Source organism: Zea mays, chromosome 1 (genome assembly GCF_902167145.1).
Source record: "Zea mays cultivar B73 chromosome 1, Zm-B73-REFERENCE-NAM-5.0, whole genome shotgun sequence".
NCBI lineage: Eukaryota > Viridiplantae > Streptophyta > Magnoliopsida > Poales > Poaceae > Zea > Zea mays.
Window position 1 is genome coordinate 183002405 of NC_050096.1, and position 72089 is coordinate 183074493.

Below are 72089 nucleotides of genomic sequence, written 5' to 3' on the forward strand. Positions count from 1 at the left end.
CATTGCCTATCTGGCGGAGCTGGCCAGATGGGACACCGATCTTGTTCTCTGCGGCCCGAGTCGGCTCGGGGTAGGGTGATGATGGCGCTTCCTGTTGACGTGGTGGGCCTGTGCCCTAGGTCGGGCGACGTGGTGGCTCCTCCGAAGCCGAGGTCGAGTCTGTCTTCCGTGGCCGAGGCCGAGCCCGAGCTCCTGGGTCGGGCGAGGCGAAGGTCGTTCGGCAGAGGCCAGGGCGGAGTCCGAGCCCTGGGATTGGGCGAAGCGAAGTTCGTCGTCTTCTGGGGCTTAGCCCAAGTCCGAGCCCTGGGTCGGGCGGAGCGGAGTTCGTCGTCTTCTGGGGCGTAGCCCATGTCCGAGCCCTGGGTTGGGCGGAGCGGAGTTCGTCGTCTTCTGGGGCTTAGCCCAAGTCCGAGCCCTGGGTCGGGCGGAGCGGAGTTCGCCGTCTTCCGGGGCTTAGCCCGAGTCCGAGCCCTGGGTCGGGCGAAGCGGAGTTCGCTGTCTTCCGGGGCTTAGCCCGAGTCCGAGCCCTGGGTCGGGCGGAGCGGAGTTCGCCGTCTTCCGGGGCTTAGCCCGAGTCCGAGCCTTGGGTCGGGCGGAGCGGAGTTCGCCGTCTTCCGGGGCTTAGCCCGAGTCCGAGCCCTGGGTCGGGCGGAGCGGAGTTCGCCGTCTTCCGGGGCTTAGCCCGAGTCCGAGCCCTGGGTCGGGAGGAGCGGAGTTTCTTATGGCGCCTTTGGCAGGGCCTTCGCGTTAAATGCTCCTGCAACTCGGTCGGTTGGCGCGGCGATTTAGTCAGGGTTGCTTCTTAGCGAAGGCAAGGCCTCGGGCGAGCCGGAGATGTGTCCGCCGTTAAAACGGGGGGCCTCGGGCGAGACGGAAACCCCTCGGGGTCGGCTGCCCTTGCCCGAGGCTAGGCTCGGGCAAGGCGTGATCGAGTCGCTCGTACGGACTGATCCCTGACTTAATCGCACCCATCAGGCCTCTGCAGCTTTATACTGATGGGGGTTACCAGCTGAGAATTAGGCGTCTTGAGGGTACCCCTAATTATGGTCCCCGACAGTAGCCCCCGAGCCTCGAAGGGAGTGTTAGCACTCGCTTGGAGGCTTTCGTCGCACTTTTTCGCAAGGGGACCAGCCTTTCTCGGTTGCATTTTGTTCTGGTGGGTGCGCGCGAGCGCACCCGCCGGGTGTAGCCCCCGAGGCCTCGGAGGAGTGGTTTCACTCCTTCGAGGTCTTAATGCCTTGCGTAATGCTTCGGCTGGTCTGGTTGTTCCCTCATGCGAGCAGGCCGTAGCCCGGGTGCACGGTCGGGGTCCAAGTTCTCGGGCTGGTATGTTGACGCTGTCAACGGTTTGGCCGGAGCCGGGTTTGCGAGAGCAGCCCCCGAGCCTCTGCACAGGGCGAGAGGGCGATCAGGGACAGACTCGGCTTTTTTACATACGCCCCTACGTCGCCTTTCCGCGAGGAGGAGGGGGGGAGAGCGCCATGTTACCCTCGATGGGCATCGAACATGGTGTCTCCGGTGAGCTGCAAGCGGGTAATCCGAGTGGACGTTCGTGCCCCGTTCGTTGGGGGTCGGCTAGGGGCCCAGAGGCACGCCCAAAAGTACCTGCGGGTGATCTGCCGCACCCGGTCCCCTGGCGACAGGGTCCGAGGGCTCGATGCCTCCCTCCGATGGGATTCCGTTACAAGATCGCTCCCGCTGGTCTCGGAAATGTCCTAGGGTACCTCGGGAGCGCAGCCCGAGCCTTGGTTATGTATCGAACGTACCCCTGGTCATCCCTCGCTCGGCGTCTGAGGCGACTGTGAACCCTTCGGGGGCCAGCCTTCGAACCCCTGATCAGTAATGGGCGCGGAGCCCGAGTAGCCTGAGGCGGCCGTGGAGCCCTTCGGGGGGCCGACCTTCGAACCTCTAACCAGTAGTGGGTGTAGGGCCCACGCGATCTGAGGCGACTGTTGAACCCCGCGGAGGGCCAGCCTTCGAACCTGTGATCAGTAGGGGAGGCTCGGAGCCTGGTTCCTTCACGGGGAAGGATCCCTTTCGGGGTATCCCCCTTTCCCGGTCCCTGTTGCAAGAGATAGAGAAAGAGGAAAAAGGGAAAAAGGATACGAAACCGAACGACGCGGCGTACCTTTTTTGGTGCGGTTGTTTCGGCGAAGGCGAAGCGTCGCCCGTTGCGCCTGCCAGAAGCGCCACCTGTCCAGCCGCGGAGTTAATGCGACGGGGCGAGTAGTTGGCGGGGCAGCCGCTGCCCGTGCGCGAGCCGTTCGAGGGACGGATCACGGGTGCGCCGTCTTCACGCCGTGAGAGGAGGCTCTCCTGCTGCCCCTGGATGGGACGTGAGCCTGGCTGACGACGTGACCGCTGCTCCTGCCCGCCTGCCACCGTCATTACTGCCGGCCCACTTTCGGCCGCATTGACCGTCACGCCAGGCTGGCGCCGCTGGGTCGCCTCGAGTCGCGGCATTGGTTCCGCAACCGAAGAGGCGCGATGGTAGCGCAAGTGGCGGTGCAGTTGCCTGCATGCAGCATCCGGCGCGCCGGTTGCGTGACGCGTGGGCCGGGGCCTCCATGCTGGCGTGTCGGGAGTCGGAGAAGCGTGTCCACCTGGCGCGGCTGCATGCCGCCTGCATGGCTGCTCGCCTCTTTCGCCCGTTGGTATGGGCAAAAGTGGAGGGCCTCTTGTAACCGCTGGGCGGTTGCGCGCGCCATGCGCGGCGGTTTGGCTTCTTCTGCTCGGAGCCGGTCTGCATGACATGCAGGACCCAGCCCCCACGCCGCAGGGGACGGCCTTGGAACATGTTGGAGAAGATTCAGCCCAGGACGGTTGGGGGCGCACGTAGGGAGAGTTGCCTTTAAAAGGAGGGCAGCCCCTTCCGGAAGGCGACCAGGTCTTCTTGCTCCCTTATGCACCGTGTCTTTCCACCTTCCGAGCCCCCGGATGGGGGGAAACCGCCGTCTTTTCGCCTCGTTGTTGGAGGAACGCAACTCCGCAGGAGTTGGTACCCTTCAGCCATCATTCGGCTTCAAGGATTTTCATCATGCAGTCCGGTTGCTTTCCTCCGCTGGTGGTTACCCAAGACGGTGACCACCAGCTCCTGGGTGGGGAGGAGCAATCCGGGCTACGATCTTGGTCCCACCCTCAGCTTCAAGGATGTTCATCATCCTCACTGGGGTGGGTGTCGGGCTGAGCCGGCGCTCTACCTCCCGCGCGGGTTCGTGGGTCACCCTCTCCCATGGCATTCGAGGGAGAGGGCGCTCACTGGCCCCGCGGGCGGCCCGGACTTCGACGACGCGGGGCTGGTCGACGGCAGGCGTCGTCACCTCCAGCGTGTCGGGTTCGTCGGCTTGGCTCCCGGCGGCCCCTCCTGCCAGAGGGCGGGTGCCGCGCCGTGTACACGGGTGGACCACCCTAGATGCCGCGCGCCGCTAGGGCGTCGTTCGTGTTCTGGGGTGGCCCTGCCTTTGCACCGGGACGGCGCCTTCACGCGGAGGCCGGTGCCCCACTCGCCCGGGAGGATTTGAGTGGGGATCTGCCGGAGGGCTGATGACCCCTGCCATCGATGTCGAGGCGGAGGCGGCTCGAGAAGTCCCCGTCACCGACGGGGTCACCGCCACCACCCGCGCTTCGGGCCTCCGGCTCTTTGTACTTGTCCTCGCCCCTCGAGCGTCGGCGTGGGCGAGGGCAAGACTGTAGCAGTGCCTACCCTGAGGCCTGCGCTGCTGCAGTTCGGCCATCCGGAGTGGGGGTCGTCGCCGTCGTAGTCAGAGCGGGCGGCAGTGAGCCGCTCGCCAGCCTTCTGTTGCTCCGCAGGCCTTCCCCCATGGAGTGGGGTTGTTCGTACCTGCGGAGGGGGGAACTGGAGTTCCGTTTGTAATGGCACTTCGAATGCCAGGGTTTTTTGTTCATTGCGGCTTTCGGGGCCTGAACATGTATGTAACGTCAGCACGGAGCCGTGTTTTTTCCTCATTTTCGAGCGCTAAGACTCGTCTGTCGATTATCTGAACCGCTTCACCAAGCATGAGTCGCCCCGTGTCAAGGTGACGAGTGAGGTATCCGTATCCCGGAGGCGTAGGAGTCCCTCGGCTCGGTCGGCCTTGCTGTCCGAGGCTCCTCTAGCTTAGTTAAAGAGACCCCTCGGCCGCTCTTCGACGAGCCGAGGCCAGGGGTAGCGGTATCAGTACGAACAGTGGCGGAGTCGGCTCAAAAATGAAACCTGGTTGGCCGGAGCCTAACCGGGTCGTCCGTCGGCGGGACCAATGCCGGAGTTGATCAGCCGAGGCCTCGGACCGTGCTGGCGCCCTTGGAAGATGGCTGGCCGAGGCCCCAGGGGTAACCGGCCGAGCCGCCCGCTTGGGCCGGATTCCCGGAGAAGTCCCTGGCAGCGATTGCCCGGGCGTGGTGATGACGTCGTCCTTCGGAGCGGAGACCCTCGGACCGCGTCGCCGTCCGAGGCTAGGTCGGGCCTCGCCGAAGGTGTCGTCGATGCCGAAGGTGTTGCTACCCCCTTCCGGCGTCAAGACCCGAGCCTGCAGGGTCAAAGCGTTTTGTAGCGTGTGCCTTCTGCAGCCGCCGAGGCCAGAACACATACCCTCGCTGTGTTGTAAAGCTGCGTCTCTTTTCCTCTTGTTTCGAGTATCTGGACTTTTTGTCGGTAACAGGGATGTTTGTGCGAGCGAAAGTTGTTTCTCGCGGAAGGTGATGAGTGAGGTATCTGTATCCCGGAGGCGTGGGAGTCCCTTGGCTCGGTCAGCCTTGCCGCTTACGCGTACTCTCACCCGTCCATGAGGCCTTGTCACCGACTCGGTCGAGAAGGCTCGAAAGATCGCTTCGGCAGAAGGGCTTCCGAACGTAAAGACTCGTTCGATCCGCGGAGCCACTGTATCCGAACGCGAGTTACTTATTGCAGAAGGTGATGAGTGAGGTATCCGTATCCCGGAGGCGTAGGAGTCCCTCGGCTCGGTCAGCCTTGGCTGCTTACGTGTACTCCGTCGTTTCCAGGACCCACTTTTCGAAGTAGTCAAAAAGCACGAAAGATATTCTGGTAAAAGAGATCTTTTTTCGAGGAAAATTTTGACGCAGAGGGGGTTTCCCCCTTTTAGCCCCGGAGGGAGGGTCGGGCTTTGCCGAGGCGAGGCCGACCCTTCCTTGATGACTAAACTTTGCGTGGGCGCGAGGTGTATGAACGACTTGAAAACATCTTAAGGGTAGAAGCGACGTAGCTGTTGGATGTTCCAAGCGTTGCCGTAGATCTCGCCTCGGCTGTTGGCCAGCTTGTATGTTCCGGGCTTCAGAACTTTGGCGACGACGAATGGCCCCTCCCAGGGGGGCGTGAGCTTGTGCCTCCCTCGGGCGTCTTGTCGCAGTTGAAGCACCAGGTCGCCCACCTGGAGGTCTCGAGGTCGGACCCCTCGGGCGTGGTAGCGTCGCAGGAACTGCTGATACCGTGCCGAGTGTAGTAAGGCCTTGTCCCGAGCCTCCTCCAGCTGGTCCAGCGAGTCTTCTCGGCTAGCTTGGTTGCTTTGATCGTCGTAGGCCCTCGTCCTCGGGGAGCCGTATTCCAGGTCAGTGGGCAAGACGGCCTCGGCCCCGTAGACCAGGAAGAACGGCGTGAAACCCGTGGCTCGGCTCGGCGTTGTCCTCAGGCTCCAGACCACCGAGGGAAGTTCCTTTATCCATCGCTTGCCGAACCTGTTGAGGTTGTTGTAAATCCGAGGCTTGAGCCCTTGTAGAATCATGTCGTTGGCACGCTCTACTTGCCCATTCGACATGGGATGAGCTACGGCGGCCCAGTCCACCCGGATATGATGATCCTCGCAAAAATCCAAGATTTTTTTGCCGGTGAACTGGGTGCCGTTGTCGGTGATGATGGAGTTTGGGATCCCAAAGCGATGGATGATGTTGGTGAAGAACGCCACCGCCTGCTCGGACCCGATGCTGTTCAGGGGTCGGACCTCGATCCACTTGGAGAATTTGTCGACGGCGACCAACAGGTGCGTGTAGCCCCCGGGCGCCTTCTGCAGGGGACCGACGAGGTCCAGACCCCACACAGCAAAGGGCCAGGTGATGGGTATCGTCTGCAGAGCCTGAGCGGGCAGGTGGGTCTGCTTCGCGTAGAATTGACACCCTTCGCAGGTGCGGACAATTCTAGTGGCGTCGGCCACCGCCGTTGGCAAGTAGAAACCTTGCCGGAAAGCGTTTCCGACGAGGGCTCGAGGCGCTGCGTGATGGCCGCAAGCCCCCGAGTGTATCTCTTGCAGGAGTTCCTGACCTTCAGCGATGGAGATGCATCGCTGGAGGATGCCCGAGGGACTGCGGTGGTAGAGCTCCTTCTCATCCCCCAGCAAGACGAATGACTTGGTGCGTCGGGCTACCCGCCGAGCCTCGGCTTGGTCGGGGGGTAGCTCTCCTCGGCGAAGATATTGCAGGTACGGGGTTTGCCAGTCCCGGTCAGGCGTGGCCCCGTTCCGCTCCTCCTCGATGCGCAGCGCCTCGCCCTCGGGGGCCGAGGGTACCTCGGACTGAACCGAGGACGCCTCTGGCTGAACCGAAGGTGCCTCAGGCTGGACCGAGGGTGCCTCGGGCTCGGGCGTGTCGTTGATCTTGACGGAGGGTTGGTGCAGATCCCGGGAGAAGACGTCCGGGGGAACCGTCGTTCGCCCCGAGGCTATCTTCGCCAGCTCGTCCGCAGTCTCGTTGTAGCGCCGAGCGATGTGGTTAAGCTCGAGCCCGTAGAACTTGTCTTCCAGGCGCCGAACCTCATCGCAGTAAGCCTCCATCTTCGGGTCGCGACAGTGGGAGTTCTTCATGACTTGGTCGATGACGAGCTGCGAGTCGCCGCGAGCGTCGAGGCGTCGGACCCCTAGCTCGATGGCGATTCGCAATCCGTTGATCAGAGCTTCGTACTCAGCCACATTGTTGGACGCCGGGAAATGGAGGCGTAGGACGTAGCGTAGGTGTTTCCCGAGGGGCGAGATGAAGAGTAGGCCCGCGCTGGCCCCCGTCTTCATCAGTGACCCGTCGAAAAACATGGTCCAGAGCTCCGGTTGGATCGGAGCCGTCGGCAGCTGGGTGTCGACCCATTCGGCTACGAAGTCCGCCAAGACCTGGGATTTGATGGCCTTCTGAGGGGCGAACGAGATTGTCTCGCCCATGATTTCCACCGCCCACTTTGCAATCCTGCCCGAGGCCTCTCGGCACTGGATGATCTCCCCCAGGGGGAAGGATGACACCACAGTTACCGGGTGAGACTCAAAGTAATGTCGCAGCTTCCGCCTCGTCAGGATCACCGCGTACAGCAACTTCTGAACTTGTGGGTAGCGGATCTTGGTTTCGGACAGTACCTCGCTGACGAAGTAAACTGGCCTCTGAACGGGCAATGCATGCCCCTCTTCTTGCCTCTCGACCACAATCACGGCGCTAACCACCTGAGTGGTCGCGGCGATGTAGACCAAGAGGGCTTCTCCATCAGCTGGGGGCACCAAGATAGGCGCCTTGGTGAGGAGCGCCTTCAGGTCCCCGAGAGCTTCTTCGGCCTCAGGGGTCCAAGTGAAGCTTTCGGCCTTCCTTAAGAGGCGGTACAGAGGCAGGCCTCTTTCGCCGAGGCGTGAGATGAAACGGCTCAGGGCCACGAGACATCCCATTACCCTTTGTACACCTTTTAAGTCCTTGATGGGCCCCATGCTGGTGATGGCCGCGATCTTCTTCGGGTTGGCTTCGATACCCCGCTCGGAGACGATGAACCCCAAGAGCATGCCTCGGGGCACCCCGAAGACACACTTCTCGGGATTGAGCTTGACGCCTTTTGCCTTGAGACACCGGAATGTCACTTCGAGGTCGGGGAGGAGGTCGGAGGCTTTCCTTGTCTTGACTACGATGTCATCGACGTAGGCCTCGACCACACGACCGATGTGTTCGCCGAACACATGGTTCATACACTGCTGGTACGTCGCGCCCGCATTCCTCAAACCGAACGGCATGGTGACATAGCAGTACATGCCGAAGGGCGTGATGAAAGAAGTCGCGAGCTGGTCGGACTCTTTCATCTTGATTTGGTGATACCCTGAGTAGGCATCGAGGAAAGACAGGGTTTCGCACCCAGCGGTGGAATCCACGATTTGATCGATGCGAGGCAGAGGGTAGGGAACCTTCGGACATGCTTTGTTGAGACCTGTGTAGTCTACACACATACGCCATTTCCCCCCTTTCTTTCTCACAAGCACCAGGTTGGCAAGCCATTCGAGATGGAATACCTCTCTAATGAACCCGGCTGCCATTAGCTTGTGGATCTCTTCGCCTATCGCTCTGCGCTTCTCCTCGTCGAACCGGCGCAGAGGTTGCTTGACCGGTCGGGCTCCGGCCCGAATATCCAGCGAGTGCTCGGCGACATCCCTCGGTATGCCGGGCATGTCCGAGGGACTCCACGCAAAGATATCGGCGTTTGCGCGGAGGAAGTCGACGAGCACTGCTTCCTATTTGGGGTCGAGCCCGGAACCGATCCGGATCTGCTTGGAGGTGTCGCCACTGGGGTCGAGAGGGACGGCCTTAACCGTCTCCGCTGGCTCGAAGTTGCCGGCATGTCGCTTCACGTCTGGCACCCCTTTGGAGAGGGTTTCCATGTCGGCAATGAGGGCCTCGGCATACTCCACGCACTCCACGTCACATTCGAACGTGTGTTTGTACGTGGGGCCGACGGTGATGACCCCGTTGGGGCCCGGCATCTTGAGCTTCAGGTAGGTGTAGTTGGGGACGGCCATGAACTTCGCGTAACATGGCCTCCCCAATACCGCGTGGTAGGTTCCTCGGAACCCGACCACCTCGAACGTCAAAAACTCCCTTCGGAAGTTAGAGGGCGTTCCGAAGCAGACGGGAAGGTCGAGCCGTCCGAGGGGCTGGACGTGCTTCCCAGGAACGATCCCGTGGAAGGGCGCAGCACCCGCACGGACAGAGGACAGATCGATGCGCAGGAGCCTGAGGGTCTCAGCGTAGATGATGTTGAGGCAGCTACCCCCATCCATCAGGACCTTGGTGAGCCTGACGTCCCCGATGATGGGGTCGACGACGAGCGGGTATTTCCCCGGGCTCGGCACGTAGTCGGGGTGGTCAGCTTGGTCGAAGGTGATGGGCTTGTCGGACCAGTCTAGGTAGACTGGCGCCGCCACCTTCACCGAGCAGACCGCCCGGCGCTCTTGCTTGTGATGTCGAGCCGAGGCGTTCGCCGCATGCCCTCCATAGATCATGAAGCAGTCGCGGACCTCGGGGAATTCTCCTCCTTGGTGATCTTCCCTTTTGTCGTCGTTGCGGGCCCTGCCACCCTCCGCGGGTGGCCCGGCCCTGTGGAAGTGGCGCCGAAGCATGACGCACTCCTCGAGAGTGTGCTTGACGGGCCCCTGATGATAGGGGCACGGCTCTTTGAGCATCTTGTCGAAGAGGTTGGCACCTCCGGGGGGCTTCCGAGGGTTCTTGTACTCGGCGGCGGCGACAAGGTCCGCGTCGGCGGCGTCGCGTTTCGCTTGCGACTTCTTCTTGCCTTTCTTCTTGGCGCCGCGCGGAGCAGACGCCTCGGGAGCATCTTTCGTCGGGCGGCCCTGGGGCTGCTTGTCTTTTCGGAAGATGGCCTCGACCGCCTCCTGGCCGGAGGCGAACTTGGTGGCGATGTCCATCAGCTCGCTCGCCCTGGTGGGGGTCTTGCGACCCAACTTGCTCACCAGGTCGCGGCAGGTGGTGCCGGCAAGGAACGCGCCGATGACATCTGCGTCGGTGATGTTGGGCAGCTCGGTGCGCTGCTTCGAGAATCGCCAGATGTAGTCTTGAAGAGACTCTCCCGGCTGCTGTCGACAGCTTCGGGGGTCCCAGGAATTCCCAGGGCGCACATACGTGCCCTGGAAATTACCGGCAAAGGCTTGGACCAGGTCATCCCAGTTGGAGATCTGCCCCGGAGGCAGGTGCTCCAACCAGGCGCGAGCGGTGTCGGAGAGGAACAGGGGGAGGTTGCGGATGATGAGGTTGTCGTCGTCTGTTCCACCCAGTTGGCAGGCCAGGCGGTAGTTCGCGAGCCACAATTCCGGCCTCGTTTCCCCCGAGTACTTTGTGATAGTAGTCGGGGGTCGGAACCGGGTCGGGAACGGCGCCCGTCGGATGGCCCGACTGAAGACCTGCGGACCGGGTGGTTCGGGCGAGGGACTCCGATCCTCCCCGCTGTCGTAGCGTCCCCCTCGCCTGGGGTGGTAGCCTCGGCGCACCCTTTCGTCGAGGTGAGCCCGACGGTCGCGACGATGGTGCTCGTTGCCGAGGTGGCCCGGGGCCGCAGGCGCGGTGTTGCGCGTGCGCCCGGTGTAGACCAAGGCTTCCCGCGTGAATCGGGAAGTCGCGGCATGAGGTTCCGAGGGGTACGCTTGCCTTCGGGAGGCAGTGCTCTCGGCCCGTCGGACCGCAGCGTCTTCCAGGAGATTTTTAAGCTCTCCCTGGATTCGCCGACCCTCGGTGGTGGATGGCTCCGGCATCGTGCGGAGGAGCATCGCCGCTGCGGCCAGGTTCTGACCGACCCCGCTGGATGCAGGTGGTGGCCTGACCCTGACGACATCGGCGGCGCGGCGCTGGAGACCCTAGGGCAGGTGACATATTTCTCCGGTCGGAGGTTGGCCCGCCCATACCTGCCCGACGTCCCGGCGGATCGGCTCAAGCGCTCCTGCTCCCTCGTCGAGCCTGGCCTGCGTCCCGCGGACTTGCTCGAGCTGTGGGTCGTGACTCCCCGCCGGAACGGGGACCACAGCTAGCTCCCGCGGGATGTCGGCGCGAGGCGCCGGCCTAGGGAGATCACCGTCCTCTGGCATGCCGAGACGGTTGTCTTCGGAGGGATCCCCTAGCTCGACGTGGAAACATTCGCGGCTTGGGCCGCAGTCCTTGTCGTCAAGGCTGCGGCTACCGTCGGAACAGTCAGAGAGGCAGTAGTCACATGCGGCCATAAAGTCCCGCATGGCACTGGGGCTGCCAAATCTAGAGAAATCCCAGCAGATGCTGGGATCGTCATCTTCCTCGGACCCAGAGGGCCCGTAGGTCGAGACGTCCGTCAATCGGTCCCAAGGCGACCGCATACGAAACCCCAGAGGGGTTGCACTCGCCTCAACGAGAGCGCCCGCCAAAGCATGGTCGCTAGGCAGGTTGAGGCCGAGTCGAAATGATGTAGGATGGGAATCAGTCAGTACCTTTTGGTCGACGAGGAGCGACGTAGTCACGTTGGGGGCTGATCGCGTCGTCGTCCTAGGTACGAGGGCGACGTCCTGCAAGCTTTCCGCGAGCGTGCTGGCGTCGTCCACTTGCTCGGGATTGGCGTGTCGCGGGGGGACGACGCTCGCCTTCGTCTCAAACGCGAGGTCGATGCCCGACGAAGCGCGGCCTCCCGCCTGGCCTTGGTTGCCCCGCCTCCTCCTCCGTTGGCGGGGGAGAGGACGAAGCGAGCTCGAATGTCGTTCTTCCACCACGCGGAGAAGATGTCGTCGATTTCGCCGCCGGCGGGCGGGTTGTCGACCGCCATTGTCGTTGTCGCGCGGTGGTGGAAGGAGTATCATGTCGTAGCTGTCGTCGAGGGACATGAACTCGAGACTCCCGAAACGGAGCACCGTCCCGGGTTGGAGAGGTTGTTGGAGACTGCCCATCTGGAGCTTGACGGGAAGCTGTTCGTCAACACACAGCAGGCCCCTACCTGGCGCGCCAATGTCGGCGTTTCGGGACCGGGGGGTCCCTGAGCAGACGAGTGAGTGTGCCGCGTGCCCCAGCCCAGATGGGTCGAGCGCGTGGGCGAGCGCGAAGGGGGGAAGCGAGGCGGCCGGAGACGGGCGTGAGAGAGGTGGAAATCCCGCGGCCTTCGTGTTCGTCCCGCGCCCAGGTCGGGTGCGCTTGCAGTAGGGGGTTACAAGCGTCCACGCGGGTGAGGGAAGCGAGCGGCCCCAAGAGAGCGCCTGCCCCGTCCTCGTCCCCGCACGGCCAACCCTTCCTCTAAGAAGGCCCTGGTCCTTCCTTTTATAGGCGTAAGGAGAGGATCCAGGTGTACAATGGGGGTGTAGCAGAGTGCTACGTGTCTAGCGGAGGGAGAGCTAGCGCCCTAAGTACATGCCAATGTGGCAGCCGGAGAGATCTTGGCACCCAACTGGCGTGATGTCGTGGCTGTCGGAGGAGCAACGGAGCCTGGTGGAGGGACAGCTGTCGGAGCGGTTGAATCCTTGCTGACGTCCCCCTGCTTCCGTAAGGGAGCTGAGAGCCGCCGTCGTCACAGGGCTAGCGGGGCGCCATCATTGCCTATCTGGCAGAGCTGGCCAGATGGGACACCGGTCTTGTTCTCTGCGGCCCGAGTCGGCTCGGGGTAGGGTGATGATGGCGCTTCCTGTTTGACGTGGCGGGCCTGTGCCCTAGGTCGGGCGACGTGGTGGCTCCTCCGAAGCCGAGGTCGAGTCTGTCTTCCGTGGCCGAGGCCGAGCCCGAGCTCCTGGGTCGGGCGAGGCGAAGGTCGTTCGGCAGAGGCCAGGGCGGAGTCCGAGCCCTAGGGTCGGGCGAAGCGGAGTTCGTCGTGTTCTGGGGCTTAGCCCAAGTCCGAGCCCTGGGTCGGGCGGAGCGGAGTTCGTCGTCTTCTGGGGCTTAGCCCAAGTCCGAGCCCTGGGTCGGGCGGAGCGGAGTTCGTCGTCTTCTGGGGCTTAGCCCAAGTCCGAGCCCTGGGTCGGGCGGAGCGGAGTTCGCCGTCTTCCGGGGCTTAGCCCGAGTCTGAGCCCTGGGTCGGGCGAAGCGGAGTTCGCCGTCTTCCGGGGCTTAGCCCGAGTCCGAGCCCTGGGTCGGGCGGAGCGGAGTTCGCCGTCTTCCGGGGCTTAGCCCGAGTCCGAGCCCTGGGTCGGGCGGAGCGGAGTTCGCCGTCTTCCGGGGCTTAGCCCGAGTCCGAGCCCTGGGTCGGGCGGAGCGGAGTTCGCCGTCTTCCGGGGCTTAGCCCGAGTCCGAGCCCTGGGTCGGGCGGAGCGGAGTTCGCCGTCTTCCGGGGCTTAGCCCGAGTCCGAGCCCTGGGTCGGGCGGAGCGGAGTTTCTTATGGCGCCTTTGGCAGGGCCTTCGCGTTAAATGCTCCTGCAACTCGGTCGGTTGGCGCGGCGATTTAGTCAGGGTTGCTTCTTAGCGAAGGCAAGGCCTCGGGCGAGCCGGAGATGTGTCCGCCGTTAAAAAGGGGGGCCTCGGGCGAGACGGAAACCCTACGGGGTCGGCTGCCCTTGCCCGAGGCTAGGCTCGGGCGAGGCGTGGTCGAGTCGCTCGTACGGACTGATCCCTGACTTAATCGCACCCATCAGGCCTCTGCAGCTTTATGCTGATGGGGGTTACCAGCTGAGAATTAGGCGTCTTGAGGGTACCCCTAATTATGGTCCCCGACAAAAATGAAAGTAGAAGCATATGAAACATGGAAAAATAACATGAATAATCATATGACAACATCAGAACATTTTTATTATATTATCATGAATAAACATGAATAATATTGAATTATATCTATACCTTCGGCTTGACAGAAGGTAAAAGTTCAAGTATGACGTGTGAGTGAATACAAGTCAGCATGAACAGTATGGGGTCACTGTTCATCTATTTATAGGCACGGGACGCAGCCCGGTCGAAATTACATTCATGCCCTCGATAAATAACTATAAACATGACACAAACTATCGTGGACTGATCGGTCTTTTCCTCTTTAAGTCAGTGCAGCCCTTCATCTCAAGACATGTCACTATGCCGAAGCTCCCTGGATCGTAGCTTCGGCTTGTACCTTCGTGCTCTGTCTGCTTATGTGCCAACTTGCCAAAGGTGTTTTTGCTTAGAGGACCTTCGGCGACAAAGCAGGCCCCGACAGGCGCGTAGGACTGAATTGCGCACTCACCGGCGCGTGCCCTGCCGCGGGGTTAGCGTGGCACCGCCGGCCTAGCACTGGTTGGAAAAGAAGCTCCTCAATCGTCCGATCTGTGGTAGACCACGGAGATTAGATCGGGGCTTGGGCACTTGTTGAACCGTAGATCTTATGATATGGGGCCAAGATCAATTGGGGCGTAACGCTTCATCCAACTTCTAGGTACCGTAGAGATGGTGATGTGCGGCCCTGGTGTGCATAGGACAACGACCAGATCTGGACCGTTGGAATTGATCGGATGGCTCCTGGCGTGTCCCGGTGCAGTGTTTACACTGGTTGAATCCGGGCCATCCAGAAGCGATCTAACGGCCCATATATAACCATACCACTTCGTCGCATACATTTCGTAAAGAGCCCCTCAGTTTTTAGGGATTTAACCCGCAGTCCTGGCGCCTGTCGTTCTGGGTCTTGGGAAGTCTTATACCGAGACCCCTGCACTTTCTAATAATAATGCGCCCAGTCCAGAGAATCGATTAATTCGATAAATAGTTAAAGAAATTGAATTTTAATACAAAAATAATTCCAAAGAACCTATATAATTCATATTAAATTCATTTTAGCTCCAAATTGATCCATTCCAGTTGCAATAATTTTGTTTTAATATTATTCATCTTCTAGTACCTTTGTTCAGCCATAAAACTTGAATTAAAATTATTCACTTTAATTACTTTATTCTAGGTACCAAATAACTTCAGAAAATCATAATTAATTCATTTTAACTCTGTTTAGTTCGTTCCAGTTGCGCTAGCTTCGTATAAATATTTACTACGCAGTAGAAACATTGATTATATGATATCCCATACTTTTATAATTAAGTAACTAATTGGATTAATCTATGTCCAGTGGTTTAACTTTCCTAATATTAATATAGTATTATAATCTTATGGATATAATTTGACTAAAAGATGATCCTTAATCAGATAATGACTTAGATTAAAGTACAATTAATTATTCATAGAATATTCTCTTATATGGTATATAGTAACCAATTTATAATGTAATATTTAAACCACATAGATCTACCATAAATCATAATTCTTTAATCGTAACTCCGATTTTAGTGGTTCTAGATCCCACGACCTCGTAGCAACACGCAGATTATTATTATGCAGTTTGTTCTTATGTTTGGTGTGATGTTAATTTTGTCTATACCATGTTTGTCAGTATTGCTACGACTAGCAGTGAAGTCGCGGGTCATCTGAAGATCATCCTGGTACCTGGAATCTCAAGTCCTAGGCAAGTTGTGCCCTTGACCACTATTGTTACCCAATAATGTTCTTTAATATCACTTATTCATGCATAGGTTTAATTTTGATGGGACCCAATAGGTCACCCTAGTCTGTTTATCCTTTTTACCTTGTTTACCCCTGAATCATTTGGGTAGTTATGCTATTGCTTTATATGGTTTTGGGTTGATATTTCATTATATCCATGTTCCAATTATTCTATTATGTTATTTATGTTCATGTAAAGATCATTATATTATTTTAATCGGAACATGGAGCTTAACTTGAGAAACACGTGCCACCACAAGGGTGGAATGAGACACCCTTAGCTAACTAATTATGAAAGCTAGTGGAAGACTACCTTACCCGAAAGGGGCAAGGGCAGTAGGGGAGTTGCATGCAGGGACGTTCTCAGGTTGATTTTGCTGTGATGGCAGTCAGACGAGGGATTCCTGCAAGTGCTCTTCCCATAAACTGTAGCGAGTTTTTGGAAGCTAGTGGAACTTTGTAAAGGCCTCGTAGTGGATCTCTAGCCATTCACCTCGGTAGTGTTTAAGGGTCTAGCTAACCCTGTCGACATGGGATACACGACTTGTGGGTACAGGGTACAACCTCTGCAGAGTGTAAAACTAGTATACTAGCCGAGCTCACGGTCAAGAGCAGCTCAGGACTCTCGCATGATTAAATTATGGAACTAAATTCAATTTGTCATTTGCATTGTATGGGATTTATTATTATTTTTTTCTATTATTATTATGGTTTGGTATCTACTTATACTTAGTAACTGCTAATAAAATTTTGACCCACTTTAAAAGCAATGCTCAGCTTTAACCATTCTCTTTGGTAAGCCTTACACATCACATGAACTCCCACCTTTGGTGAGTTCATGCACATTCTTCCCCACAACTTGTTGAGCGATGAACATGTGTGAGCTCACCCTTGCTATCTCACACCCCCACAGGTCAAGAACAGGTACCATAGGATGAGGCGCATGGAGGATGCTGCGATGTATTCGTGAGAGGTCTAGGTCGTCGTCTCCCAGTCAACTTTGGGTTGCTGGATCGTTGTCTCCTTACGATGTAATTATCTATTTATTTTGTACATAACTCCTATTGTATAATAAAGTTGTGACATTCGTTTCTGTACCACTAATCATTATATGTGTGAGACTTGGTCCCAGCACACCTAGTGTTTATGTTCGTGCCCGGGTTCCTAAAATCTGGGTGCGACAAATATAGCAAGTGTGAATTCTAGCTTGACGAAGTACCATTCCTTGGACACATAATCTCTAATGGAGGAATATCAGTGGATCCGGCTAAAGTGAGAGAGATAGTGGGATGGAAAATACCAAGCTCGGTCACTGAAATCCAGAGTTTCCTGGGACTCGTAGGTTATTATCGACGATTTATTGAAGGATTCTTCAAGATAGCGAAGCCTATGACCTCACTATTAGAGAAGGGAAAGAAGTTTAAATGGTCTCGTGAATGTCAAGATAGTTTCAATCAATTGAAGTTAAGATTGATGTCACCCCCAGTGTTAGTTATGCCAAATCTGCAAAAGGGATTTGATATATATTGTGATGTGTGCCGCCAAGGCTTGTGATGTGTTCTTATGCAACAAGGACATGTCATTGCCTACACGTCTCGCCAGTTGCGGAAACATGAGTTGAGCTGTGGAGGAACTGTCCGAATTATTCCAACTTAAGTGCCTAAGTCCCGCCTTAGAGGCTAGACCACACTTAAATGGGAATAACCCATCAATCCCTCGGATCTAGTCCGACGAGGCCACTGACAGGATCAAGTACCACAGTCTCACTCGATGGTGAGTCACAGAGCAAATACAATAAAGCATAAAACCATACATTAAGGAGTATTAAATTTATTACATCATCATCAGAGTTTTTAGCAAAAGTAGTCATCATTGTTCGAAGTGCAGCGGAATAAAACTAACGATAATTAAACAGAGAGATGGGGAAGCCTGTCCCATCACTCCTCATGCTCCTCCTTAGCCGAGGCAGGATCCCACTCGACTGTCCAACCCGGTGGCAAGATGGACGGCCAAGTCACTCCAGCAACCATGTCCTCCAGAGAACCTGTAAAAAATTATGCCACAAGCAAGGCTGAGTATACTAATACTCAGCTAGACTTATCCGGTGTGAGGAGTCTACTCCTCTAACTCTAGACATGCAGCTGTTTGGCTGTGGGGTTTGGTTGGCAAAAGCACTAGCTGAGTTTGTAAATCAGATTTTAGCTTTGTCAAGTTTAAGTGTGACTCTCTTAAGGCTAAATGTGTACTATCTACTCATACATGGTATCAAACATATTTAGCAATCAACATATTGTATCAACTCATCACATTTCCACTTGTTACTCAATGCAGTACAATGGATCAAGCAGTCTCATTAGCTGCGAGAAGCAGACGATTCGAATCGAGTTTTTATCCTTGCAAGGTAAACCTAAACACACGACATGTAGGGGCACTCCATCCCCACACACATCAACCGTCCCCATCGATTCCCCGTCAGCAGATCAGGGCTCACCGCCTTGGCGTACAATGCCTCACTGACCCCGACTGCCGTCGTGCAGTGACCGCACTTGTACCCACCATAACCGGAATGGGAGACCACGTCTCAGGTCGCGTGAGGGGTAAAGTCCACTGCCAGGTTCAATCAGGTACTAGGCTTACCGATTTATCATATTTCTCGGCATGTGCTTAGTACGTTCAAACGCTTGACACACGTATCCGCACGTTAATCCTTATTCCAATTTCCCATCTCGTAGACAACCAATCCCCATGGATTGTTGTCCACATACCAGCATTATTATGATATGAAAGTGGGTACAACCAATTCTTGACCTCGCGCGAGTGCTAGAAAAATCACTCGACTTCTACCGAGATCCTAATTAATAAAGCAGCTACTCGGCCTAGCATACTAGTATTCATCTCAATAGGATTCCTGAGATCATGCAACTAGGGTTTCAAACAACTCCTACACTTAAGTGCACATTCAATCCTACAACCATTAAGTGTAGTAAAATAGCATAAATAACAGTTTATGCATAAAACCGGGGCTTGCCTTCCAAAGCAGTGGCAGGCAGATCCTCTGGTGCAGGCTCTGGTGCTGGATCCGGGGCTACCTCCTGAGCAGCTCTTTGCTCCGGCACGAGGACGTACTCTCCGTCAGCGAGGTTGCAGTCTATCGAATGTAATGAATATGTATGTCATGGTTATGCAGGATTTAACAACATTATGCTAAAGGAAGAAAAACTAAGTTAGTTAGTAACTTAGGGTTTCTTGGTCATACGTGGCTTTTAGTGGTTTATGCTTATCACTCTAGGTTTAGGTTTTGTTAAGGATAAGCATAGTGGATTTGTATTTCCCTTATATAATTCAGTGGACAATTTACAAAGGGTTTTAGGGTGACACTAATTTCCATCATTCATTTTTCCCTTCTTTATTTTCTATTTATGAATTCTAGTGTGGGTTTGAACTACAACAGTGATTTCAAAATTTTCAAAAATCTTATAAAAATTACAGTGGGTTACCCTTGGTCACTATAGTCTGTTCTATGAATTTGAGGTCCAGAATAAAAAGAGTATGCCTTGGACAAAAATAACAAAAGTTGGGCAAAGGGGGTCACTTTGCACTACAACTCTTAACTAGGGGTGGGTTCTGTCCTAAGGGTTATTTTTGTTGGTATCTAACAATAATAACATGCTTCTGTGCCAAAAATCACAGAAAGTTAATTGGTGGTTATTTAGTTGTGATTTTCTAAAGTTTAATGTCAAAAAGGCACTTTCTACTACCTTGTTATTTGAAAAATGTCAAACAGAAGATTTCATATTTTTCCTATGTTCTTAATAACAAAACATTAATTATCCCAAGGTTTGGGGTGTTTTCACCTTAGGATTATTTTCTTAGGACTTTTTAAAGTTTTCTCTATTTTTCATGAATAATTGAGAGTGTAATTTCTTTCCACTGGACTATGAGTTAATAGATTTTTCTTGTGAACGACATGACTTAGGCATGCTAGGAAAAATATGGTTGCCCTCTGGTTTCTATTTTTAATCCCTTTTCTTAATTTTCCTAAATTTGAGCATAAACAAGCTTTAGTGAACAAACCCTCCTTAACCTTGTACACTGGAGTGTTTACTAATTTTAAACAGTGTTACTACTAAGCTAGTGTCTCCACTATTTTTCTTAACCCTGGTCTAACAATATTTCTATTTTTCCTTCTAATATTAAGTTTTTAGCAGTTTTCTTATTTAATTCAAAACTCTAGAAAAGAATACAAGAAACTATGGGTTTTACTATTTTTATCTGATAGTTCATATTTCCCAAAGTCTAGCAAAATTGGTTTGACAATTTTTGGATGATTATTCTTCAAGTTATGCATTTATTAAGTTCTCTGTCATATTTAAAAGAAAAATAAATTCGAAAATGGAAAAGAATACAGGTTTGCGCTGAGGCCCCTGGTTTTTCTCTCCCTCTTCTCTCACAAAACAGTCCTTGGTCTACTATTGGCATGGGTCACTATCATTGCACAAAACCCCCTGGACCTAGCCGAAATCTAACCCGCGCTCCCTGGCTGGCTTAAACAGTACCCGCGACATAGATTACGGTGGCGAGGCTTACCGGCGGAAGTAGAGCTCCAGCGGGGTGGTCAGTGACGTCGGGGAGGTCACGACGGTCACGTCGGTGTGCGGGTCGGCGTCGGAGGTGGTCGGAGCTACCCTGGCCACGAGCACAGGCGGCAGGGGTCGTCGGCAGCTCCTGTTCCGGCCAAACCACGATGGTATAGTTCAATTAAAGTGCACGAGGAGCTCCACGGGGTGATGTAGAGGCCATGCGCGCAACAAATTTGGAAATGGTGCAGAGGCTTACCCGGTCCACGTGCTCCGGCGGGGTTCCGAACTCCAGCGAGCACGATTGCGCTCTTCCGGTGGCGCGGGTCCTCGGTTCAAGCTCGTGCAAGCTTCACGACCTCCCAGGGGAGCTATCCGAGGGCTTGGATCGAGCGAAGGAGTGCGGGAAAAGGGTTGGCCACGGTGGTTGCCCTCGGGCGGCTCTGGCGGGTCGCGGGGAGGTCGCCGGAGCTATGGGCGAGCTCGGGGGAGTTAGGCGTGGTACGGAGGAGGCAACGGGGAAGACAGCCGGGCTCTGGGACGGGCTTTATAGCCGTGGCACGGGCGTGGTCACGGGTGGCCGCGGGCGCGGGGGTTCGCGCACGGGCGTGCTCTGAGCGCGCCCCCGAGTGCCAGCCCGCGTCGAACACGTGGGAGCTTGCTTCTGCCACGGTTCAACGACGGATTTGAGCACCTTAGCGTGCGTATCTTGGCAAAACCACTGTGTACGGTCTCTTCCCTGCTCCATATCCTACCTTTTTGCTGTGAGTTCCAAGCCAAGATACGGTCGGGGTAGGGAGATAGAGGGGTGAGAAGTTGCCTATGTCATAGCTGTCCAAACCGGGACAAAAGCTATGCCAAGTCGTGTCAAACTACTTAGGGTAGGGGTCAACATTCTCCAGGGCATTTTAGAGGTAATTTGGCGCCACTTTGTCAATTGGGTCGAATTGTTTTGAAGTTTGAATGAGGGTGAACATGTGTGATCTTTGGCCAAGGGTTGGTTTTGGACTTACAAAAATCCTGATTTTTCTTTTGTGTTTAACCCTTTGGTGAACCTTTTGGGGCTTTTCTGAATTCTTTTTGGGGTCACTTTCTTACTATTAATTGTAGGGTATTAAGGGTACTACAACTTTTATAAATGGCCCAAGTCAAGATCATGGGGTTTTCATAACCTTTTGGTCACACTTACTTATAGTGCTTCTCTTGTCCAAAGGGGTTTGAATTAGGGTTTGGGCAAAACTCCCCATTATGTGTGCAAGATAAGTTAGGGTATGGTATCTAAGATGGGTTGCACATGCTTAGGACCTTGAGTTCCAAGTTTGAGGTGCTTTGTTCTATTTCAACCACATGTGATGATGGGCTTGGCTTGTGTAGTCTTAAGTGAAAACCCTAAGTAACACCTGAGGTGTTACATGAACTACCCCACTCATGACTTAGAACTGGCAGCCGTAGTGCATGCTCTCAAGATTTGGAGGCATTAAATAATGGGGACTAAGTGCCAAGTCTATACTGATCACAAGAGCTTAAAGTATATCTTCACTCAGAAGGATCTCAACCTTAGGCAACGCCATTGGTTGGAGCTCATCAAAGATTATGACTTGGAGATTCATTATCATCTGGGCAAGGCAAATCTGGTTGCAGATGCCTTGAGTCGGAAGGAGCATGTTCATGCAGCTATTGTTACCCAGCTACCTGATGAGTTGGCAGAAGATTTTGCAAAGCTCAACATGGTAATAGTTGCTCACACAGAAGGAGTTACCATAGAGGTGGAACCTACCTTAGAACAAGAAATACGTAAGGGTCAGATCGGTGGTGTTAAAATTCAAGAGATCAAAGGTCTGGTGGCAGAAGGTAGAGGTCCAGATTTCACGAAAAATGAGCAGGGCACAATCTTGTTCAAGAATAGGATTTGTGTCCCTGAGATTGATAGTCTTCGTGAAACCATATTGAAGGAAGCACATGACTCGACCTACTCCATTCTTCCTGGCAATACCAAGATGTATCAAGATCTGAAACAAAAGTATTGGTGGTATGGTCTGAAAAGGGATGTTGCTTCACATGTGGAAGTGTGTGATGTTTGCCAAAGGGTAAAAGCTAAACATCGGAGACTAGCTGGATTACTTCACCCGCTGAAAGTACCCAAGTGGAAGTGGGAAGAAATTGGTATGGATTTCATTGTTGGTCTACCCCGCACTTCTGCTGGGTATGACTCTATTTGGGTGATTGTGGACAGACTAACAAAAGTGGCTCACTTCATCCCTGTGAGGACTAAGTACACGGGGCCAAGCTAGCAGAGTTGTATATGGCCCAAATAGTTTGTCTACATAGAGTGCCTAAGAAGATCGTGTCAGACCAGGGATCCCAGTTCACTTCTCGATTTTGTCAGAAGTTGCACGAGTGCTTGGACACGTAGTTGAATTTCAGCTCGGCCTACCATCCTCAAACATATGGGCAGACCGAGAGAACCAACCAAGTACTAGAAGATATGTTGAGAGCTTGTGCTCTTAAAAATGGTGGCAGTTGGGATAAGAGTTTACCATATGCGGAGTTCTCTTACAATAATAGTTACCAGGCCAGTCTGAAGATATCCCCGTTCGAGGCTTTATATGGTAGAAAATGCAGGACTCCACTATATTGGGATCAAACTAGTGAAAGGCAGTTCTTTGGGCCAGAAATTATACAAGAGGCAGAAGAACAAGTACTGTTGATATGGGAAAACTTGAGAACTGCGCACTCTAGGCAGAAAAGCTATGCAGATAACCGGAGAAGGCAATTAGAGTTCAAGGAGGGTGATCACGTGTATCTGAAGGTGTCACCGATCCGAGGTATGAGGAGATTTAAAGTTAAAGGGAAGTTGTCCCCCTCGCTTTATTGGACCCTTCATGATCCTAAAGCGAGTGGGAGAAGTTGCCTATCAGCTGGAACTACTCAACCATCTGGCAGATCTACATGATGTCTTCCATGTATCCCAGTTGAAGAAGTGCCTCAGGTTACCCGAAGAGCAACTGCCTATGGAGGAATTGAGTGTTCAAGATGATCTGACTTACACTGAGTATTCTATCAAGATTATTGATACTTTGACTCGTGTTACAAGGAGTAAGGTGATCAAAATGTGCAAAGTGCAATGGAGTCATCATGGAGAAGATGAAGCTACTTGGGAGAGAGAAAAAGAGCTACGAGTAGATTTCCCCACCTCTTTCCTAGTTCATCTTAATCTCAAGGCTGAGATTCTTTTTAAGGGGGTAGGATTTGTAATACCAAACTTGTGGAATATAAAAGAGAGGGATACATCTTTATGTGTGTTACCTTCTATTAATGAGAAATATTAAGGAACATATTTAAAGTGAATAATTCTCTAATAAAACATAAATAATACATGCATCATGTTGGAGTTTATTTGTTTGTGCATTTAATAATAATAATAGTAGTAATAAAAATATAATAATGTTGAAATTTGGATTAACACCTAATTTTAAATCTAGAATTTGAAGATGAAATAGCAAAGAAAAGAGAAGGAGAAAGAAAATAAATATATAAATAAATATATCCTTGCCATACTAGTATTTTTAAATTGTACATTCAATCCATGTACAAAATTCACAACAAAGTTGGATTCAAATTTGAGATTTAAAAATAAAAAGAAAAGAAAACAGGAAAGAAAACGAAAAAGAAAAGAAAAAGAAAAAATCCGCGCCTGGGCTCAAAACCATAGCCTCGACCCACTCTATCCTTTTTCTCCCCCTGTGGCCCACCTCGTCTTTTACATGCCGCGTGCGCATTGACACACTTACGGGCGGGCCCCAATCCCCAGTGCTCCTCCCGGTTGAAGCGCCTGCGCTCTGCCACTTCCGCATGGGGCCCACTGGTAAACGCCATCCTCGTCCCTCTCTCCGCGCCGGCGTAACAGAACAGCGGGCGCCACCTGGGAACTTCGGCCCCATGACCGCGGATGGTTGCGCTGGGTTAGCTATAATTGTTGACCCCCTTGGGAGGCCCCACCCATCTACCCGACCACAGAAGTCGTCGGTGCACCACCTTGAACCTAGAGCTCTGTCACCAAGGACCGCAGGGAGAAGAGAATCCGCTCACTGCTGCAGTGCTCGGGTTGTGTCGGCGTTCGGGCAATTGCACAAGGCGGGGGAGCTTAACCATGGTTCGTGGGACCTTGTGGTGGCGGCGTTGGGCTCGGGGCGTCACTGGTGCCAGCTCAATTGCTCCCTGGAGACACCTCACCACCGCGGATCCACGCATCTCTATGGGCAGGGCACAACACCATGTGATTCACGGTATGGACTCCTCCCCCGTGCTCGCGTTCATCTATATTGTGTGTAGCATCGTCTGAAGCATAGTTGTGGGGTACCTGGGTTGTTGGTGGCTCTTGCCGGCGATGGCCGCTGCTGGGGAGAGTCTGGTGCCGTTGTCCGCCACCGTCGGGGGAGAGGGAGATGTCTGGGTCACTCGATTTAGATGAAATGGCCAGGATTAGCGATATGATATCGATTGGGGGCGGTTTGGCCTAAACCGTTTGACGAAGATCGGACGCATAAATGTGCGCCTCGGTCACTTTAAATCCTGACCGTTGGGGTAATCCGAGGGATGGCACTGCATACCGTTTCGGGGAGGGATTCGATTTAATCTAGGCCGTCTGCGATGGATCAGTCGACCGACATCTATTTATACCGCGTCGGATAACCCTATTTACAATTGAGCCCCTGTTCTTTCTTAATATCAACCCGCCATCCTGCAGTAGTGAAGGAAAGTATAAACCAAGCCCTGAAATTTGTAAATTTAACCCCGTGTTCTCGGATAATGGTGGCCACAGTCCATAGGGTATTAAACCCTATAAACTACATTAGGGATAATGATTTTAACATAAAAATAATTTCAGAATCTTATTAAATTCATAATTAATTATTTTTTACTCCTTTTTAATCCATTCTGGTTGCATTAATTTTGTTTTAATATTGTTTATCACTAGGTAACTCTGTTTAGCCCTGAAACATAGATTAAAATTATCCACTTAACTTATTCAATACCAAACACTTAATAACTTCGGAAAATCGTAACTCGATAACCGTAACTCTAAATTTAGTGATTCTCAAACCTACGATCTCGTTACGATGCATAGAATATCATTATGCAGTACGTTCTCATGTTTGGTGTGATGTTAATTTCTCATGTACCATGTTTGCTTGTATTATTGCGAGTAGACGAGCAAGTGACTGAGGACTCAGAAGCTCAGTAGGTGGAAACTACTGAGCAGGAGCTCGTTGAAGGCAAGTTGTGTCCTTGATCACTTCTATTTACCCAATAATGTTCATGTTGATCATTATGATCTGCATAGGTTAATTTTGATGGGACCCAATAGGTCACCCCAGTTTGGCTATCTTTATACCTTGTTTACCACAGAACTTTTGGGTAGTACCTGCTATTGGTTTATGTGGTTTTAGGTGTTAAGATACACATTATTCATGATCATGCTTTTATTATCAATTTGTTATTTATTGTTCATGACAAGATCATTATGTTAATTGGAACATGGAGAACCACCCGGGAAAACAGTGCTACCACAAGGGTGGTATGGGACGCCCTTGGCTAACTAATTAGGAAAGCTAGTGGATGACTACCTTACCCTAAAGGGGCAAGGGCAGTATGGGAGTGGTAGGTATAGGGAGGTTCTCGAGTTGATTTTGCTGCAATGGCTTTTCAGACGGGGGATTCCTATGCTACGCTCCCTAGAAACTGTAGCAGGTTTTCTAAAGCTAGTGGAACTTTGTAAAGGCCTCGTAGTGTTACCCTGCCTTGCTTCCTTGGTAGAGGTGTATGGGATTCATGAACCCTTGGCATATGGGTAACATGACTTGTGGGTACAGATGTGCAACCTCTGTAGAGTGTAAAACTGGTATATCAGCCATGCTCATGGTCATGAGCGGCTCGGACCCACATGAGTAACTTATGGAATTAAATTTAACTGGTCATTTGCATCGCATTGTGGTTTATTATTAATTTTGATCTATTATTACTTTAGTTTGGTACATACTTGCATTTAGTAACTGCTAATAAAATTTGACCAACTTATTAAAAGCAATGCTCAGCTTTAACCATTATTTATTGATCAGCCTTACACTTCACCTGAACTCCCACCTTTAGTGAGTTCATGCACATTATTCCCCACAACTTGTTGAGCTATGATCTTTTGTGAGCTCACTCTTCCGATATATATACCGCCCCCCACAGGAGAAGAATAGGTGGTCCAGGAGGAGGTCTACAATGAGGAGTACGAGCTTATCTAGCTAGCGTCTCCCAGTTAGCTTTATGGCGTCAAGGAATAATATTTAGTTCGTTTTATGGTTATCATTTGTTTTTGTAAGATACTTCCGCTATGTAATAATGATTGTGACATTTATCTCTATACACTTTGTCGTTATATGTGATATTCTTCTTTGGTGCACATATGAGACGCACCTGGGTTTACCCATTAAATCCGGGAGTGACAACAACTACAAGTTTAGGATGATATTATTGATCTTCACTATGTGTCTTTAGGGCTTTAGTTGGTTGATTTTTGAAAGTTCCCTTTGAGGGGAACTCAGATCTAGATATCGACTAGAGGGGGTGAATTGGCGAATAAAAAATTACACCAAAAACTTAGAACTTTCTTACTCTACTCGTAGTATGGATCGTAATGGAATGAAGATCAACACTAGTAGTACGGAGCAGAATACTAGTTTATGTCTTAAAAGATCATGCACTTTAAGAACATCTCATACTAGGGATATGTAGTGAAGTGCAAATAGCAAAGAAAACAAAAACAGAACAGAGATACAGAGATTTAGCCTGTGGTTCGGCCAAGCCTAAAATGCTTGCCTACATCCATGTTGAAGTTAACCAACCTGGCTTGGAGTCTATTTCAATTCCTTCCTCTGTTTGCTTAGATTCATCACTAGTTGACGGGCCGAATCTTCCACTATGTTGATGACATTTACAACAGAGTTGTGGCTGTTTACAACTCCTGACAGCACTCCGGTAGAGCAACAACACTTGCTCAAGATCATAATCGCTCGCTCAATCTCGCAGCAGCACCTTCCCTCTCTCTTTTGATTATAACAGCGCCAACACCTGATCTAGAGATAAATACACAAAGAGAAAGATAGAGAATAGTTGCACAATGATTCTACACTTGTATGCTGCCTTGTTGCTTTAGGTACCTCAATTTTCATGACCTTCTCCCTTGCTCTAGTACCTCTAAGATCTACTTGCCTCTATCATTGGAGTGACCAGTTGACTCCAAGTAATGTACATTGAGTTGCACGTAATAAATGTCCATCCTTGGATTGTCTTGTAATGTCCACAGTCCATAGTCAGCTTAGCCTATGTGGACAATCACACCTGTGTCGATGTGTTGAGTGTTATAAGATTTTCACTAAGTACTTGCTCAACACTTAACACCTCAGTTAGATTTTTAATCGTGTTGCCATCTAAAATACCAAAACCCACATGAGACCTTTCAATTTTTTTCACCAAGTCACAAATCAGATCTCAACATAGATTCCATCTCTCTAAACTCAGTGGGGGTGTTAGATGTATGTAGACAGGATTCTAATGCCTTTTCTGCTATTTCCCTATTGTATATAGATTGGACTCTATGTTGTACCTATGTATATATACCGTCCTTAAGCCCTTATATTGTAATATATACTGGCCTTAGACCCTTATGCTGTAATACTAGTGCTATTCATAATAGTTTTATCCTCCAATTGGGTATTAAAGGTGCTAACTAGTAATTAGGTTTCTTTTGGTTCAGTTCTTTGAACCAGATTCATTGTAAAAAATCTAGAACCACAACTCAAAGAGTAGAGAAGCTGAATAGATTCCTAAAAATCTACATATTCTTCTAGTTCAATCTAGAATCTACCCTAAGATTTTAGATTCTCTCATTATTTTTTTCAAAGTCACTATTATTTATATGATCAAACTATTATATTTTCTATTCAAAGGCCCTCACCTAACTCGTCATTCGACTCCCAATATTTCCAATCACCTACCTGCGCCTGAATCCGGAGACCGGAGGTCGGCGATGTGGCTTAACTCATCATTCCAACTATCCAGCAACGAGCATTGCTCCCACCACCACCACCAGAGGCGTGGTCACTTCCTACATGCGTCTCCACCCCATGTCATGGTGATTTCCTCTACACCCGACCCGTGTTGTTATCAAGACATCATTGTGCACGCCGTCCAAGACTCACAACTTCTCTAATCACTTCATCCATAATTCGCTCATGTCCATATGAGATATATATTATCTCGTATTTACCTTACCTAATTTAAAAATGCATATTTAGAACTCTAAACAAATTTAATATAAAAAGGTTTTCAACTCTAAAGAAGTTATACATATAGTTTTTACTATAACTTTAGTTTTAGTTGTTTCTCAGGTTATTTGAAAAATTTTGAATTTCAATCATGAGAAAGTCAAACAAAATTTAAGTTGGATAGATGATTTCAATTAAAAAAGTATCAACTATAAGGTTTTATAACTCTTTGAGGCCTATATGAAATAGATAGTTAATTCCAATGTAATGTTATTTACACTTTGATTTATCCCCAATGCTACCCGACTCACTCTGTACGGAATAGATAGCTTTTGCAAGTTTAGAGGAAACACATAAAAGGTTGCACCTCGCTTCCTTTCTCCTAGCCTTTTTAGTCTTGCATGGACAATCAATAGGTCTCCTTTCATTTGTGATATTTGTTTCATATCCAGTGCCTTTATGGTTTATGGTGGCAACATATTCAATATGCACCATGTGCAAACTCATTAATATTTAACTACTAACTAGCACTTATCTACATCTACAAACACTACATTTATGTCAAATTCAATTGGTAGGTCTCCTGTTCTCTCTCTCCCACCCTCCTCGTCACACTACTTTTACTTTAGTAACATGTATTAAGATTAAAAAAGATGCTATGCACAGGGCAAATGCATGATGTGTTGTTTCAGTGTGTTGCAAAGTGAAGTGCCACTCTACTAGTCATGTGTGATCCACATGAAGAAAGAGAATGAGTTAAGGGTTTGTTTGGTTGGGTGTGGCCGTGAAAAAAGCTGTTGTGTGCTGTGAGCTATGGAAAAAGCTGTTGTGGTTTGTGAACTGTTAAAAAGCTAAAAACTATTTGGTGAAACCACTATAAGCCGTTAAAAGTTCTTCGATATATGTTTTCACAATTCCATCCGAAAGCCACTAAAAACAGGTCCAGTGGTGCTTTTAGTTTTGCACTGCAAGAAAGTCAGCTTTTAGAAAAAGTTGTTTTCTAGATCGAGCCCTTTGGTTTGTCTTTTGAATTTTAGGGAGAAAAAACCAAAGCCAAAAGACAAACCAAACACACCCAAAGTTAAACTATTACACGATATTGCTTGGGTATCTACCTTTCCTATATATCGTATCCGATCCCATGCTACTGAATCTTATGTAGAACCAGCATGCTACTGCTCAATGGCGAACCTAGAAATTTACTACAAGGTATGCTGCCTAAAATTTTCATATATATTCAGTCAAACTATTTAACAATTCAATATCACTTTTTACAACAAATCACACAATAAATTTTAAATTTGAATATTAAAATAAAGAAATAAATAATAAGTCTTAAATTTAGAAAGTAAGTTAAAAATATTCACAAATTACAATATAATTAGATGAAAGTCATACTGATAATTTATATGACTTTTTAGCTGCTGAGACCTTCTATAAGACATAATCAATATCTTAATTATATTATCTTCGTCCACTTAAAAACATAATATGAAACAATTAAATAAATTATACTTGCACAAATTAGATCCTCAAACCTCACATGTGATTACACAGATAGTCACATAATATATACCGAGTTGTTGATTAACCTCGATTGTTTTGATGTTGAATAAGCCACTGATCTCGTTGCTCATAGAAATGTGAATACCTTTTTAATTCCAGAAATTTAAGCACAAATATTTTTATTATACAAGAAAAAAGAGCGAGAGATTGAATGCCACGATGATTAGATTGACCAACTTTGAGTCTTGCTGTTTGGCAGGCAAGGCACCACGGGTGTGTGTAGGGTACTAGGGTCGTTCCCTACCTTTTGACTCTTGAAAGCTAGGACCCATTATAAAGTTGTTTGCACATTTCGTCATTTTTACGAGTCTAAACCTAGCAGTCTAGCCTTCACCGACATCTCGCGAGTCACGTCCGTCGAAAAACTCGAGCAATCGAGTGTTGGACTGTCAATTTTGTGAGTGTATCGTTCGTCCTATGGACCATCCCAATAACCTACAGGAGTGTTAGCGCAACATCCCTTTTGTGTTAAATATTTTTAAAATATTTTTATTTTTATATATACATATATACTATGTATACGAGCTGGGTACACGGGGTATGCCAGGGCATACCTAGCATACCCCCTAGATACGACCCTGCTTTCTGCTTGTTGCAGAGAAGCAAAGAGAGCTAGCTGATTTCTGATGCCTTCTAGCCCTACACCATCTCATCGGTAGGGATGCAATGCAGATGTTGTCTCTACCATGTACATCAGCACTGATCCACTATATCTATCTACAGACTAAGCATTGACACCTATTTTATTGTTGAAGGTTGGTGTTGCATCTATCACATTGCATCGGTAGGGATGCAATGCAGATGTTGTCACTTTCTTGCCATGACTTTTGGTGTGATATCTCTTGCAATCAGATGATTTGGACTTACAGATCTAATGATACAATTAGCATCTCTAGCTACATCATAATGACAGATTGCATACGTACAAGCTTAGTTTCAGAAAAAAATATGTGGTGTCCCATAGCTTGAGAAGTACAACCTATTGCTTCAAAGTCTATGAACCTAATAGCTGATGAAGGCTAAATTGTCGTTACTTTCTAATCCAATACAAAAGAGATAGTTAATTCCAATGCAAAGTTATTTATGCTATGATGTATCCTCAATGCTACCTGACTCACTCTATACGAAAATATAGATAACTTTTGCAAGTTTAGAATAAACACATAAAAGGTTGCACCTCGCTCCATTTCTCCTAGCTTTTGCATGTTTAGAAGAAACTCGTACAAGATTGCACTGGCTCCCTTTCTCCTAGCCTTTTTTAGTCTTGCTTGGACAATCAGTAAGTCTCCTTTCATTGTGATATTTGTTTCATATCTTGGTGCAGGTTTATGGTGGCAACAAACTCAATATGCACCATGTGCAAACTCATTAAACATTTACGTTAAGAGAACATATCCTATGGACAAGACTCCCTTCACTGCACAAATTCAATCGATAGGTCTCCTATTCGCTCTCTCCTGCCCTCCTAGTCGCACTAATTTTACTTTTGATGAGTATTAAGATAAAAAAGAAGCATGCACAGGACATGCATGTTGTGTTGTTTAAGTGTGTTGCAAAGTGAAGTGCCACTTTACTAGTCATGTGTGATTCACATGAAGAAAGAGAACGAGTTGCATTTTAACTGCTACATACATGGCTGCCTGCATGCTGTGAGCATGATATATGATATAGGTATAACGATGAATATATATAAATAGTCGATATATTATATATGAATAGTTCTTGTATGAGCATGTTCAGATGTGTCTTTGAGATGTTGGAGGAACACAAAGTAGAGAATCACTTTAGTTACATCATGATCAACATGTCGCGTTAGGATATCTTTTATCTTTGAAAGTATAATGTGTTACCTAACTACAAGGTGATCTTCGTCTCTATTAGCTTTATGATAAAAAACTAATGTTATAATTAGAGTCAAATGTTATCATTAAATGCATATAGATAGGACTGTACTTGTGTTGGACTCTAGGCTTAACCTATGTATATATATGCTAGCATTAGGATCTCATATTATAATAAGTATTATTTTAGGATGACCATCTGATTGGTGTGGCTACGTCGAGCGCCCGCTACATGACTGCAACATTCTAGTGGCCGATGTTGTTGACTTTAGTCAAATCACGATTGGAGTAGTTTCCCAATCGGAGCTTGGGACGATAGGGCTCAAAACCCTCACGCGCGAGGTGATGGGCATGCTCATCGACACACCCAAGCATGTGACGCTTGGCAGGTGGGCAAGACGTCTGTTAGCCTCCACAAGTCTGGTATGCCGTCGTTGATGTCTATGGGTTATACAAGGTTGGTTGTCTGTTGTTCACGATGGAGCGCACACACCGCCGATAGAAGGATGTTGTCATCTATTTTCCTGCGGTTGTTGTTAGAGCATCTCAAATAGAAGTCCTAAACAGAGTTGTATTTTGAAATATAGTACTTTAACAAAAAAACTTCTTCAATAGGGATACTATTTTACAAAAAAATTAAATAATTACAAGACTCGGCCTCTCAGGTCCTAAATATAGGACTTCATATGCTGAAGCCTTACTCTCGCTTTTTACACTATTCCTACTCTTTTATCTCTTAAATAACATGATTTATTTCGGTATACGACTCAACTATTAGAGCTGTCCCTACTTACTTAACATCAAGTTTCGTTTTAATTTTTAGAACTCAAATATAGGACTTCTTGTTGGAGATGCTCTAAGGAGATCGAGGATGATCCCGTCTACGGTGGCAAGCAGTACTACAATTAAGTAATAATGGAGGGCGGCCTGGTGTTGACAGCCAAACAGCGACAGGAATACCCTGGCGGATGGAACCCGTTCGTGTTATGGCGCGGCGTGCCTCGTGGCGCCATAGAGCTTCATTACAATCATCTTCTTCGTGTTCTACGCTATCTTCATGACACTATCTATGGTTGTCTATATTTAGAGAGAGAATATGGATGAAGGAGTATCCTCTATATTTAGAGTGTACTCTAGAGGACATCTTTGAAGTCTATAGAGGAGAGAATCTTTTCTATATTTATAGCTAGTAGATGAACATATAGAGTTAGTCGTTGAAGACAACCTGAGATACTACTTTAGCTTTGCTTTAGTCAAAAACAAATTACATGTCAATTTTACACATCTTTATCATTTCTAGAATTGACTGTTTTTAGAGGCAATCGATAATGGTAGGAACGTCGAGTGTCTTTGGAACGGAAGTTAATTTTTAGAGGTGTTTGAAAACACCAATTGTTTTGAAAAAAAATCAACTTCGTCAATCACACTTTTCAAGGTAGTGTTTGGTTCCAAAATATGGTGGGATGGAACCGTTGCGTTTTTATTTTGTTGTTGTTTGGATTAATTCTATTTAGAACGGAGCGACTCTAAAAAATTATTCTTAAATTTGGAATTATTTTGGCTCCCCAAAATCTCTCAGACGGAACCGCTCTATTCAAACTGACTCTGGAACCAAGCATTACCTTAAATGCAGAATCACACTGCCAGAAGAAACGAGACACGTCTCAAATCATTTATATGGTAGCACGATGTGTCAAGTATAGATGTACATTCGGGCCGTCTAGCCTGTTTAAATTTTGGGACGTAACGGGCTGGCCCACGAGCCTATCCCTCGGCACACGGTCTGACACGTAATTGCTTAAATGTGCCGGTCTTATTTCAGGCAACCCAAAATTATAAAAAAACCTGAAATTCAATTTTTGGCCCAAAATTCAATTTTTGGACCAAAATTTACATCAGGGCCTAAAATTAACATCAGAGCCCAAAATTCAAAACAGATTTAAGAAAACAAATAAAAGATAAGAGAAATAAATTTGACCAAAAGAAACTTAATACTTGTATTCAGTTACCAGAGCTATGCAATGACTACCTCGTTAAAAACCATTTTGTTAAAAGGAAAAGGCGTATATTCATCTCTATACAGAGTTCGTAAGTTCAATTCATTATCCAATTTTCATAACAAAAGTAAAATTACATCACATACTTTAATTCAAAGCTACAAGAAACATCTAACTAGCATCATCTCTAGCTTTGTGTTCTTTATCAAGTACATTAAAGTGTGGAATGAAGTGTGGTTTTAATGAATATATGGGCCTTTTCGTGCCTCTATATGGACCATTTCATGTCTTCCTTAACGAGTCGTGCTCGTGCCCGGCCATGGGCCACGACCTCGGCCCAAACCCGGGCCGATATATCAGACCGTATCGACCCATCACTAAAATATTTTGGGTCGTACCATGCCGTTCTTGGGCCGTGCTTTTTTCGTGCTTCGGACTAGCCCATCACGCCTGGCCCAAATGTACACCTATAATGTCAAGTTCGGTATTATTGGAGTTCGTATCGTATCGTCTTAGTTGGCGGTGGTGGTACTGGTTCATTTAGCATTGTGTATGTTCACGCGCTTAGGCCAATGTCTAGCACCAAAAACATCCATGGTTGATAGTTTTTAAATTGAAATCATTTATCCAACTTAAATTATGTTTGACTTTCTCGTATTTAAAACTCAAAACTTTCAAATAACCTGAGAAAGGATTAAAATTAAAGTTATAGTAAAAAATATATCTATAATTCTTTAGAGTTGAAAACCTTTTACATTAAATTCATGTAGATTTCTGAATACATTTTAAAATTGAGTAAAATAAATATGAGATAATATATATCTCGTTTTGGGGGTCTTCTCATCCTCAAGACAAAGACACCTTCGGCAAGATAATACAAAAGCTCACCGAAGCTATCATCAACCTCGGCTCAGTTTCTCAAGATGAAGGCCTTGTGTATAAACAACATTGCAGAATGCCGAAGCTCAATAGCTTCGGCTCAGACCAAGCAAAGAACTAAAAGACTAAATAGACCATATTAGCTTTAGTTGCCTATAAATAATCGTTCAAGGGTATGGATGTAATTTCACCCGGGCTGCGTCCCGTGCCTATAAATAGGTGAACAGTAACCCCATACTATTCACGTTGGATTGTAATCACTCTCCCGCATCTTCACCTTCAAGCAAGCCGAAGGTATCAATGTAATGTGGATTCTGTTAATATTCATACATGTTTTGTGGGATGCAAATATAGATAAATCAACGAGATACAATTATTGTCTACATCCTTTTGCATTCTTATCCATATAATAAATGAATGATGAAGGTATGTCATTCTCGACCTTCGTCTGATGAGTATTATACCCATGAGGAGATAATACTTCGGAAGTCGAAGGTCTGTTATAATTAACAATTGTGTTGCCTTGTTCTTGACTCACAACATTTGAGAACAAGTGACCAACATTCATATAGACACGAGTGACGTATGGATGAAGTGATTAGAGAAGTTAAGTCTTGGTCGACGACGGCAGGTCGGGTGTGGAGGAGATTTCTAGATGGGATAATAATGCATCCATTTCCTAGATTTAGTAGAATAACCTCATTCTTGGTACTAATACTAATATAGTTTTTTTGAAATGAGATAGTAGTCGATTAATTTACTTTATTCTATAAACCAAACAAAAAAAAGCTCAGAATGAGGTGATGGTGAACCACTTCAATCCATAGACCAAACACCTCATAAGTTCATCAGCAATATATGCTACACTGCTCGATCTTGTTGATATGAATTTGAAATGCTTATATGAAATGAACTTGTAAAGAAATTGAAGTTATTCTCTAGTTACCACCAGACACAAATAAGTAGCTATGTACGTACACGAAAAATGTATGCTATGTTGTTTAGGCGTGTTGCAGTTAGTGTGACAATGGGCTCTAAATTTTACATTATAAGATTTAAGGATTGGATCAGATTACGATCGATCCATATTTCTATTTATTTTTGAACTAAAAATTATTTAGTGTCCTATCATTTTATCATTTTGTGAAAAAAACATTTGGATCACGATACATTACCACCCCTAGTTACAATTACAAGCACCACTCTACCAGCCATGCATGTGTGTGTCAAACCAAAACAATCAAAACAGAGAATGATTCACATTTTAACTGCTGCATGCATGGTTGCGCGTGCTACAAGTATGCCCACATGTGTTTCAAAATATTGGATGGACACAAACATCATAATCTGGTCACTTGTACCACGATTAACATGCTATGAAGAAATAAAGATTATGCAAGTAAACAGTATATAAAATAGCATCAGGATACATCTTCTGCTAAATAATCAAGTCTAGTTTTCTTTGGTGGCAAAGGAATAAATTGTTAGGGGAAGAGATCATCTCAATATGGTTTTCGAGGCTCATGCATGCATCTACGTGTGTGTGTCTTAGCTATAGCAGTGAATGCCTATGAACCTAAAATCTATTACTGGACGGCGAGTAGCCACAAAACAAAAAGACAATTCCTGTTGCCTCCTAATCCAATGTTGCAACGTAAATTTAATTCCCGCTATTGCGTGACTCACTTTATACCAATTGGCAAGTTTTTTTGGATGTTCAACACACAAAAAAGACGCAAAAGACGGTGCCTCATTTCCTTGCTCTCGTAGCCTTTTATATCGTCTTATTGAGTGGACCGAGATGATAACTGCATAATATCGACACATTTATTTCCTTTTTCATTTGTGATATTTATTTCATACCTTCGTGCCTTTATGGCAGCAGCATACCAAATAAAGCTCATGTGAAACATATCAATTAATAGCAACCTGGAAACAAACTAATACCGTGGTTCAATGGATTTTGGCATATATGATTGGTATTTTGTTGCCCAGCTGAATTTGTCATTAAATTATAAAAAACACTCTTGAACTTGAATAACAATCAATTCCCCCCTATTAACTCTAAAAATTGGATGAAATCCCCCCACCACACACACTTAAAATAGTCTAGACTGGTTTAGATGGTATGCGGTTTTGGTTAATGTGGCATGCAGATTCACATGTCTTCTGATTTTTCAATCATGCCATCTTTTATTGAACATTTAGGATCGTAAATAATCCCAGATTAAAAAATAACTATACAATTTTAGGTATCTTCACAATAATAGATCTTAAAATGAATATTTAAGAATGTAGATAATCTCAAATAAAAAGACTTTGAACTATAAAGCTATAGACCTCATTAAGACATAATCATAGAAAATGCCATGTAATTGTTCAAGATCATTTAAAGAAATAAAAATGAATTTAAAATACGATAAATTAAAACAAGCTGCTTAAGTACGAAAACATGCCCGGTGTAGGGTGAGCCACCTTAATTCAAGGGTATTCAATTTTGACAAAACGGTGTCTATAAAAAGATGTATGAGGTTAGTGATAAGAGTTTCTCACCAAAGATCCATGGGTATACATCCTGTCTTTTTGGCCGAAAATGGTCATGAACTGTAGTTTTCGGTAGTAACGAAGACAAACACCTATGGATTTCTCATGAAAGGTCTACACAAAAAATCCATGAAACTATTTTTTGGCATGGAAATATGCATGAGGTAAGTAATAGGAGCCTCTCACCAAGGATATTTGGTCATATAGCTGGTATTTTTTGCTAAAAAACTGGCATCAACAACCATTTTTGGCGATGTCGGTGGCTAACACCAACGGATTTTCATGAAGATGGTCTACATAAAAATCAAAGAAATGAATTGTTGGCAAGGAAAGATGTATGTGCTAAGTAATAGGAGCCTCTCACCAAAGATCCATGGGCATACAACCTGTATTTTTAGCTGAAAATAGCATGAATGGTCATTTTCGGCAATATCAAAGGCTAACACCTATAGAATTTTCATGAAAAATATACTCCAAAAATCTAAGAAAATGATTTCTAGTAATAAAAGATATATGAGATAAGTAATTGGAGTCTCTCACCAAAGATCCATGGGTATGCGGTCGGTATTTTGTCAAAAATGGCCATGAAAGGTCGTTTTCGTCAATACCAAAGGCTAACAACTATGGATTTTACATGAAAAATGGTCTCCACCGTAAAACGAAGAAACTAATTTCTATCAAGTAAATATGTATGTGGTGAGTAATAGGAACCTCTCACCAAAGATCTATGGGCATACGACCGATATTTTTTTGCTGAAAACGAGCATGGCAGTCGTTTTCATCAATACCGAAGGTTAACACCTAAAGATTTTTCATAAAAAATGGTATCTACAAATATCCAAGAAATTAACTTCTAGTATTGAAATATGTATGGGATGAGTAATAGGAGCCTTTCACCAAAGATCAATGGGCATATAGCCAGTATCTTCGGACAAAAATGGGCATAAAGGTCATTTTCAGGAATACCGAAGGCTAACACCTATGAAATTTTCATGTAATATACTCCACAAAAAATATATGACACTGATTTCTGTCAAGGAAGATGTATGGGGTAAGTAATAGAAACCTTTCACCAAAGATTGATAGGTATACATTCTATATTTTTTGCAAGAAATGGACATGAACGGTCATTTTAGCCAATAATGAAGAATAACACCTATGAATTTTTATGAAAAAATAGTGTCCATAAAAAACAAGAAACTGATTTTGGCATAGAAATATGCATGAAGAAAGAGAACGAGTTGCATTCTAACTATTACATACATGACTGCCTACATGCAGTTAGCATGATATATGATATATGTATAACAATGAACATTATAAATAGTTGATATAATATATATATGATATATGTATAACAATGAACATTATAAATAGTTGATATAATATACATGAATAGTTCTTGTATGAGCATGTTCAGATGTGTCTTTGAGATGTTGGAGGAACACAAAGGAGAAAATCGCTTTAGTCACATTATGATCAACATGTCGTGTTAGTATATTTTTTATATTTGAAAGTATAATGTGTTATCTAACTATAAGGTGATCTTCGTCTCTATTGGCATTATGATAAAAAACTAGCAAAAAATGTCGTGAGTCTAATGTTATCATTAGAGTCAAATGTTATCATTAAATATATATAGATAGGACTGTACTTGCGTTGGACTCTAGGCTTAAGCTATGTATATATATATATATATGCTAGTATTAGGACATCATATTATAATAAGTATTATTTCAAGAAGACCATCCGATTGGTGCGGCTACGTCAAACGTTCGCGCCATGACTGCAACATTCTAGTGGCCAATGTTGTTGACTTCAGGCAAATCACGATGGAGATGCTCTCTCGACTAGAGCTCGGGACGACAGGGCTCAAGACCCTCACGCGCGAGGTGATGGGCTTGCTCATCGACAAGCCCAAGCATGTGACGCTCAGCAGGTGGACAAAACGTTCTTTTGGCCCCCACAGGTCTAGTACGTCGTCGTTGTTGATGTCTATGGGTTCTACAAGGTTGGTTTTCTGTTGTTCACGACGGAGCGCACGCACAACCGATGGAAGGTCGCCGCCGTCTATTTGCATTAAGTTGCTGTTAGAGCATCTCCAATATAAGTTCTAAATGGAGTTGTATTTTGAATTTTAGTACTTTAACAATAATATTTCTTTAATAGTGATGCTATTTTACAAAAAAATAAATAATTACGAGAATTGGCCTCTCAGGTCCTAAATATAGGACTTCATATGGTGGAGCCTTATCCTCGTTTTTTACACTATTTCTACTCTTTTATCTCTTAAATAACATGATTTATTTCGAATATAGGACTCAACTATTGTAGCTGACCCTACTTACTTAAAATCAAATTACGTTTTAATTTTTAGGACTCAAATATAGGACTTCTTGTTGGAGATGCTCTAAGGTGATCAAGGATGAGCCCATCTACGGTGGCAAGCAGTACTGCAATTAATTCATAATAGAGGGCGACCTGGTGCTGGCAGCCGAACAACGGCAGGAATACCCTGGCGGGCGGACCCTGTTCGTGTTATGGCGTGCCTGGTGGTGCCATAGAGCTTCATTACATTTTTCTTCTTCGTGTTCTACGTTATCTTCGTGACACCATCTCTGGTCGTCCATATTTAGATAGAGAATATGAATGAAGGAGTATCCTATATTTAGAGTGGACTCTAGAGGACATCTTTGAAGTCTATAGAGGAGATAATCATTTCTATATTTATAGCTAGTAGATGAACATATAGAGTCACTTGTTGAAGACAACATGAGATACTACTTTAGCTTTGCTTTAGGCAAAAACAAATTGCATGTCAATTTTACATCTTTAACTTTTCTAGAATTGACGGTTTTTAGAGGCAATCGATAATGGTAGGAACACCAAGTGTCTCTAGAACGGAAGTTAATTTTTAGAGGTGTTTGAAAACACCAATCGTTTTGAAAAAAACAACTTCTTCATCAGTCAATCACACTTTTCAAGGTAGAGTTTTGTTCCAAAATATGGTGAGATGGAACTGTTATGCTTTTATTTTGTTGTTGTTTGGATTGATTCTATTTAGAACGGAGCGACTCTAAAAAATATGCTTAAATTTGGAATTATTTTTGCTCCCCAAAATCTCTCAGACAGAACCGCTCTATTCAAACTGACTCCGGAACCAAACATTACCTTAAATGCAGAATCACTGCCAGAAGAAACGAGATGCCTCTCATCATTTATATGGTGGGACGATGTGTCAAGTCCGGTATTATTGGAGTTCGTATCGTATTGTCTTAGTTGGTGGTGGTACTGGTTCATTTAGCACTGTGTATGTTTGCACGTTTAGGCCAGTGTCTAGCACCCAAAGAGATCCATGGTTGATAGTTTTTTAAATTGAAATCATTTATCCAAGTTAAATTATGTTTGGCTTTCTCATATTTGAAACTCAAAATTTTGAATAACCTGAGAAAGGATTAAAATTAAAGTTATAGTAAACATTATATCTATAATTCTTTAGAGTTGAAAACCTTTTATATTAAATTTATGTAGAGTTCTGAATACTCATTTTTAAAACTGAGTATGGTAAATACGAGATAATATATATCTCATATAGACACGAGCGACGTATGGATGGAGTGATTAGAGAAGTTGTGATTCTTGGTCGACGACGGTAGGTTAGGTGTAGAGGGGATTTCTAGATGGGATAATAATGCATCCATTTCCTAGATTTAGTAAAATAACCTCATTTTTCGTACTAATATTAATATAGCTTTTTTGAAATGAGATAGTGATGGATCAATTTATTTTATTCTATAAACCAAACAAAAAAAGCTCAGAATGAGGTGATGGTGAACCACTTCAATCCATAGGCCAAACACCTCATAAGTTCATCAGCTGTATACGCTACATTGCTCGATCTTATTGATACGAATTTGAAATGCTTATATGAAATGAACTCGTAAGGAAATTGAAGTTATTCTTAGTTACCACCAGACAAAAATAAGTAGCTATGTATGTACACGAAAAATACATGTTATGTTGTTTGGGTGTGTTGTAGTTAGGGTGACAATGGGTTCTAAATTTTACATTATAAGACTTAATGATCAGATTGGATTAGGATCGAGCTATATTTCTATTCATTTTTAAACTAAAAATTATTTAGTGTCTTATTATTTTTTCATTTTGTGAAAAAACATTTGGATCACCATAAATTACCACCCCTAGTTACAATTGCAAGCACCACTCTACCAGCCATGCATGTGTTAGTCAAATCAAAACAATCAAAAGAGAACGATTCATATTTTAACTGCTGCATTCATGGTTGCGCATACTACAAGTATGCCCACATGTGTTTGGAAATATTGGATGGACACAAATATCTGAATCTGGTCACTTGTACCACGATTAACATGCAACGGAGAAACAAAGATTATGCAAGTAAAGAGTATATAAAATAGCCTCAGGATGCATCTTCTTCTAATTAATCAAGTCTAGCTTTCTTCGGTCGCAAAGGAATAAATTGTTAGGGGGAAGAGATCATCTCAATATGGTTTTCGAGGCTCATGGATGCATCTACGTGTGTGTTTTAGCTATAGCAGTGAATGTCAATGAACCTAAAATCTATTACTGGACGGCGAGTAACCACAAAACAGAAAGATAATTCCTGTTGCCTCCTAATCCAATGTTGCAACGTAAATTTAATCCCCGCTATTGCGTTACTCACTTTATACCAATTGGCAAGTTTTTTTTGGATGTACAAAACAAAACAAAAATGACACAAAAGACGGTGCCTCATTTCCTTGCTCTCGTAGCCTTTTATATCGTCTTATTGAGTGGACCGAGATGATAACTGCATAATATCGACACATTTATTTACTTTTTTTCTTTGTGATTATTTATTTCATATCTTCGTGCCTTTATGGCAGCATCATATCAAATAAAGCTCATGTGAAGCATATATCAATTAATAGCAACCTGGAAACAAACTAATACGGCGGTTCAATGGATTTTGGCATATATGATTGGTATTTGGATGTCACTTGTAAACAAGTCGTGACAAGTACGAGTTGCCCAGCTGAATTTGTCATTAAATTAAAAAAACACTCTTGAACTTGAATACCAATCAATTCGCCCCTATTAACTCTAAAAATTGGATGAAATCCCCCCACCACCACCTAAAATAGTCTAGACTGGTTTAGATGGTACATGGTTTTGGTTGATGTGGCATGAAGGCTCACATGTCTTCTGATTTTTCAATCATGCCATCTTTTATTGAACATTTAGGATCCTAAATAATCCCAGATAAAAAAATAACTATAATTTTTTTGGTCTCTTCACAATAATAGAACTTAAAATGAATATTTAAGAATGTAGATAATCTCAAATAAAAAGACTTTGAACTATAATGCTGTAGACCTCATTAAGACATAATCATAGTAAAGGCCAAGTAATTGTTCGAGATCATTTTAAAGAAATAAAAATGAATTTAAAATACGATAAATTAAAACAAGCAGCTTAAGTACGCAAACATGCCCGGTGTAGGGTGAGCCACCTTAATTCAAGGGTATTCAATTTTGACAAAACGATCTATAAAAAGATGTATGAGGTTAGTAATAAGAGTTTCTCACCAAAGATCCATGGGTATACGTCCCGTCTTTTTTGGCCGAAAATGGTCATGAACTGTAGTTTTCGGTAGTAACGTAGACAAACACCTATGGATTTCTCATGTAGGGTCTACACAAAAAATCCATGAAACTATTTTTTGGCATGGAAATATGCATGAGGTAAGTAATAGGAGCCTCTCACCAAGGATATTTGGTCATACAACTGGTATTTTTTGCTAAAAAACTGGCATCAACGACCATTTTTGGCGATGTCGGTGGCTAACACCAACGAATTTTCATGAAGATGGTCTACATAAAAATCAAAGAAATGAATTGTTGGTAAGGAAAGATGTATGTGCTAAGTAATAGGAGCCTCTCACCAAAGATCCATGGGCATACAACCTGTGTTTTTAGCTAAAAATAGCATGAATGGTCATTTTCGGCAATATCAAAGGCTAACACCTATAGAATTTTCATGAAAAATAGACTCCAAAAAAATCTAAGAAAATGATTTCTAGTAATAAAAGATATATGAGATAAGTAGTTGGAGTCTCTCACCAAAGATCCATGGGTATGCGGTCGGTATTTTGCTGAAAACGGTCATGAAAGGTCGTTTTCGTCAATACCAGAGGCTGATTTTACATGAAAAATGGTCTCCACCGTAAAACGAAGAAACTAATTTCTATCAAGTAAATATGTATGTGGTGAGTAATAGGAACCTCTCACCAAAGATCTATGGGCATACGACCGATATTGTTTTGCTGAAAACGAGCATGGCAGTCGTTTTCATCAATACCGAAGGTTAACACCTAAAGATTTTTCATAAAAAATGGTATCTACAAATATCCAAGAAATTAACTTCTAGTATTGAAATATGTATGGGATGAGTAATAGGAGCCTTTCACCAAAGATCATTTTCGGACAAAAACGGGCATAAAGGTCATTTTCAGGAATACCGAAGGCTAACACCTATGAAATTTTCATGTAATATACTCCACAAAAAATACATGACACTGATTTCTGTCAAGGAAGATGTATGGGGTAAGTAATAGAAACCTTTCACCAAAGATTGATAGGTATACATTCTATATTTTTTGTTAGGAATGGACATGAACGGTCATTTTAGCCAATAGTGAAGAATAACACCTATGAATTTTTATGAAAAAATAGTCTCCATAAAAAATAAGAAATTGATTTTGGCATAGAAATATGCATGAAGAAAGAGAACGAGTTGCATTCTAACTGTTACATACATGACTGCCTGCATGCAGTTAGCATGATATATGATATAGGTATAACAATGAACATTATAAATAGTTGATATAATATATATGAATAGTTCTTGTATGAGCATGTTCAGATGTGTCTTTGAGATGTTGGAGGAACACAAAGGAGAGAATCGCTTTAGTCACATCATGATCAACATGTCGCGTTAGTATACTTTTATCTTTGAAAGTATAATGTGTTATCTAACTACAAGGTAATTTTCGTCTCTATTAGCATTATGATAAAAAACTAGCAGAAAATGTTGTGAGTCTAATGTTATCATTAGAGTCAAATATTATCATTAAATATATACAGATAGGACTGTACTTGTGTTGGACTCTAGGCTTAAGCTATGTATATATATGCTAGCATTAGGACCTCATATTATAATAAGTATTATTTCAAGACGACCATCCGATTAGTGTGGCTACGTCGAACGCCCGCGCCATGATTGCAACATTCTAGTGGCCAATGTTGTTGACTTCAGGCAAATCACGGTGGAGATGCTCTCTCGACTAGAGCTCGGGACGACAGGGCTCAAGACCCTCACGCGCGAGGTGATGGACGTGCTCATCGACAAGCCCAAGCATGTGACACTCGGCAGGTGGAAAAGACGTTCTTTTGGCCCCCACAGGTCTAGTACGTCGTTGTTGATGTCTATGAGTTCTACAAGGTTGGTTGTCTGTTGTTCATGACAGAGCGCACGCACAGCTGATGGAAGGACGCCGCCGTCTATTTGCATGGAGATGCTGTCAGAGCATCTCCAATAGAAGTTCTAAACAGAGTTGTATTTTGAAATATAGTACTTTAACAAAAATATTTCTTTAATAGTGATGCTATTTTACAAAAAAATTAAATAATTACAAGACTCGGCCTCTCAGGTCCTAAATATGGGACTTCATATGGTGGAGCCTTATCCTCGTTTTTACACTATCCCTACTCTTTTATCTCCTAAATAACATGATTTATTTCGAATATAGGACTCAACTATTGTAGCTGGCCCTACTTACTTAAAATCAAGTTCCGTTATAATTTTTAGGACTCAAATATAGGACTTCTTGTTGGAGATGCTCTAAGGTGATCGAGGATGAGCCCGTCTACGGTGGCAAACAGTACTGCAATTAAGTCATAATGGAGGGCGGCCTGGTGCTGGCAGCCGAACAGCGGTAGGAATACCCTAACAGGCAGACCCCGTTCGTGTTATGGCATGCCTAGTGGCGCCATAGAGCTTCATTACATTCATCTTCTTCGTGTTCTACGTTATCTTCGTGACACCATATCTGGTCGTCTATATTTAGAGAGAGAATATGAATGAAGGAGTATCCTATATTTAGAGTGGACTCTAGAGGACATCTTTGAAGTCTATAGAAGAGATAATCTTTTCTATATTTATAGGTAGTAGATGAACAGATAGAGTCACTTGTTGAAGACAACCTGAGAGACTACTTTAGCTTTGCTTTAAGCAAAAACAAATTGCATGTCAATTTTACATCTTTATCATTTCTAGAATTGACGGTTTTTAGAGGCAATCGATAATGGTAGGAACACCGAGTGTCTCTAGAACGGAAGTTAATTTTTAGAGGTGTTTGAAAACACCAATCGTTTTGAAAAAATCAACTTCTTCATTAGTCAATCACACTTTTCAAGGTAGAGTTTTGTTCCATAATATGGTGGGATGGAACCGTTATGCTTTTATTTTGTTATTGTTTGGATTGATTCTATTTAGAACGGAGCGACTCTAAAAAATATGCCTAAATTTGGAATTATTTTAGCTCCCCAAAATATCTTGGACAAAACCGCTCTATTCGAACTGACTCCGGAACCAAACATTAGCTTAAATGCAGAATCTCTGCCAGAAGAAACAAGATGCCTCTCATCATTTATATGGTGGAACGATGTGTCAAGTCTGGTATTATTGGAGTTCGTATCGTAACGTCTTAGTTGGTGGTGGTACTGGTTCATTTAGCACTGTGTATGTTGCATGCTTAGGCCAGTGTCTAGCACCCAAAAAGATCCATGGTTGATAGTTTTTTAAATTGAAATCATTTATCCAACTTAAATTATGTTTGACTTTCTCATATTTGAAACTCAAAATTTTCGAATAACCTGAGAAAGGATTAAAATTAAAGTTATAGTAAAAATATATCTATAATTCTTTAGAGTTGAAAACCTTTTATATTAAATTCCTCTCATATAGATACAAGCGACGTATGGATGAAGTGATTAGAGAAGTTGCGTCTTGGTCGACGACGGCAGGTCGGGTGCGGATGAGATTTCTAGTTGGGATAATAATGCATCCATTTTCTAGATTTAGTAGAATAACCTCATTCTTCGTACTAATACTAATATAGTTTTTTTTTGAAATGAGATAGTGGTGGATCAACTTATTTTGTTCTATAAACCAAACAAAAAAAAGCTCAGAATGAGGTGATGGTGAACCACTTCAATTCATAGACCAAACACCTCATAAGTTCATCAGTAGTATAGGCTACATTGCTCGGTCTTGTTGATATGAATTTGAAATGCTTATATGAAATGAGCTCGTAAAGAAATTAAAGTTATTCTCTAGTTACCACCAGACAAAAGTAAATAGCTATGTATGTACACGAAAAATGTATGCTATGTTGTTTAGGCGTGTTGCAGTTAAGGTGACAATAGACTCTAAATTTTACATTATAAGATTTAAGGATCAGATCGGATTAAGGTCGAGCCATATTTCTATTCATTTTTGGACTAAAAATTATTTAGTGTCCTATCGTTTTGTCATTTTGTGAAGAAACATTTGGATCACGATACATTACCACCCGTAGTTACAATTGCAAGCACAACTCTACCAGCATGTGTGAGTCAAATCAAAACAATCAAAACAGAGTATGATTCACATTTTAACTGTTGCATGCATGGTTGCGCGTGCTACAAGTATGCCCACTTGTTTTGAAATATTGGATGGACACAAATATCAGAATCTGGTCACTTGTACCACGATTAACATGCTATGGAGGAACAAAGAATATTCAAGTAAACAATATATAAAATAGCCTCAGGATGCATCTTCTGCTAATTAATCAAGTTCAGCTTTCTTCAGTCACAAAGGAATTAATTGTTGGGGAAAGAGATAATCTAAATATGATTTTTGAGGCTCATGCATGCATCTACGTGCGTGTCTTAGCTATGGCAGTGAATGCCTATGAACCTAAAATCTATTACTGGACGGCGAGTAGCCACAAAACAGAAAGATAATTCTTGTTGCCTCCTAATCCAATGTTGCAATGTAAATTTAATCCCTGCTATTGCGTGACTCACCTTATACCAATTAGCAAGTTTTTTTGGATGTTCAAAACAAAAAAAGATGCAAAAGACAGTGCCTGATTTCCTTGCTCTCGTAGCCTTTTTTATCGTCTTATTGAGTGGACCGTGATGATAACTGCATAATATCGACACATTTATTTCCTTTTTTCTTTGTGATATTTATTTCATATCTTCGTGCCTTTATGGCAGCAGCATATCAAATAAAGCTCATATGAAGCATATCAATTAATAGCAACCTGGAAACAAACTAATACGGCGGTTCAATGGATTTTGGCATATATGATTGGTATTTGGATGTCTCTTGTAAACAAGCCATGACAAGTACGATTGCCCAGCTGAATTTGTCATTAAATTAAAAAACACTCTTGAACTTGAATACCAATCAATTCGCCCCTATTAACTCTAAAAATTGGATGAAATCCCCCCACCACCACCTAAAATAGTCTAGACTGGTTTAGATGGTACGTGGTTTTGGTTGATGTGGCATGCAGGCTCACATGTCTTCTGATTTTTCAATCATGCCATCTTTTATTGAACATTTAGGATCCTAAATAATCCCAGATAAAAAATAACTATAAAATTTTAGGTCTCTTCACAATAATAGAATTTAAACTAAATATTTAAAAATGTAGATAATATCAAATAAAAAGATTTTGAACTATAAAGCTATAGACCTCATTAAGACATAATCATAGTAAAGGCCATGTAATTGTTCGAGATGATTTAAAGAAATAAAAATGAATTTAAAATACGATAAATTAAAACAAGCATCTTAAGGGCCTGTTTGACATGACTCCAGAGCAAAACTCCAAGGAGGAGCTGGCCAGAGCATGCCAAACACCCTAACTCCAGAGTTGTAAACTCTATGGAGTTTTTGGAGCTGCAGTACAATTTTTTGGAGTACCTCTTTTGCTGCTCTGAAAACTCCAAAAAAGCAACCTAGTCATGGAGTTTTGAGTTATTTACCCGCCATTGCCACTGGTTATGAGAAACAATCTAAACTCTGGAGCAGAGCTGCTCCACCCAGAGTTTTAGAGTAGAGCTGCTCTGGGGTGGAGCAGAGCCATGCCAAACACACCCTAAGTACGCAAACATGCCTGGTGTAGGGTGAGCCACCTTAATTCAAGCGTATTCAATTTTGACAAAACGGTCTATAAAAAGATGTATGAGGTTAGTAATGGGAGTCTCTTAACAAAGATCCATGGGTATACGTCCCATCTTTTTGGCCAAAAATGGTCATGGACTGTAGTTTACGGCAGTAACGAATACAAACACCTATGGATTTCTCATGAAGGGTCTACACAAAAAATTCATGAAACTATTTTTGGCATGGAAATATGCATGAGTTAAGTAATAGGAGCCTCTCACCAAGGATATTTGGTTATACAACAAGTATTTTTTGCTAAAAACGGGCATCAACAACCATTTTTGGCGATGTCGGTGGCTAACACCAACGGATTTTCATGAAGATGGTTGTTGGGGGTCTGCTTCGTCGCCGAAGGTCCTGTAAGAAAAAACACCTTCGGAAGATCAGCACAGAAATAACGTCGAAGCTACCTTCTAGGGAACTTCGGCATAACGACATGCCTTGAGACGAAGGGTTGCACCGACTTAAAGATGAAAAGACAGATCGACCCACGATAACATGTGTCATGATTGTAACTAGTTGTCAACGACATAAATGTAATTTTGACCTGCCTACGTCCCGTGCCTATAAATAGGTGAACAGTACCCTCGTACTGTTCACGCTGACTTCTATTCGCTCGTGCGTCACACTTGGACTTTTGCCTTCTGTCAAGCCGAAGGTACAAATGTAATTCAATATTGTTCTTGTTCATCCATGATGATATAAAAAAGATATATTAATGTTGTCATATGATTATTCATGTTATTTCACATGTTTCATATGCTTCTTCTTTCATTAACATATACTATGATGATGAAGGCACGTCCTTCATGACCTTCGTCCGAAGATCGTTATATCCTAAGGGAAATAATGCTTCGAAGGACAAAGAACATTAACCATTAACCACTTTTTGTGTTGCCTTGTTCTTAACTCATAGCATTTGAGAACAAGTCCCCAACATTGGCGCCCACCTCTGGTGAACTCACTTCCACTTTTGAGCTGATGGCTTCGTTCAGCAACCAAGCCGAAGCATCTTCGGCTACAAAGCTGGTGCTTCCAATAACAGGCGGCTCAGGTTCAGAGCCGGCTAACAAGAAGCAGAAGAAGGAAGCATAGAGAAGGGTACAACATGTTGGGGTGCAGGGACCCTTCATCAAGTCAAAATGGTCCCACATCCCAATCACCTTCTCCTAGGAGGACCTTCAGCTCAAAGATTACCCTCATAATGATGCTATGGTCATATCTTGTGTCATCAAGGGATTTCCGGTCCATAATGTTCTAGTTGATACAGGCAGTGCAGCGGATATCATATTTGCTAAGGCCTTCAGACAGATGCAAGAACCAGAGGATAAGATTCATGATGCTACATATCCTCTATGTGGCTTCGGAGGAAGGCAGATTGTAGCACTCGGCAAAATCACAATGCCAGTGACCTTCGGCTTTGTTTATAACACAAGGACTGAACAGGTTGTCTTTGACATTATTGACATGGAGTATCTCTATAATGTAATCATTGGTCGTGGGACACTTAATGCTTTCGAAGCAATACTTCATCCATCATATCTATGCATGAAGATACCTTCAGAACAAGGGCCCATTGCTATTCATGGGAGTCAAGAAGCTGCCAGGAAGGCCAAAGGAAACTGGACAGATTCAAAGGCAATCCATAATATAGATGGAGTTGAAGCCTGTGAACAGTATAGATACAAAAGAGAGAAGGCTGCTTTGGCGGATGAGCCGAAGCCTATGCTTCTGTGTGAAGATATAGCAGAGCAAAAGGTACTGCTGGGGTCTCAGTTATCTGAAGAGCAGGAGAAGAATTTGCTAAGATTTCTATTCAACAACAAAGATGTCTTCGCTTGGTCAGCCAATGATCTTTGTGGTATCAACAGAGATATCATTGAACATTCACTCAATGTGGATCCATCTTTCAAGCCAAGAAAGCAAATGCTTCGGAAAATGTCTGACGACAAAGCTGAAGGTGCTCGAAACGAAGTAAAGAGGCTTCTTAGTGCTGGCGTCATCAGAGAGGTGAAGTACCCAGAGTGGTTAGCCAACACTGTTATGGTGAAGAAGGCCAACGGTAAATGGAGAATGTGTATTGATTTTACAGATCTTAACAAGGCTTGTCCAAAGGATGAGTTCCCATTGCCAAGAATAGATTCTCTAGTAGATGCAGCAGCTTTGTCAGAGCTCATGAGTCTACTAGATTGTTACTCAGGCTATCACCAAATCTGGATGAAGAAGGAAGATGAGCCGAAGACTAGCTTCATAACCCCCAGTGGCACATATTGCTATCTTCGAATGCCTGAGGGGCTTAAAAATGTTGGAGGAAGCTTCAGCAGAATGACAGCCAGAGTTCTTCATTCTCAAATAGGCAGGAATGTGCTGACCTATGTTGATGATATCAAAGTTAAAAGCACGAAGCAAGAAAATCACATTGCTGATTTGCAAGAGACATTTGCCAATTTCAGGCAAGCTGGATTGAAGTTAAATCCAGAAAAATGTGTTTTGGGGGTAAAGAAGGGCAAATTCCTTAGTTGTCTAGTATCAACAAAGGGAATTGAAGCTAACCCAAGCAAGATTGAAGCTATCCTTCGGATGGAACCGCTAAGTACAAAGAAAGGGGCTCAATGACTGGTAGGTAGACTAGCATCATTAAACAGATTCATATCCAGATCAGCAGAAAGAAATCTGCCATTCTTTAAAATACTGAAGTCAGCCGAAGTCTTTCAATGGGGCCTGGCTCAGCAAAAAGCCTTTGAAAAGTTGAAGCAATATTTGATTGATTTAACAACATTAACTCCACCTTTGCCAGGGGCTCCATTGCTCTTATATGTTGCAGCTTCGCATTCTGCAGTGAGTGCGGCACTTGTACAGGAGAAGCTAGACGACCAAGTCAAAAAGCAAGCTCCAGTGTACTTCATCTCTGAAGTTTTAAGTCTGTCAAAGAAAAATTATACATAATTGGAGAAGGTGCTATATGATGTGTTAATGGCCTCCAGAAAGCTTCGGCATTACTTTTAAACTAATCGCATAATTGTTCCTTCGTCACAGCCTCTGAAGGACATTATGAGGAATAGATAAGCTACTGGAAGGATTGGGAAATGGGCTGCAGAACTTAATGAATTCACCATTGACTATGTGCATAGATCCTCAATTTAGTCCCAGGCGTTAGCAGACTTCATCGCTGATTGGAGGCCAGGGGCTCACAAAGAAGAAATAAACAAAGACACTGAAGCTTGGACAGTGTTCTGCGATGGTTCTTGGGGAACCTTCGGTGCAGGAGCGGCTGCGGTCCTAGTGGCACCTTCAATGGTCAAAACATGTTATGCAGCCAAGCTTGACTTCAGTTGCACAAACAATATTGCTGAGTATGAAGCACTTCTGTTGGGCTTCGGAAGTTAAGGGCAATGGGAATACGAAGGGCCATCCTGAAAACTGATTCTCAAGTCATTTCTGGCCATGTAGACAAAAGTAGCAAGGCAAGAGATCCGAATCTTGAAAAATATCTGGATACAGTTTGAAGGTTGGAGCTTCTTTCGAAGGTTTTTCTATCAAGAATATTCCGAGAGGTGAAAATGAGCATGCAGATTTGCTAGCCAAATCGGCGGCTCAGGGGCTCCCTCTACCTTCGAAAGTATTTTTTGAAACAATAAAGGCACCTTCGGTTGAACTCATGGAGAGAGCAGTACTTACTATTTCTCCAGTACATAGTGAAGATTGGAGGACTGAAATTATATCTTTCCTCCAAGGTAATTGTCTTTCAGATGACGAAGCTTACAATAAGAGAATGGAAGCAAGGACAAGACTGTATGTGATAATAAAAGGGGAATTATATAAGCATGGAGTCTGTTCTCTACTTCTCAAGTGTTTATCAAGAGCTGAAGGTGTTGAATTAATGAAGGGGATACATGCAGGTCTATGTGGATCTCATATTGGGTCTAGGCCTTTGCTGGGAAAAGTGTTCAGACAAGGATTTTACTGGCCGAAGGCAGCTTCGGATGCAGCAGAGTTAGTTCAAAAATGTGAAAATTGTCAAAAATGTGCAAGAGACCAGAAACAACCTTCATCTCTCACTCAGCTAATACAACCCACTTGGCCGTTGCAAAGATGGGGCCTAGATTTGCTAGGCCCACTTCCACCAGCGTAAGGCAATTTGAGATATGTTGTGGTGGTTGTGGAATATTTTTCTAAGTGGATTGAAGCGAAGCCTTTGGCTATAATAACTTTGGTCACAATCCAGAAATTCTTCTGGCAAAACATTGTTTGTCGCTTCGGCGTGCCGAAGGCTATAACTGTAGAGAATGGAACATAGTTTGATGCTGAAACTTTCAAGAAATTCTGTGATCAGATTGGCACGAAGATTCATTTTGCATCAGTCAAGCATCCAGAGTCAAACGGACTGGTCAAAAGAGCAAATGGTATTATAATGACGGGAATAATGAAGTTAATCTTCAATCAGCCCAGAGGAAAGTGGCCAGATGAGTTGATTAAAGTGGTGTGGAGCCACAATACAACCATATCAAGATCAACAGGTTTTACACCGTTCAAATTATTATTTGGTGACGAAGCTATAGCCCCAGAAGAAGCTAAAGCGGGGTCAATAAGAACAGCAGCTTCGGCAGAAGACGAAGCTGATTATCATGTGGCAAAAGATACTATACAAGAGACCAGACTTCAGGCTGTAGAGAATATCAATAAATATCAAGCCGAAACAATAAAATGGCGCGATAGAAAAGTTCGGTTGAAAAATATTAAGCCAGGGCATTTGGTGCTTCGAAGAGTGGCTAATCCGGACACAGTAGGCAAACTACAACTGAAGTGGGAAGGACCTTTTCTGGTGGTATCTTCGTCAAGGCCTGGTCCTTACAGACTGAAGGATATGGACGGCAACGACATTCCTAGATCTTGGAATGCGAATGACCTTCGATAATATTATGTGTAATTTGATGTAATCTTTTTTTCATTTTTTTCTATGGCACCCTTTTCCTATTAAAAGGGGGAGAAAGGTTTTCAATGGGGCCATAGCTTGTAATTTTTCTTTTCTTATTCAGCTCTACGAGAGCAAAATCCCCTAAAGAATGTAAAATGTAAAATCTGAGCATACACCATCGAGTGCAGAAAAATGAAAAAACCAGGGAGAAGCTCAAAAGTCGTCCCTAAGGGGAAGCAGAGCATGACGAAGCTACAAAAAGTCATTCCCAAGGGAGCGCAACGTAAGTTTTCTGCTAAAAAATCGTTCCTAAGGGAATGCAGAGCCAAATACCACCGAAATATAAGGCGAAGAAGTTCAAAAGACGTTCCTAAAGGGATGCAGAACTTATACCGCCGAAATATAAGGCGAAGAAGTTCAAAAGACGTTCCTAAGGGGATGCAGAACTTACACCGAAAAGTCAACGGTGAACACCGAAGAATAAACGGTGAAGAAGACTCAAAAGACGTTCCTAAGGGGATGAAGAGTCTGGGTGTGGCTTCGTAAGCGTGTGTTTAGACATTCATTTGCACATTACATCACATTATTCATTGCATTCATGCACATTCATTTAGACATTCGTAGGATCATCATCATCATATCATAGTATACAGACAGTTGCTTCGGCTCTAATGACAAAGCTTCGATGAGTACAAAAGAAGCAAATTTACGCTTCGTTGTGTACAAAAAGAAGGGAAGGTGTTTTTCGCCTTCGGCTCAAAAAATACAAGTTTCGTCCACATCAAAGCAGTTCATACATGGATGGAAAGGTAAAAATATATTACAAGGTATGGACAAATTTACAGAGTAGCGTTTGATTCCTAAATTACAGTATCGTTTACATGATTAATTCAAAATTTTCTCTAGAGCTTTTTCGCAGCAGTATCTTCAGCATCATCACTTCATCATTATCCGCCAAGCTTCGGATCATTGCTCTTCGGCTTTGGAATCCTGTACAAAACAAAGCGGTATAAGGTAAACACAAATCTCAAGGACAAGGTAAGCAATAGGTACAAGTGTATTACCGGCTTGAGATGACTTCGAGCTTCGTCACCAGCTAAGTCTCACCCACCCTTCGTCCAGATTTGAGTTATGAATCTATTTCCAATGCTTCGGGCTAGGCTAGGGATGTCAGTTAAATCTGCTGGTGACAGGCTGAAGTTTGGCCTGTTCACGATCTTCCCATGCGTGCAACCAGTCTTCATGAAAGCAACAGCTATGCCCCGAGAAGCTAGCAGGGCACAGAAGTCACCATGCCTAGCTATAACTTCGCCAAGAGCATCAACTTCGCCCTCAGTATGATCGAAGGTGCCTGGCAGGTCTTCAACCGAAGGTTCAAATTTTTTAGAGCTGGCTCCAACTGAGTTGAAGACCTGCTTCAGCCGTTGCACACACCGTTTGCCGAAGCTTAGGCATTTGTCTTGAAGCTCTTTCAAGGATTTTTGCAAATTTGAACTTTTTTCGACTTTGGCTTGAAGCTCTTTCAACTGACATCAACGACCGTTTTCGACAATACTAAAGGCTAATACCTATGGATTTGTCATGAAGAATAGACTAAATAAAAAATTCAAGAAATTGATTTGTAGCGAGGAAAGATGCAGGCGATAAGTAAAAGGATCCTCTCACTAATGGTCCATGGGTATACATACAGTATGTTTTGCTGAAAATGGGCATGAACTGTCATTTTCAGCAATACCGAAGACTAACACCTATGGATTTTTAGGAAGAAATGGTCACCACAAAAAAATGAAGAAACTAAATTCTAGGAAGGAAAGATGGATAGGGTAAGTAATAGTAGTCTCTCACCAAAGATCCATGGGTATACAATAGGTATTTTTAGCATGAAATTATGTATAGGGTAAGTAATAGGAGCCTCCAACTATAGATTCATTGTTATATGGCTGGTATTTTTTGCTGAAAACTAGCATCAACATATATTTTTGGCAACACCAAAGGCAAACACCTACGAATATTTCATGAAGAAATGGTCTCCACAAAAAATTCAAGAAACCAACTTCTAGAAAGAAACAATCTATATGGTAAGTAATAGGAGACTCTCACCAATGATCCATGGACCTGCAACCATTATTTTTGGCCGAAAATGGCATGAACAACCACTTTCAGCTATACCGATGGGTAACATCATGGATTTTTCATGAAGAAATGGTCTCCAACAAAAATCAAAGAAACCAATTTCTAGAAAGGAAAGATGTATGGTGTAAATAATAGGAGCCTCTCACCAAAGATCCATGGGCATACTGCCGGTATTTTTGGCTGAAAACAGTATGAATGGCCATTTTCAGCAATACCAAAGGCTAACACCTATGTACTTTTCATGAAGGAATAGACTCAAAAAATCTTAGAAACCAATTTGTATCAAGGAAAGATGTATGGGGTAAGTAATAGGAGCCTCACACCAAAGATCCATGGGCATATGATTATTACTTTTAGTTAAAACGAGCATGACAATTGTTTTCACCAATATCGAAAGCTAACACCTATGAGTTTTTCATGAAGAAATGGTCTCCATAAAAATACAAGAAACAAATTTCGAGCATTGGAATATGTAGGGGTGAGTGATAGGATATTCTCACCAAAGATATATTGGCATAAGATCGGTATTTTTGATCAAAAATGGACATGGACGACTACTTTCAACAATACCAAAGGCTACCACATATGGATTTTTATGAAGACGATGTCCACAAAAAATCCATGAAACTAATTTTTGGCAAGAAAATATGTATGAGGTGAGTAATAAGAGCCTCTCTCTAAATATCCATGGGCATACTTCCTATATCTTTGGACAAAACAGATATGCCAGCCGTTTACAGCAATACCGAAGGCTAACACCTATGAACTCTTCATAAAGAAATGGTCACACAAAAAAAATCAAAGAAACTGATTTCTTCCAAGGAAATTTGTATGGGTGAGAAATAGGAGCTTCTCACCAAAGATTCATGGGCGTACGTCTGGCATTTTTAGTAGAAAACGGGCATGAACGACTGTTTTCAGCAATGCCAGAGACTAACTCCTATGGATTTTCATGAAGTAATATACTCCAACAAAAATATTGGAAACTAATTTCTGGAAAGAAAATATGTACGGGGTTAGTACTAGGAGCCTCTCACCAAAGATCTAAGGGTACGTCCGATAACAATAGATTTTTCATGATAAAATGGTCTCCACCAAAAAAAATGAAGAAAGTAATTTCAAAAAAGTAAATATGCATGGGGTGAGTAATAATAGCCTCTCACTAAAAATACATGGACATACGACTGTTACTTTTGGTAAAACGGGCATGGGAGTCGTTTTCTACAATACCGGTGTCTAACACCTGTAGATTTTTTATAAAGAAATGGACTACATAAAAAATCCAAGAAACTAATTTCTAGCAAAGAAATTTGTATGAGCTGTGTAATAGGAGCCTCTCACCAAAGGCCATTACCATACAACTGGTATTTTTGATCGAAAACGAACATGAACGACCATTTCCAGCAATACCAATGGCTAACACCTATATATTTTCTATGAAAAAATGGTATCCACAAAAAATCCATGAAATTAATTTCTAGCAAGGGAATATGCAAGGAATGGGTAATAGGAGCCTCTCTCCAAAGGTCCATGAGCATAGTAAGGGTATTTTTGGCCAAAAACTAGTATGACAGCCATTTTCAGTAATACCAACACCTGTAGGTTTTTTATGAAGAAATGGTATCCATAAAAAACATATAAGAAATTGATTTCTGGTAGGAAATATGTATGGGGTGAGAAGTAGGGGCCTCTCACCTAAGATCCATGGGCATATGACTGGTAGTCTGGTTTTTTCAGCAGAAAACGAGCATGAACGACCATTTTCAGCAATACCAAAGGCTAACATCTAAGTATTTTTCATGAGATAATATACTCCACCAAAAATACTAGAAAATTATATATGGAATGAAAAGTTGTATGGGGTAAGTTGTAGGAGCCTCTCACCAAACAGCCATGGAAATACGTTTGGTATTTTTGTTCGAAAATGGCCATGAACGATAGTTTTCGGCAATATAGAATAATAACACCAATGGATTTTTTCATGAAGAAATGATCTCCAACAAAAGTTGAAGAAACTACTTTCTGGCAAGGAAAGATGTATTGGATAATAAATATGAGCCTCTGACCATATATCCATGGGCATATGGCCGGTATTTTCGGTTAAAAGACTTGAGCGACCATTTTTGCAATACTAAAGGCTAACACGTATGAGTTTTTCATCAAGAAATAAACCCTACAAATAATCAAATAAACCGATCACTGGTAAGGAAATATGTATGGGGTAAGCAATAGGAACCTCTTACCAAATATCCAAGAGCATATGCCCGGTATTTCAGGCCGAAAATGACCATGAACGGTCGTTTTTGGCAATATCGAAGGCTAACAACTATGAGTTTTTCATGAAGTAATGGCCTTCATAAAAATATAAGGAACTGATTTTTGGCAAGGAAATATGAGTGGGTTGGTAATAGACTAATAGGAGCCTCTTAGCAAAGATCAATGGGCATATGATTGGTATTTTTGGCCAAAAATGGGCATGAACAACTATTTTTAGCAACACCGAAGGCTAACATCTATGGATTTTTTATGAAGATTAGACTCCACAAAAAATCAAACAAAATGATTTCAAGCAAGGAAAGATGTATGTGGTAAGTAATAGGAGCCTCTCATTAATGGTCTATGGGTATAAATCTATATTTTTTTGCCCAAAAATGGTAATGAGCGGTTGTTTTTAGCAATACTAAAGGCTAACAGCTATGGATTTTTCAAGAAGAAATGGTCACCACCAAAAATTGAAGAAATTAAATTCTAGCAAGGAAATATGGCTAGGTAAGTAATAGGAACCTCTCACCAAAGATCCAAGGGTATACGATAGGTATTTTTGGCATGAAAATATCTATGGGTTAAGTGTTGAGGGGAATATTTTGTTGAAGGTTCTCAAAATGATGAACTTTGTTGTTTTAAGCCTGTTTTAGAGATAATAAAATGAGCCTTAGCGAGGAGCTTCGATAGGTTTGGGGAGGGAGTGATAACTTCATCATCTTGGTCCACTCTAGGTAAGTGAAGCAAGGTCGAAGGGAGATTCTAGTCACATATCCGAAGAGGATTGTGATGCTATGAAGACAAAGGAAGATAGAGGAGACGTATATATATGACACGTTCTCATGAAGGAAAAGATAGGGGTGCCCCTGATGAGTTTAATAGGTCATGTATATGGAGATTGAGGATAACAACATAATTTCATACAAAGATGTACATGACCCTATCCCTATAAATAGCTCTACAGTAGCAATGCATGCGGTATGAGTGTCATCATTTTTCGTTTCACGTGCTCCTACTACCTTCGGATTGCTTAGCCTTTGAAGCCTCTTCTGTTGAGCCACCTTCAAACACTTTTTATGTGTTCGAAGGTAGTAGTGTAAACAAACAATGCATGACAATGGAAGTAGATGATCATATATTTCACATCACAATTGTTTGTTCTCATGTCTTATCTATTTATGTTGTTGTACTTCTCACCTTTGCCTTCTTATTACTCGAATGGCCAGGGGAGAAGGTGCTATCAACTTAATTGTGTTGTCCTATTGTGGATCTTTACAAGAGCCTTGATAGGTGACCAACATTACCCCATACGTATTTCCATGCCAAAAATTAGTTTCTTGGGATTTTTTGTGGAGATATTTCTTCATGAAAAATTCATAGGTGTTAAGCCTTCATTATTGTCGAAAATGATTGTATATGGCCATTTTTAGCAAAAAAATACAGGACGTATACCCATGAATCTTTGGTGAGAGACTTTATTACTTATCACATACATCTTTACTTCTAGAAATTAGTTTTTTATTTTTGGTGGAGTATACTACATCATGAAAAAATTGTATGTGTTAGCCTTCAATAGTGTTGAAAATGGTCATCCATGCCCATTTTCCGCTGAAAATACTGGTTGTATACCCATGGATATTTAGTGAGAGGCTCCTACTTATTTGGACTTTTGTGGATGCTATTTATTCATGAAAAATTCATAGGTGGTAGCCTTCAATATTGGTGAAAATGGTCATCATGTCACTTTTTGGCCAAAAAATATCGGCCGCATTCCCATGATTCCTTGGTGAGATGCTCCTATTACTCACCCCATATATATTTTATATATTAATTTCTTTGATTTTTGGTTAACAACGCTTCATGAAAAATAAATAGGTTTGCCTTTGGAATTGTCGAAAATAGCCTTTCATTGCAGTTTTCGACCAAACATATCGGTCGTATTCCCATGGATCTTTGGTGAGAGGGTCCTATTCCTTACCCTATACATCTTTACTTGCTAGAAATTAGTTTCTTGGATTTTTGTGGAGTCTATTTCTTCATGAAAAGTCATAGGTGTTAGCCTTCGGTATTGCTAAAAATGGTCGTTCATGTCATTTTTGGCCAAAAATACTGACCATATGCCCATGAATCTTTGGTGAGAAGCTCCTACTACTTACCCCATATATCTTTCCTTGCTAAAAATTAGTTTCTTCAATTTTTGGCGAGTCCATTTCTTCATGAAAAATTCATAGGTGTCAGCCTTTGCTATTACTAAAAACGCTCATTGATGTCGCTTTTCGGTAAAAAAATACCAACCATATAACCACAGATCCTTGGTGAGGGGCTCCTATTACTTACTCCATACATATTTTTGTGCCAAAATCGGTTTATTTGATTTTTTTGACCTCATTTATTCATAAAAAATCCATAGGTATTAGCCATTGTCAAGGAGACAAGATAAGTTTGCTAAACATCAACGGGTAACTGACTTTATACCTGATCAAGGTCAGATGCGGCCAAGCGATGGGGAGAGAGACACAAAAGCTGTGTAGACTTTGACTCAATTATCATACAACCGCAGAACCACAACCATAGCTAATCCACACAATGTGAGGTAGTCGTACTACAACCCACAAAGCATGAACCACTGGATCACAGAGGGATCTATTCACAAGTCTAGGAAGAGCAAGGGATAGAGTAAGCACTCAGCAACTCGGCTGCATAAATCACTTGGATTATCAAATCATCAAAGGTTTCCTTACATTTTGGACTTAGAGGGGTATTTATACTAGTAATAGCCCGCCTAGAGAGGTATAACATAAAAATAAAGTATTTTAACGTGCTAATGTTAAGGGCCTCTTCGGGAAGATCTCCGGAGCTGATTCTATGTGCTTGTTTGACTTCTGTGCAACCTTTAATGTTTTGATAATTCACCTAGGAATCTCCAAATGGTGTGGGGCTAAATGCGTTGGAAAGCCGAATTGATAAGCTTTCTCACCATGTGTAGCAGAGCCCTAAGACTGTGGAGCATTAATGGCCCATGCACCCTCGGTCTGTGGCACACTTATGGCCTATCGGACTAGACCTAAGTGTGCAGACCTTCCATAGGGCACTGGACGATGGACTGCACCGAGCCCCAGGCTATGGAAGCCAGGGGTCGATGTAGCTGGAATGATGGCACCTAGGACCATCGCCTCCCTCGCAAAAAATACACGACAACCAGGTAGCCTTGGGCCCCACGAGTACGCGTGGACTCACCCGAGGTAAAACACTGGTTTTACCCTTCTCTTACGGCTCCTTCCCAGGGAAGCCACCGTTGGCCGACCCCTGTCCTAGCTATAAAAGGGGGAGGTCGGCCTCTAGGCAAGGGGGAGGGACAGATGGACCGATCAAGGAATAGAAGGATGGACTGAGGGACAACCTGACGCCTTTAGACGGAGACGAGCGCACAAGGACGAATAGGAGGAGGAGCGCCGATGAGGACCAGGATGCCAGAGCCTCACCAAGCCAAGACTTATCTAGGACCCCACCTCTGAGCTTCTAAGCTCCACTTCCACCCTAATAAGAGATCTAGGAGCCTCTCCTCTCTCTCTCGACTATTTGTAACCCCTACTACGAGTTTGATCATCAATGGTGCCGGTAGCGCAAGCCACCGATGACTGGATGAAGGGACATTCTGTCCGAACCAGTATAAATCTTGCACCCTTCGCACACACCCACCAGAGCTCAAACACACATAATAAATTTATTTATCAGAGAGAAATATGAAACACTGACAAGTATATTACTTCATAAAAATACATAGTTGTTAGCCTTTAGTATTGCTGAAACGACTTTCCATATCCGTTCTTGGCCAAAAATACCGGTCATATATGCATGGATATTTGGTGATAGGCTCCTATTACTCACCCCATGCATATTTGCTTGCCAGAAATTAGTTTCTTGGATTTTTTGTGGATACCATTTCTTCATGAAAAATCCATAGTTTTAGCCTTTGGTATAGCCGAAAATGGCCTTTCCTAATCGTTTTCAACCAAACATACCGACCTTATACCCATGGATCTTTGGTGATAGGCTTCTAGAGAGTTAACAAGTGTTTGTTGTAGAACCAACAATGGTCTGAAGTATCTGATACTTTTGACCAATCTAATCACCTAGACTATGTCCCATGCTAGGGCGTTATCCACTCATCCCGGGGCCAGTAGTAGGTGATGTAAGGTTGCACATAGTACTCATGATGGTGACAACAACCTATCATCCTACTCACCAAGACTTTCAAGAAGATGGAACCTCCTGGGTTGGCACTGAGATAGAGTCGTGCACCCTTCTATGCCACTATATCTCTTTAGGACAGATCATCTTGCCTATCACCTTCGACACCCGCTGTACCATGCTATTATCTTATCTTGTTCTTAAGATGACGGTCGAGAAAGCCAACTTGAAGCAGTTATATAATTATGACAAGGAGGATTATAATCTCGCCAAGTCCCAAATGGTGAGGAATCAGAACAAGGTTGTATGTGGTACTAAAACCCGCCATGCTAGTGTGGCACACTAGTATTTAATAATGGAGAAGAGCATAACCATGTCTTTGTGACTTGCAACATGGAGTAGGAGAATGTGGCATACATTTACTGTTTGTAGGTTTCATTGAGTGGCAACTATGATTCATGATAGTGTGCTTAGTATAGGCTTCTTATGTTGTAAGGGCCTTAATCTTATTGTCATCTTTGGTAAGGCCACGATCGTCTTGTACAGCGAAATTTGATCGTCAACAATTTTGCTGTAACATGATAGTCATATGAGGACTACCTTTGATATTGGCAAAGTTTTCACTTTTCAGTTGGTTCATTTCTAACTAGTTATGGTTGTTGTGTGTTGGCATGCTTGCTTTTGGTTAATTTCTTGTGCTCTATTAAAAAAATTTGAGTGTCATTTCTTTGTTTACTATGTAAGTACATGGCGTTGTTCAAAATCATGGCGCAAAAATTCTTCCACATTTCAAATCAATGAGTCACCATTTGCCAATCAATTAAGATGCAAAAATAGAACAATGCTTTGGAGGCTACACCACCATCCATCAGGACACATTGTATTTTCTTTTTTGGAGGTCATTAGGCCACATTGTTAGAAACACTGAGAAAGAAAAAACATCAGACCTTCCACTTCTAAGTCTTCAAACTACATTCGAAAAACATACAACCATGAACAAAAGGGTGTATTGAGCTGCTCACGTCGCCCTCCCACACGGGTGACTCAGGGGGGGGCAACCCTAGCCGCTACACCCCCTTCCCTCCCCTCTCCTACTACGTCGTCGTCAGAGAAAGCCACCGGTTGTGCTACGTGGCCGGCCGGGAAGGCTACGGCAGGGCCCTCCTCTCATTTGGTGGTGTGGCGGCGTGGGGTAACGCGGGCTGGTGGGTGTTGCCTCCCTTAAGCCACGTGGGCTCAGGGAGGCCGCCTAACCGATTGTGGCGACGCCGGCCAGAGGCCCAAGGATGCGCCGGGTGGTGGTGACGGCGGTGGACTTCTCTTCCTCTTCTTCCCCCTATGTAGTCTCCTTTCCTCTGCATGGCGGCACCGACAAGGTAGGCCTAGGTCTGGCGGATCTAGTGCCCTGGAGGATAGATCCGGCACCCCAAGTAAGTGTCGGTCGTGGAGGGGGTGGCTGTGCTGGCCTGGGGCATTGGATTCTCCATCTTCATGGTTAGATCAGAAGCCCATTGGGCTAGGGGCAACACCCAGTGGTGGGGCACTCGCACCCAGCAGTAGCTAGCTACAATGGTCACAAGTGCCAAGGCCAACGACAGCCGACAACGGCTCCGGCGTGCAGCAGTGTGATCCATTGTAACACCCTGAATTTGGGGGTATAAAATTTATTCTCTAATATATACCAAATTTAGTGTTACTCCTTTTCTCACATCTATAGATTTTATTTTCCCTTCTCTTTAATAGAATTTTGGGTTAAATATGTGAGAGATGTATTATTTTCTTTGGAATATGAAAACTTAGGAGAGACATGAATGTTTGCATCATGCTGAGATTAAACTTTGTTTTTGGTTGATGCACATGCTTGAAATATTTGAATTTGAATTTGTGGTTTGATTTGATTTGAATTCAATAGAGAAAATAAAAAGAAAATGAATTATAAATTCAAAAGAAAAAGGAAAAGCCATTTCAGCCCAGCTCGGCCCAACCCCACGCGCTCGCGCGTGCGCTCACCCTCCCCCTAACAGGCGGGCCCCGCCTATCGAAGCCAACCCGCGCCTGCGCATCCCCACTCCATCTCTCCCTCTTCTCGGTGGGATCGTCCTATCGGCGTCATTCCCCTCGAGCGCGCACCCTGTCCTCTCTCTGTGCAGCGGGCCTCGCCCGTCAGCGCTGACCGCCCGTTCGTGCACCCTCTCTCGCTGGCCCGTGGACGCTGCTCGTCAGAACCGTCCCCCCAACCGACCGCGTGTGACACCCCAGTGTCACCTAGGGTTTCTCTCAAATGCCAAACCAAGAACCATTATTTTATGTGAACTAAAGTGATCATGAGCATCAAAATAACTTAAGTAGCAAAGAATTCACCAAGCATATACTTAAAAGTATCATGATCAAAACAATTGAGTCTTTGAAAAGGGTAGAATGTGCAACACTAATTAAAAACCCTAAGTGAGCCCCATGAGCAAATTTCAAGGAAATAAGAAAAAGGGGATGAAAAGTTTAAAATTATGAATTGAGCCAATTATAAAAATTGAAGTATATTTAATGAGCAACAAGAAATGTTGAGGAAGCTTAGCCAAAATAACTCAAATAAAACCCCAAATCAAGCTTCTCATGTGGGACTTAATGGGATTTCTGAATTTCAGAATTCTGAAATTCAGACCTTGAGCCAAAGATCAGGGATGTTCACCTTGATCCCTAACTTGAATCCTAATGGCCCCATTGACAAAATTGTGTCTAACTAACCCCTCTGTCGTGTGCCAGAAGATGGCATTGGGACGCGAGCCCTAGACACGACAAAACCTTGGATTTGCCTCGGGTTTGGGCAGGGAGACAGACCGGATTTCCTAGCTCCATATCTCTGCAACCAGTAGGCAAAATCCTATGACCCCCACACAAGAGTGGTAGCTTGTAGGGAGGAGAAGAGGTTTTGTGCACTGACCAAGGCGAGAGCAGGCTCGGATGAGCGACCACACGCGCCAGAACTTGGGCAGAACGCACGGGCACACGTGTTCGACCCTGGTCGGCACGCCAGAGCTCGCCCAACCCGCGCGCGCGCTCACCTCGGCGTCCGGTCAAGTCCGCCGCGCGCCCACGCCCTCGGCCGTGCCCGCCCGCGCCTATAAAGCCTCCCCGGGCGCACCTCTCTTCGCCCCGCACTCACCCTCACCGGCCAGCCACCTTTCCTTAGCTCCGGCGAGCTCAATTTCGCCCGCCATTGCCGCCAGAGCTTCGGCCACCATGACCAGCCCACTCCAGCCACCCTCAAGTCAAGCCAGTGCTTCGGCTAGCTCCGCCAGTAGCCCGTGAAGCTTGCCAAGCCCTCGGACCCGGCCAGACTTCACCGGAGGCCCGAGATCGACCTCACCGGACTTCGGTCTTCCGCCGCCGTGCGTGGACCGAGCTATCTAGTGAGTCTCCGTCCAATCCCTTGCGCTCATATCTTCTCTGGCATCCCATGAACCTCTCTGACCCATCCAATTGAACTATCTCGCCGTGACCAGGCCGGTCCCCTCGCCGCCGACGAGCATCCCCGCCTGCGCGCGTGGACCGACCGACTCCGGCCATCTCCGACGGCGTCCCGCACACCGTTGTGATCCCCGCGACCTCCCCTACGTCCTCGACCACTTCACCGGAGCAATCTCGCCGCCGGTAAGCCCCTCCGCCCTTTCTTCCACCACGGTTACTGTTTAAGGTAGAAGAAGGACCTCCGGTTAGGATTTGTAGAACCTGAGGGGTTTTCTGTAACGTCAGTGACTCTTGTGAATAGTAGCTTAAGGACTGATCCGCAAAGAAAACTTAAAAAACCGCCAGGGACCCCAGTGCAAAGTGGATTTCCATTAAACCAATTCTGTTATTCTTTTTAAAATGACCAGAGAACTTAGAAAATCCATAACTTGATGAATTCTTAATCAAAAGATTGTCAAACTAATTTTGCTAGATCCTAAATATTGTGAACTGTCATTTAAAAATGGTATACCTTATGCTTTCTATTCTGAATTTTAGAGTTTAAAATTAAAAACAGAAACTTATCAAACCTTGTTTAATTAAGGAAAATTAGTTTTTCTTCTGTGCTGAACTTAAGAAAATTTGTAGATGATCAAACCTCATTTAGACACTGTTTAAAAATAGTAAGAACCCCAGCATTAGAAATTATGATGTGCTTATTCCTTTAAAGCTACTTTGCCCAAAACTTAGAGAAAATCAGTAGGGCATTAAAAATTAATAAACAGTGATTAAGATTATTTTTCCTAGTTTACTTGTGTAACAAAGAACCTAGGAAAAATACAGAGACCATTAATTTGGACCAGTTTTTAAATTAAAATGATTTATTTAGCCTTATATAGACTGAAAATCAATTTTTAGAGAGGCAAAACTATAACCAAAATGCTTAATAAAAATCCAGTGAACTTACAACTACCAGAGCCCCACTACAAAAATATAGAGCACCTCAGCCCAACTTTTTAAGTAAGGAAAATAAATACAAAGTGATAATAAGGCATTTTCCCAATAAATCATGAACAACCCCTATTAATGTGATAATGGGCAACCAAAAATTAGCTAAGTCCATGATGAGATAAACTACCAGAGAAAAATGCAAACCCATGAAAAGGAAGCAAACCATACCAATTGCCAATGAATTAAGAGAAAGGCCACTTAATTCAAATAATGCATACCACCCCTTCCCTTAATCAAAAAGAGGCCAACCTTCAGAATGATTGCTCTTGCACAAAATACTAACTATGAAAAATAAGAACTCTGTTGTTTGATGTTTTTCAAATATAGTGGTAGTAGAAAGCACCCATTTGGCTAGAAACTTGAGAAAACCATAGAAAAATAATTAAAAGGTATTAATGGTTAGAAATCTGTATCAAGTCATGTTATAACACCTAAAAGCCAGCAAAAATAAGTTTTGGAGAATTTCTCACTGTTAAATAGTAGTTGTAGTTCAAAGCACCCCTTCTGCCCTAGAGTTTAATAATTTTGTCCAGAGAAAACTATTCACTTTCTGATCCTCAAATTTTGAGATAGAGAAACACACACCAGTAACAAGACACTGTAATTTTTGTAGAATTTTTGGAATTTTATAAAAGCAACTTGTAGTTCAAACCTACTTCCAAACATTAAAGAGAATAAAAGAAAAGGAATGAAGGAATAAACCCCACCTCAATAAGCCTAACTTGAGTACTTATCAATTCTCCCTAAGACTTAAAAAGAACTCAGTGGAACCCCAAAAAAAATAAACCTACCACTTACCTTAGCTAAGTTTAACCCAAGTTACCAAGTATACCACCCAAGGGTCTTACATAAGTAAAGTTAACCTTGTTTAACTCAAAAGATCATGCACCCTTAAAGTTGTGATTTCTAAAAGCACATATCATATCATGCATATATCTTACGTATTGCATTCATTAGATTGTAATCTTGCCGATGGAGAGTACGTGCTCATCCCCGAGCAAGGACCTGTCCAAGAGGACCAGGAGCAGGCTTCAGAGGCTGCTATTGAGGATCTCCCCGCAGCCCCAGCAATTGAAGGCAAGCCCCGGTTTTATGCATAACCTGTTAATTATGCTATTTTGCTACACTTAATGCTTGTAGGATTGCAATGTGCACTTAAGTGTAGGAGTTGCTTGGAACCTCTAGTTGCATGAACTTAGGATCCCTCTTTGAGATGAATACTAGTATGCTAGGTTGAGTAGCTGCTTGCTAATCAGGATCTCGGTAGAAGTCGAGTGATTTTTCTAGCACTCGCGCGAGGTCAGGAATTGATTGTATTCATCTTGATAACGGGATCTATGTTGGTCTATGGACTTGGATCCAGGAGGATGCCTTGTCCATGAGACGGGAAAAATGAATTAAGGATTAATGTGTGGATACCTGAGTCAAGCTTTTGAACGTACTAAGCACATGCCGGGAAAAATGGTAACCGGTAAACCTAGTACCTGATTGAAGTCGGGCGCGGACTTTATCCCTCATGCGACCTGAGACTGGGTCTCCCATGCTAGCTATGGTGGGTACAAGTGCGGCCACTGCACGATGGCAGTCGGGGTCAGTGGAGCATTGTATGCCAAGGCGGTGAGGCCTGGACGCGAACGGGGAATCGATGGGGACGGTTGTCATGTGTGGGGTCGGAGTACCCTGACATGCAGTGTGTTTAGGTTTACCTTGCAAGGTTAAAACTCGATTCGAATCGTCTGCTTCTCGCAGCTAATGAGACTGCTTGATTCCTTGTACTGCATCGAGTAAGAAGTGAAATGTGGTTACATGAGATAACTTGTTGATTGAACTAATTGATTGTTACCATGTATGCTTAGAAGGAGCAAATCTAGCTAAGTTAATGATGATAGAATTTGAAAAGCTAAAATTTGCTTTTAGAAACAGCTAGTGCTTTTGGCAAACCAAACCCCTCAGCCAAACAGCTGCATAGTCTAAAGGTAGAGGAGTAGACTCCTCACACCGGTTAAGTCTAGCTGAGTATTAGTATACTCAGCCTTGCTTGTGGCACCATTTTTGCAGGTACCATTCAGGAAATGGTTGATGGTGTGACTTGGCCTACCACCCTGCCACCGGGTTGGACGGTCGAGTGGGATGTTGCTCCGGCAGGAGAGGAGCATGAGGAATAGTGGGCTAGGCCTTGCCCATTTCCTCATTACCGACGACATCGATTATCCGCTGCACCCTATTTTGTGAACTTTATTTGCTACTCAAAAACTCCGATTTATGTAATAATTCCGCACTTAATTTGAGGTTTCCTGTTTTATTGTATTTTCTTCTGTGACTCACCTTCGAGTGAGATTGTGGAATTTGATCCTGGTTAAGTGGCTCTATCAGACTAGATCTGAAGGACTGACGGGTTCTTCCGATTTAAGTGTGTTACGGCCCCTGAGGCGTGACCTAGGCACTTAAGCTGGAATAATTCGGGCGGTTCTGCCACAGCTGGTATCGGAGCAAATTCCACCACAGAGAAGGACAATAAACCATGAATACCAAATTTCAAAATCTAAAACTTGCCTAGAAACTACTACAGATCGTCAGGACTAGACAGCTAGACTTAGGACGAAAGGCCTTAGGCATAGAGGGAAGAATAGGTGGCTAACTAAGTAGGCCCCGTGGGCCAGTACTTATATTTTTAGGATGCCCTAAAAAGCACCCTATTTTCTTTTTGAGAGGCAACGTTTCTCCCAGCATGCATGCATTATAAAACATGAAGAGGAATTAAAATTTTGAGCTAACCCCCTTTCTTAAAGACCATCCGGGCTCTCTTTTTCTTTTTCCTTCCACCATAATCTTTATCTTTGATTCCCTTCCGCAGATGAATTCACCCACCCCCGCCAGTGGAGGAGACTCTCGTTTCAGTTCTGACTTCCTTTCTCGCGATGGCTTTCCTTCCATCTTGTGGGAAGTGCTTAACTCCGCCGATTACCCTACGCCCCCTTTGTACACGGTGCAGTTGTATGAGGAGCATCGGGTACCTCGTTGTCGGGTCTGGCTGACCTTGGAGGCTCATCCCCTTCAGCCGGGTTGGCGTTCTCTTGATTCTGAGACGATTGGACTCAGGACGGACGACACCGTTGAGGCAGCAGCCATGAATACTCTGACGACTTTCTGTGGCTACCATCCCCTGGAGATGGTGATGCACCCCTTGGGACTCTTCCCTGCTGAGAAGAAGGATGATCCCATGTGGTGTAACCACGTGAGCCATGTGAAGGATGTGTGGGCAATGTATCCTGACTTGGTTGGGAGGGTCACTGTTCAGTGCATGAGTGCGCTGTACCGTCTGCAGGCCCTTCAGAGCGATGCTATGGCACTCCTTGCTAACACCGCTCAGACTGCCAAGATCACCCTCGACAGTCGGGAAGATTTTGTGGTCGACCTATCCACAGAGTTGGTGGAAAAGGATCTGCAGGTGGAGAGGCTGAGCCAGCGCATCACCACCTTGGAGCAGCAGGTGGAGATCCGAGACAACACTATTGATGTCTTGGAGAACCAGCTTCACGATGTGCAGAGGGAACTCGAAGAAGCAAATGACCACTTGGACATGCACCACCTGGAGATGGAGGCCAATGAAGCAGGAAGCGAGGGAGAAGAGGCTCCCGAGGAGCTAGGACCAGCCCCTGGTGCCAATGGGACTACCTCTGCGATGCCTCCTTCACCCGTATCCAGTGTCGCTTCCACCGCTCAGGGTTAAGCAGTCACTTCGACACTTTTAGGCGGATAGAAACCTATGCGAGCTTAGTAATATCACATTTTGGACTAGGCTTACGGGTACTTTCCCCTGATTGATGTAACCCTGTGAACTTTTGAAATCTGTGGGATCTTTGTCACCATGTTATCTTCATTTCGAACCTAATATTATGATTATGGCATTTTTCCTTCCATATGAGATGATATCTTGTCGTTCGAAACTGTGAGTTGGGATAACAATGGCGACAATCTCTGTTTTCAGATGGCAGCTAGGCAGCGTCGCAGGCAGAACGAGCAGGTTCCCCTGCCACCTCCTCCAGCTCCCACAGTGCAGGAGCTGATGGCCCAGCAGAATGAGATTCTGCGACAGCTCTTGTAGCGCCAGCCCCACCCTCAGCAGCATGGTGGAGGCCAGCATCAGCGACCTCCGGCTATGGCAACTTACCAGGAGTTTCTGAGCACGCAGCCGCCCTTGTTCACCAAGGCAGAGGATCCGTTGGACGCCGACGTATGGCTTCGCGTCGTCGAGTCCAAGTTTCCCCTCCTCACGGGAGACTGCCCTGATGAGGCCAAGGCTCGTTTCGCCGCACAGCAGCTTCGCGGCCCTGCTCGGACTTGGTGGGACCACTTCCGTGCGATGCTCCCCGCAGATCGGGAAGTATCTTGGGAGGAATTCAAGACTGCCTTCAGAGGACACCACATCCCAGCTAGCATTCTTGATCGGAAGCTGAATGAATTCTGGCCCTTAATCAAGGAACCCGCACGGTACTGCAGTATGCGCAAGCCTTCAACGACTTATGCCAGTATGCAGGGTATCATGCTGATTCTGATGAAAAGAAGAGGGATCGCTTCCGCAGGGGTCTCAATACCAAGCTGCGGGAACGACTTAACACTGTCCGGGCTGATAGCTTCAATGAGTTGGTCAACATGGCCATCTCCCAGGAGGATTGCATTGTTGCTCACCGGGCAGAGAAGAAGAGAAAGGCACCAATGGTAGCACCATCCGCTCAGGCTCAGAGGTTCCGGATTGTTTCTCACAATCAGAGCAGGGGTTTTCAGCAGTAGGCAGGCAGATGGGTGATCAGGCCACCTCAGCAGCAGCAGCAGCCGGCACCTAACCGCTACCCAGCTCCCGCCCCAAGGAGCAATCAGCCTCCGCAGCAGCAGCAGTTCCGCCAGGGCAATGGGAACAAGTGTTTCACTTGTGGCAATGTGGGCCACTATGCCAAGAATTGTCCCAGGAACCAGTAGAGGCAGATGCCAGCACCAAATCAAGACAAGGGAAGAAAGCAGAAGGTGCAAGTCAGGCAAGGGAAGCTCAACTTCACTACTCTGGAGGAAGTACCAGAAGGAGCTCCTATCATGACCGGTACCTTTTCAGTTTATAATTAACCTGCTTTAATTCTGTTTGATTCTGGTGCATCTCATAGTTTCATTAGCCAAAAGTTCAGTGCTAAATGCAAACTTCCATTCTCTCACTCAAAAGGGTCATTCATGATAGTCACACCTGGGGGTAAAATTTCAACTAATCAATTAAACCAAAGTGTGCCTATTCAACTGGGAAGACACATTGTCAAAACCACTCTTCTTGTGTTGGGATTGGAAAATGTGGACATTATTCTAGGAGCAAATTGGATGACCTTGCACCAAGTTGTGTTGGATGTAGCCAGCCGTACCGTGGAAGTTAATTCTCCTTTCTGCGGGAATTTCACTTTGATTCTGCCTAGTCAGGGTTCTTCTCAGTCATGTACTTTCTCTATGACGGAGTTACCCCTGAACAAGATCCCAATGGTCTGTGAGTATGTAGATGTCTTCCCTGATGAATTGCCAGGAATGCCACCGGACCGGGATATTGAATTCGCCATCGAGTTGCAACCGGGAACGGCCCTAATTTCCAAGAGGCCCTACCGAATGCCACCCGCTGAGTTGGCAGAGTTGAAGAAGCAATTGCAAGAGTTGCTGGATAAGGGTTTTATTCGCCCAAGCACTTCGCCTTGGGGATGTCCAGCACTGTTTGTGAAGAAGAAGGATGAAAGTTTGAGGCTGTGTATAGATTACCGCCCTCTCAATGCGGTAACTATCAAGAACAAGTATCCTTTGCCTCGTATTGATGTTCTTTTTGACCAGTTGGTCGGGGCCAAGGTGTTTTCCAAGATAGACCTTCGCTCTGGCTACCATCAGATCA

The 72089-nt window shown here is 44.6% G+C and overlaps 2 protein-coding genes, 1 long non-coding RNA gene and 1 pseudogene across 5 annotated transcripts; all 4 read left to right on the top strand.

The window, feature by feature from the left end:
• The first annotated feature begins 23392 nt into the window (after positions 1-23392).
• On the top strand, positions 23393-26236 carry LOC103640820 (uncharacterized). Of its 2 annotated transcripts, none has more exons than XR_002266780.2 (2): positions 23393-24059; positions 24984-25053. XR_002266780.2 is itself a non-coding variant. In XM_008664291.4 (2 exons), exons 1-2 carry the CDS (start codon positions 23626-23628, stop codon positions 26045-26047), a joined length of 471 nt encoding a protein of 156 aa, XP_008662513.1. In that variant the 5' UTR covers positions 23477-23625; the 3' UTR covers positions 26048-26236. The 2 variants fall into 2 exon arrangements, 1 of the variants encoding a protein (XP_008662513.1); XM_008664291.4 differs by lacking the exon at positions 24984-25053 and adding an exon at positions 26011-26236 and having other exon boundaries at positions 23477-24059.
• A 5142-nt stretch (positions 26237-31378) lies between these two features.
• On the top strand, positions 31379-32856 carry LOC103640833 (uncharacterized). The gene is made up of 2 exons (XR_559886.1): positions 31379-31515; positions 32319-32856. It is a non-coding gene; the product is annotated as an uncharacterized lncRNA (long non-coding RNA).
• A 5639-nt stretch (positions 32857-38495) lies between these two features.
• On the top strand, positions 38496-39155 carry LOC100277762 (uncharacterized). The gene is given in 1 exon segment (NM_001151248.1): positions 38496-39155. A coding segment is annotated over 1 exon segment (438 nt). The 5' UTR covers positions 38496-38594; the 3' UTR covers positions 39033-39155.
• A 4689-nt stretch (positions 39156-43844) lies between these two features.
• Positions 43845-44591, top strand: LOC100276471 (uncharacterized; annotated as a pseudogene). Its single transcript, NR_157019.1, has one exon. The product of NR_157019.1 is annotated as an uncharacterized protein (transcript).
• The last annotated feature ends 27498 nt before the right edge of the window (positions 44592-72089 follow it).

Coding starts and splice junctions, on each gene's coding strand:
- LOC103640820 (XM_008664291.4), top strand. CDS start 23,626: ATGGGGCCCACTGGTAAACGCCATCCTCGTCCCTCTCTCCGCGCCGGC. Junction 24,060..26,010: donor ACAACACCATGTGATTCACG/GTATGGACTCCT, acceptor CGCCCCCCACAG/GAGAAGAATAGGTGGTCCAG.